Source organism: Gossypium arboreum, chromosome 2, assembly GCF_025698485.1.
Source record: "Gossypium arboreum isolate Shixiya-1 chromosome 2, ASM2569848v2, whole genome shotgun sequence".
NCBI classification, from domain to species: domain Eukaryota; kingdom Viridiplantae; phylum Streptophyta; class Magnoliopsida; order Malvales; family Malvaceae; genus Gossypium; species Gossypium arboreum.
This window is the reverse complement of record NC_069071.1, coordinates 96622389-96694477: the sequence shown is the minus strand read 5'-3', so window position 1 is coordinate 96694477 and position 72089 is coordinate 96622389. Positions and strand designations below refer to the sequence as shown.

The 72089-nt window shown below is 33.5% G+C and overlaps 2 protein-coding genes across 3 annotated transcripts in view; both read right to left on the bottom strand.

Annotated features, from left to right (window-relative positions):
* The window catches only part of LOC108467210 (phosphatidylinositol 3-kinase, root isoform), a 13420-nt gene extending 5529 nt beyond the window's left edge, over positions 1 to 7891 (bottom strand). Inside the window, exons 1-7 of one of the 2 annotated variants that reach the window (XM_017767786.2) lie at positions 7611 to 7891; positions 7244 to 7340; positions 7010 to 7106; positions 6127 to 6285; positions 5827 to 6036; positions 610 to 788; positions 188 to 335 (exon numbers count right to left, since the gene is read on the bottom strand). In XM_017767786.2, coding sequence (XP_017623275.1) covers positions 188 to 335; positions 610 to 788; positions 5827 to 6036; positions 6127 to 6285; positions 7010 to 7106; positions 7244 to 7340; positions 7611 to 7722 — 1002 coding nt within the window. In that variant the 5' untranslated portion in view covers positions 7723 to 7891. The remainder of the gene's footprint in view (positions 1 to 187; positions 336 to 609; positions 789 to 5826; positions 6037 to 6126; positions 6286 to 7009; positions 7107 to 7243; positions 7341 to 7610) is intronic. The other variant, XM_053025059.1, reaches the window with a different exon arrangement.
* A 26781-nt stretch (positions 7892 to 34672) lies between these two features.
* Positions 34673 to 40234, bottom strand: LOC108462201 (probable polygalacturonase At1g80170). The gene is made up of 10 exons (XM_017762179.2): positions 38764 to 40234; positions 37730 to 38675; positions 37322 to 37450; positions 36963 to 37133; positions 36838 to 36858; positions 36513 to 36720; positions 36149 to 36230; positions 35893 to 36001; positions 35507 to 35623; positions 34673 to 35381 (listed from the first exon to the last, which is right to left on the bottom strand). The coding sequence occupies exons 2-10, from the start codon at positions 38015 to 38017 to the stop codon at positions 35067 to 35069; spliced, it is 1440 nt and encodes a 479-aa protein (XP_017617668.1). The 5' UTR covers positions 38018 to 38675; positions 38764 to 40234; the 3' UTR covers positions 34673 to 35066.
* Between the last annotated feature and the right edge of the window lie 31855 nt (positions 40235 to 72089).

The following is a 72089-nucleotide window of genomic DNA, read 5'->3' as shown; positions in this document are numbered from 1 at the left end:
AGTATTGGATAAAATAACATGATAGAATCAGAAGATGCAGCCATGATGAATTAGAAGAAATTGATGGGGAACAAAAGAGAGAAGTTTAAGGCAGAAGAGATGGAAGAATAATCAAGGAGCAGTATTCATGCAAGAGACCAGATGCTGGAATCCACAAGAAAAGCAAGAACAAAAAAGAAATGCAAACCTGAACATCACTCCATTCAACACATCGGAGAAATTTTGTGAGGGCCCTCTTCTCAGACATCAATGAGAAGCGAAATTTCCAAAGGAGCTGCCTCTCATCTCCACTCAAGGCCCTTGTAGGAGGATATTTCAAAATTCTTTGTATTGACCTTACAATTAAAGACAAATACACAATATCAAAGAAAGACTCAGAAAAGTACATATTGTAGGAATAACAGAACCATCCATGAGAATCTCCAAGGAGTGTCAATCCACAACCAAATTTCAGCAAACACTTGGTACAGAACTATAAACTTCAATGCAGAGTCAGATGATTTAATGTAGCAATCTAACTCAACCAGAGTATGCATGTTAGAAAGAAAAAACCAGGCTGACTGACAAATTCAGAGGGTAGGAGAAGCTTTAAGTTGTTTTCAAACTTACTTTCGTTCATTAGAGCTAGGCTTGAGGTCCCTGTCAATAATACCACGAGTTAAACTCCTTGCAAGCTTCAATTGCTTGTGCTCAGAAGGGTTTATCTTTCCCACTTCAGGGTCCCACACAGTGACCAGTTCATTTGATGAAGCTATTGGAGATGGTAATAAGAAATTGGCCCCTGATTCCTGCACAACAAAACAAAGGTGGGACTATTCTGAATGCAAACCATAAATTCACCCAAAAAAAAAGGGTTAATGCAGTTTCTTGTATATTATGTTTGAATAGATGAATTACAGATAGTGGATTTGGATTTAGTTTGCAATATGAATAAATTGTGCAAATAAAACGCACATAATATGCACTAATTGGTTAAGGTTCAATATGCCTATACATTTGAAAGGGTATCAGAAGATGAATCTAAGGTATTCCAAACTCACTACTAAATAGAGAACCAACAAATTAATGAATTTGAAAATAATAAAGAAAATCGTATTTACATGTGCCACTTATACTAAATTTGATATCATAACTCCTCCTTTTAAGTTCAAGTTAAACAAATCCTTAAAGTATTCATTGAAATATATTATAGAAATGGACAGAGATACCATGATATGTTAAAACTTCCCTGAATAAGTAAGGAAAAAATTGTTACTGTTAAGAACAGGCTTTTTCTATTCCGTCTTATTCATAAGAAATTACATAAATATTTATACACATAGTAAGCCTAACTTAGGAAACTCTATACTAAGAAACAGACTAACTCTAGGGATGCTGTCTAAAAAAAACAGCCTTAAAGTTAGGGATAGTAATCAGTAAAAATTTACAGAATCCTATCGATACACTTAAATATTCCTTAATTAGTAAACTGTAATCGACACTCCCCTCAAGCTGGGAAGTGGATATCATCCATTCTCACTTGCTTACTAGTTTTGAAACAACTTTCCGACAACCCTTTGGTAAGTATGTTCGCTAGTTGACCATCGATGGACACAAATGGAGTGCAAATTAAGCCCTTGTCCGTTTTTCCTTTATAAAATGTCTCATCAACCTCAACGTGTTTCATGCGATCATGTTGAACTGGATTATGTGCAATATTGATAGCAGACTTATTATCACAATACAACTTCATTGGACCTTCCCACTTGATCTTCAAATCTTCCAAAATAATTTTTAGCCATAATAGCTCACAAATTCCAAGAGCCATCGCCATAAATTCAGCTTCGCACTAGATCTAGCCACAACATTCTGTTTTTACTCCTCCAAGTCACAAGATTGCCTCCTAGGAAAGTGCAATAGCCCGAGGTTAATCTTCTATCAACCATAGACCTGCATAATCTGCATCAAGATAGGCTTCAAGGGTTAAATTCTCCCCTTTTAAATAGGATTCCTTTACGGCATGCCCTTTAAATCTTGTAGAATTTGATACACAGCTCTAAGATGTGATTCTTTGGGGTTGTGCATAAACCGACTTACAACACCGATTGCATAGGGAATATTCGATTCGGTATGAGACAAGTAAATGAGCTTCCCACAAGTCTTTGATATGAACTTTTATCAACTGCTGCATCTTCTAGTGCATCTCCAAGTCTGTGATTCACCTCTATGGGTGTGTCTGCTGGTTTACATCCCGACTTGCCTATCTATGTCAACAAATCAACTATGTATTTTTTTGAGATATGAAGATTCCTTCCGAGAGTGTGCCACTTCAATACCAAGGAAATATTTTAACTTTCGAGTTCTTTGACTTCAAATTCTTTTACTAGGCATTTCTTTAAATTCTCCATTCCTTCCAGATCATCACCAGTCACTATAATGTCATCTACATAGACTAATAAAGCATCACTCCCCCGAAGATGAGTGTTTTACAAAGCAGTGTGATCTCCTTGACTCTGTTTATACCCCAACTTGAGCATTACTTTGGTAAATCTTCCAAACCAAGCCCTCAAGACTGTTTTAGTCCGTACAAAGCCTTTTTAGTCTGCAAACTACATCTCGTATTTGGACCGAATCACGTGGAACATCCATATAGACTTCCTCCTCAAGATCACCATGTAAAAGGCATTTTTATGTCAAATTGCTGTAATTTCCAGCCTCGGTTGGCAGCTAGTGACAACAACACTCTCACAGTGTTCATCTTTGCAACAGGGCAAATGTCTCAAGGTAGTCTACTCCATACATTTGAGTGTACCCTTTAGCAACCAATCTTGCTTTGTACCTCTCCAAAGAACCATCGATTTATACTTCACTTGTGTACACCCAAGAACATCCCATCTGGTTTCTTTCCTCTCTGTAATTTCACCAAGTCCCATGTCTTATTTTTTTCAAGAGCTTCCATTTCAACCTTCATGGCATTTTTCCAATTCTCATCTTCTAATGCCTCGAGATCTTGCTTTTGGGAATGGAGATAGAATTTAGGCTAGTAAGAAAGGCTTTGTGGTTATGGGACAAATTTTTGTAAGACAAAAATAAGTACAAGGGATGTTTTGCATGTGCTCTAATCCCTTTTCTAATAGCAATGGGAAATTCATCTAAATTTTCATAGTTTTAGTAGTAGGTTCAGCAATTACCTCGGGTTGTATAGGAGGAGAAGATGATTGAACTTGCACCGTGCCTTCTTCCTTGAGTAAACCAAGAAAGGACGAGTAGTGTCCTGAATCCTCTTTGTGATTTGGGTGTATTAGGCTCTTTTGAGTTTTTGGGCGGGAGCTGGAATGTGAGTGTTTGGTTCTTGGACGTGAGCTGGAATGTGAGTGTTTGGTTGCTGGACAGAGCTGGAATGTGAGTGTTTGCTTGTCGGACGAAGAGTGGAATGTCAAGAAGAAAGAATTCTCGACCTTATCTTACGTGAATAAGATCTCCCCGAAGATAAGGACGAGTAAAGAAATTCTCTTGTTCGCAAAAGTAACATCCACGATACATAAAATTTTTTGTGGTGGATGATAGCATTTGTACCCTTTTGAGTGGAAGAATAACCGAGAAAGACACACTTGACACTCGTGGATCAAATTTTCCTCTATTTTGAGAATGTATATGTACAAAGGCAACACAACCAAATATTTTGGGAGGAAGGCTACTTGAAGTACTAAAATCAAGAAAGAATTTTGCTAGAACTTGCATAGGACTTTGAGATTCAAGAACTTTTGTAGGCAATCTATTTATCATATGAGTAGCGATTAAAACAGCCTCCCCAGTATTGTTTAGGGACTTTTTTGGAACAAGAGGGCTCTTGTAATAGCTAAACGTGACCATTTTTCTTTCGGCAACACCATTTTGTTGGGGTGTGCTAACACAAGATGACTCATGTATAATGCCTCTTTCTTGGAAATATGGTGAGAAAACTGATTGAAATAGTCCTTAGCATTGTCGACCTAAACCTTTTATTTCATCTCCAAATTGTGTTTTGATCATGTTGTAAAAGGTTGGAAAGACAGACCTTACATCGATTGCTTTTAAAAGAAATATCCAAGACACACGGTACAATCATCAATAAAAGATACAAACCACGAGCCCGAAATATTTGAAATAGTGGATGGTCCCCAAACATCACTATGAATAAGAGTAAAAGGAGCGGATGTTCTTTTATTGCTTCTTCGAAAAGAGGTACGTTTATGTTTTGCAAGTTCACAGACATCACAATGGAATTTTTCAACAGTTAATCCTTTGAACAATGAAGGAAACATAATTTTAAGGACTCTAAACGATGGATGACCATGGCGGAGGTGATGGAGCCAAATTTGGTTTTATTGGTTTTAATAGATTCGGATATGAAAGATAATGGTGAGGAATTGAGCACTAACTTCTCCTTTGGATTCCTCAAGATAGTATAGGCCATTTACTTCCTTAGCATGTCTAATCATCCTCCTCGTATTACATTCTGAAAAAGACATCGATTGTGATAGAAAACCACACTACAGTTAGAGTCTTTGGTAATTCTTTGGATGGATAGAAGATTGGTAAATAGTTTTGGAACATGAAGGACATTTTTAAGAGTAAGGGTTTTGTTTATAACAATATCACCCCGACCACCATTGTGATCACAGAACCATCGGCTCTTGTTATCTTTCTACTACTAGGACAAGGTGTATATGAAACAAATTTTTGTGAGGAGTGGGTCATGTGGTCAGCAGCTCTGAGTCAATGACCCAAGAACTTTTGTGGGTATATCCGAGATTTTAGAATTTTGAGAAGAGGATATACCGAAAAACCAAACCACTAGTACCTATTGAAGGAGATTTTCCAATGATCCCAGCAGATTCTTCAACTTCTCAATTTCTTCTTTCTTGAACTCAACAGATGATTCTTGAGAATTCCCTTCTCCAGTGTTGCTGGTTTTGACAGTTTCAGCCATGTTTCTTTTGAACAAATTCTACTGAGCTTGAGGTTGATCGGGAATGAGAAGAAGTTGCGGACAAAGAAAAAAATCCAGAATTTGAGCTAAAAAAACGGCTCGGATACCATGTTAAGAACAGGCTTTTCTATTCATCTTATTCATAAGAAATTACATAAATATTTATACACATAGTAAGCCTAACTTAGGAAACTCTATACTAGGAAACAGACTAACTCTAGGGATGCTGTCTAAAAAAAACAGCCTTAAAGTTAAGGATAGTAATCAGTAGAATATTTACAGAATCCTATCTGATACACTTAAATATTCCTTAATTAGTAAACTGTAATCTGACAGTTACATGTCAAAGTTTAGCTTTGAACTAATACTAAATCATTTAATGGTTAACTGTAATAACAAGATTAAACAATATATGATTAGTATGAGAAAGAAAAAAGAAAATTAAGAAAAGGAAGAGCCATGTGGTTCAAGCTAAGTGAACGCATCATGTTTACCAACATGTGATTCTTCCATTAAATTTCAAATCAAGTCGTTAAAGCAAAAATGGCATATTATTAGAGAGAGAAGGAATAGAAATTCAAGCAAAAATAAAATTCCATAAAGAAAAAAGACCAAAAAAAGGGAACAAGATAATTGGTTTTAGCTTCAAAATTAATGTTAAAAAACCTGTCACTTCTTAAACCATAAGGGGCATATTGATGTATTCCACCCTGAACTACAGAGTGGGTTTTAGCAATTTAACACCCCCAAAAAAAAAATAATAATAATAAAACAATAATAAATAAATGAAATAAATCATATTGCAGCAAATGTTAAGATTAAACAAAAAGCCACTAGCAAGCAAATTATATGATGATCATGGATCAGGATCATACCTGAAAAACAACTCGATGTTCAAAACTACAGAAGTCAACAACTAAGTATAAATGGGAACTTCCATTTTTCAAGCTTTCCCTATCCTTGATTTTTTCCATAGCCTTGAATGTGAGTCGATCTAGCCAATCAACAGGTTGAATCTGCCCCCTTTCATACTTATTTGCAAGCTTTTCCAGACGCTCCAATTCTCCACGCTCTTGCCTGGGGACCTATAGTGGGATATATTACCGTATACATTAAAAATTGTAGCTATATAACCAAATGCCAAAGCAGAAACATTATGCACCAGCAACCAGAACCTTTCCAGGAGTACTTGTTGGAAACGATCCATCTGCTTGTTTCCCTAACCAGAGTCTAAGCTTCTGTTTCCCTGTTTTCAGTTGCATTTTGTTGTTGAATAGAAGAATCGTAGCGCCACCAATTAGCCCATCATCTTTTCCGCATGACAGATCCCAGACCTTAACATTCCAGGAGAATGGCAATAAGTAAAAGGCCAAACCAGGTAATGTAGTTATATTCTTATTAAAAGATAGAGGAAAAGGAAAGGCACTATAAAGCATAATAACATTGTCTTAAGAAATAAGCATAATAAAGGCTAAAATCTCCATGCAGGCAATAATATAATTAATATAATTTACAAGTTTAAATCTTGAGCACTGCTAAAACAGTTAAAGTTAGGCAATCTCTATCTACCATCTGTATGAAAATTACCAAAGAAAATCTAAATGTAGTGTAGTAAATGTCCATGTAACATCTAAGGGGCATTGCAGTTCAATCTCGAGATCAAATAATTCATCTGTAGAAGCTAGCTTTTTTATGGCTGTCTTTAGACCAAGATATATTGGTGATCAATCATTTAAAGCCTTTGATAAAATACGTGACTAGATACGGTTTTAGAAGTCTCTTAAAGAAAAAGAAAACCATAACATCAATGACATTCATGCTACGAGAGATACCATCACAGATATTTTAAACTAAAAGAGGCACAACTAAGGTTTTGCCAAACATGCCTAGAAAGAACCAAATAAGGAGGAAGTTGATAAAGTACATGCCATGAAGATAACATTCTTTGACTCGTTTCATTCACACTCATTTACAAACTCATTACCAACCCACAAAAACAGAATTCAACTTGAACACAACTATGCAATGAAAATGCAAGAACAATTTTTTTCTACTCACTGTCAAAGCAAGTTGTGAGTGTGCAGTCAAGTCTCGATATTTAGTACTCAATGTTATTAGTTCATTCCAACAATACAACGGTCCTGCAGACTCCAACCTGGTATCAGAACAATATATCAATTCCCTATCACTGGCAAATTATTTGAAAGAGGAAACACATTGAAAACTTCGCACACGAGTAAATAAATCTTTTAGTTAGTTGATTAAAGGAAACTTTTGGTTTTCCATAAAAACCTTGTTTTTGTTGGAAGACCAAACGGAGCACCGTCAATGTACAATGCACACTCCACATAGAGTTCGCCTTTCCTCTCCTCTGTAGTGGAATCGGTCCCTGAAAAGCAATTGAAACCGAGGATAAACAATCATACCGATCTTTAAAAAACTAGTTCCAGTTCTTTCAGATTTTCAAATTGAAGGTGAAAGAAAACTAGAATTTCACTAGGCTGCAGCGTAAAACTTCCAGACTTCTTATACTAACTGTAGAAGTGAAATTATCATCAAAACTGCTAGTATAATTGGGTGGCAAAGATGGCTTACGAAGTGACAAGTTAAGAAAAAAGAAGACTGAAATCCGCAATAGTAACTGAATTTGGACTCAAACCTGAATTGGGAGAATTTGGGGAAGGCAAAGTCCCCTCCAATCTGTCGACGCGAAAGGTAACGGGAAGGTTGATGTCGCAAGACAAGAAGAATCGAAATTCGTTGCCACTCATTATATCTTTTTTAGGGTTTCGATTAGCTCTGAATTTTCAGAATTAAATAGTAGGAAACTAATAACAAACAATGGAATTTTCTAAGAAGAGTTCGCGTAGAAGCCGATCCAACTGAAACTGAAACTGAAACTGAAATTGGATTTTTTATAAATAAAATAACAATTATGGTAAATTACACCCAAGTCACTAAACTATTAATAGGTTTACGTTTTAGTTAATTAATTTTAAAAAGTTATAAAATAGTTATTGAATTATTTGAAAGATTTTATTTAAGTCACTATTATTCTAATTTAAGTAGAACTTTATAGGAAGGTACTTAACTAGATAGTCTTAAGTGTATAACCATCAACTCAACACTAATAAAAAAAATATGAACTCTTTTATGAGTTATCGTGCGCTAATATCAATGAGTAACATACATGACTAATTGTCTTTTTAAAGGAAGTATTCTTACTGAACCAACATAGAAACCAACGATACAGGCGTAAGTCTTGTTTAGGGACCTTTTCCCACTTAATATTTTAAAAAAATATGCAAGGTTTTTTTTTTTATTTCTATCATGAATGATTGAAAATGCAAACAAGTACAAGTTACATTCTTCTCCTAAACTATAGGACATGCTTGTATCATATATGCATGAATATATTTTTCAATTTATCAACATCTAATTATTTATAATATTTAACATATCATAATCATAAATAGATAATAAATCGGTTCTGACCAATCAAAGTTTTCATAGTTTCATCTTAGGGGAAAGCTAAGATAATTAAAAAGTAAAATAATTTTCTCAAAATATTCTTTGGGTCTTTTGGGTGAAAGCCAAACATACATAATTTTTCCCAAAAAGAACTTGTCAGCCAAAACCAAAACTTGAATCAAGAACCAAAGTCACTGTTGCCACTGTCAACCACAATCATCGCCAATCACCACAAACGATTTCCCTAGGAAGCCCGTGTACCAGTTGTTGTTGCTCTTATCTCAACTAGAATGCCTTCACCACCGCCGACACTAGCACATTGGCCTAATGCTGCTCTCGATCACAACATTTCACCTGCATGCGTCATGCACACCTCACCTGGTAAGCTAAGCGGTATCGACTGTCGATCTTATGTAGCCTTCACACGCAAAGAGAGAATCCCCTAAGTGATATGAGCCTTTCAACTGGCTTCGAGTGTAAAGCCCCCAACATGTTTGATGGTAATCAACAATTATCAATTGGTTGGGATGCGAGGCCCCAATCAGTTGTCTGTTATATCGGGGCTTGGTTGGGCACGATGCTTAGAAAATGCCACGCACTTGTCGTGGTGTGAAGCTTCGACCCCTCACTCCTTGCGGCATCTACTATGGCACGATGCCCCAGCTATTGCTCAATAACACATGTAACAAAGGCACGATGCCTTGCAGCCACTCATATGCATCCAACTAGAACGTGACACCCTGACATCTCTTGTCATGTAACACTCCACACAGATTCGATCGTCAAATTTGAGATATGAGATTTCACATTCATTACTAAAGCAACTACAGTTTTATTTCAATGCTTTATGAACAAATCAATGCAAGCCATTAGGTTCTAAAACTTAATTATAAAAATATTATTTATCCAAATCTGAGTTATAAGTGAGCTTACAAAAGCTCTCATACTAATCTGATGATGGATAAAGGACTAAAATGTAATGATTACAAAATTCAAGAGTGATGTTGCAATATTGAAGGATTATGTTGCGACCTTAAAGATAGGAAGGTAACATCGCAACTTCAGTTGGGGAATGGTGCGACCTTGAGGACAGGGGATTTGATGTTGCGACTTTAGTTAGAGAAAATCGTGACTATGGAAATAGAAGTTTGATGTCGCGATACTAATAGGGGAGTGTTGCGACTTTGAATGTAATTTTCCCTAAGTTTTAGTCCATTTATCTCAATCTTACCAAAATACAATACTCAAATTGTTTATGTCACACCCAGTCCTCCTAAGGATTCGAATCTAAAGAAGATTCGGGGAGCTAATTGTATAAAAATAGGAATTGGTGGGCACTACTGAGATATCTAGAAACTTAAGTTGGGAATAATTGAATTTCAGTTCTGGTTTAGTAGCTTGGAACCGGCTGGTTCCATAGTGAGAGATAGAATGATTAGGAATGAGTGGTTGTATTGGTCTGTAAAGATATATATGGTTGGTTCCAATTAAGTTTATATATAGGTGCGTTGAAACATATTTCTTTTCAATTCTATTTACCAATTTGTCTCTCTTTATAGTATCGTCTTCTTCAGTCGCACTGAAGAAGAAGAGGATGTAGCTGAAGAAAGCTTTGCATGTTGTAGCAGTTATGTAAATTAAAAACTGGAAGTAAAGAAATTGGGGAAATGGTAAGCTTCCTTACCCTTTATACTCATGGATTGAAGGAAAAAGTAGAGTAAGAACTCTTAAAACTTTCTATATAATTAAAGATTCTGGGTTTTTAAGGTTTGAACACCTTTAGTTTAACCAATAAATGGTTGTCATGCTTAGCTGCCAAGATGACGAAGGCTCTGGCATTTGGACAAGCTAAGCTGACGAGGATAGATGAATCCTAGTGACTTTCTGAACTCTGCCCCATGGTGGTCATTGATAATTTTTGTTTGGATGGTTTGTGTCTGATTTGCCTAAAACTGTGGTTGTAAATAGGAAAGGTAAATGAGCATGTTGAATAATGAATGATACCATGTAAGTGTGTACACTTGATGCTAAAAGTAGGCGACTTGTCTAAATAATCAGTAACGTACAATATGATATAGTGATAAGTGTAATGTCTTGAGCGATATGTTTATATATAATATATGTGGAGTATGGGGAAAAATTTCCTTGATGGGGTAAATGAAGTTATGTATAATTGGTGAAAAGAAAGAATGGGCGAATAGATGGAGAAATAAAATTTTCGTTGGATTCTACAATTTAGTGTTGTTGTTTGCAAACCATGATATGTGAAACTCTGGGCCTTGCAGAAGAGAAATTGCGGTGTTCGAGTATTAAGGTTAAAAATGAAGCAGAATGTTATCGACTGGCTCGCTAGAGCGACACTGTGAAGTCAATAAGGTCCTTCGGGGTGAGTTGTAATGCCCCAATTTTAGTAGGTTTAAACTTTTGACACATAGCAGTAAAGAGTCTGTTTGGTGTAATGAAATCCGCCTAAATAATTATTTGGTGTATACATGTGGATGTTTAGTAATAGCCACAAGAGTAAGTAAGAATTCGGTTTCCTAATATTTTGCTATATATTAAGGAGAAGAATGTTTTAAGTGGCAAAGAGTATGTAACAACTCGCCTGACAAAGTCCTTGTATCTAATTACTGTTTTATGAGATATCAGCCAGACAGAGAAATGATTTTGAAAGAAGTACTTGCCAAGATGTAGTACGTCATGTTGTTAGAGATACAATGCTAGTTACATTGTAAGTATAGTAGTTATGGTCCCTTTGGTTATGGTAACCAAATATTGTCCATATTGGATTCTTATTTATATTTTTTTTTTATAGTTGTAGACCATTAATGAAAATATTTTGAAAGGGTGTGACACATGTCAAGTTTCTATAAGAACATAGGTTTGTTGCCCTTAAGCCGAAACTAAAAGATCTGACCTAACGTAGAATATTTCTTTGTATTTCGGTGAGTATTTTAGTTTTGTAGGTGGAATCCTAAATAGTAAATTTTTTTTATTTTGGTTTAACAATAAGTTAAAGAAAACCAAATGAGATTTTGTACAGGGTTGTTAATGTTTGAGAAAAAATGGTTAAATGTACATAAATAGGTTCTGGTGGCGTTTCTATGTTCTTTAGATAGTGATTGCAAGTCAGAAGGTTGGATCTATTGTACCAGCTGCTTTAGGTGATGATCGAATGAGTTTCTACACTAACCCTTGTATATATATATTGTTCATACTCAAATATATCTATATGAGATTGATCAAAATGTGAATAAAAAATTTTATACAGTATAGAAACGACACTTATACGACTATTAAGATTAAGTTATGTTAGGATTGATAGTGTACTTGAGTGATTGAACTTGATGGTATATGTGTTGGATATGAGATCTGGTGATTTTAAATTTATGAAGGAATGAGTATTGAGTTAAGTAATAAGTAGTTTGGTTGAATGTGAGTTCTCTTATATGGGTTCCTATGAATCTTCCAGATAAGTATTTATGATCTAATTTCCAGAAATAATGAATGAGTGCATGAATGATTGTTGAGGATAGTAAGAACATTTGATAAGGAATCTAATGAGTCTAAGTATGTGAAGAATCGTGAAAAGTGTTATGTCATTTAATCATGACTATGTATGTGTTTGTTTGGAATGTATACTGTGATATGTGACATTTTTTATGTGGTTGAATTACGTATTGAAGTATAGTTTGGGTAAAGAAATGAGTTAGTCAACCTAGATGTGAATTTCTACTCTGATTCTTGCATGTGAATTATGCGTATAGATGATTAAATAATGATAAAACCTGAGTATCGATTAAATGAGTAAAACATAAAGGAATTGTGCAAGAGTAAAGTTATTATATGCAGAATTACATGAATGAAAAGTAGAATGATGAGTATGCAAGTAAGGTCTAATAAAAAAAGGTATAAATTAGACTTGTAGTTTGGTGAAAGGTTAGATGAGCCTAAGTACATGGATATTTGTGATGATGAATTATAGCAATGTTTGTATGAATGTTTGTTGAGTATAAAATGTATTTCTAACAGTGAATCTAATAAGTTTATGTATTTACCAATTGTTGTTTTAGTATTAAAACATTGAAGTATGGTTGTAATAGTATGTTTGGAATGTATGATGTGAGATGTGTGATTATGCTAGTTTGCTAAGTACATGAAATGAACCTGGTTAGAAACTGAGCTCCAATATTAGTTGCAGACTTGAAGATACATGTGACACAGATTTAGCCTAGACTAGTAATCTGTTGTTGTTTTAAAGGTTTAGCCTAGACTGATAACCTTACATGTATGGTACCCTCTGAAAAGGAATTATGAATGAAGATAACCTAATAGGGTTTTCTACATGTCCCAGGATAATGATAGGTAAACCTCACGGAATGTGAGTTTAGGCAAATCCACATCGTAAACACGTCAAAAAAGGAATGTTTTCATAGCAATATATAAAAAGGAATGCCTTTGTGGCAAAATATTAAAATGAATGCCTTTGTGGGAAAATATGAAAAGGAATGCCTTCATGGAAATATATGAAAAGGAATGCCTTTGTGACAATATATGACTAGAAATGCCTTTGTGGCAAACTCTGAAAGGAATGTCTTTGTGGCAGACTTTGATGGAAATGCCTTTGTGGCAAACTCTAAAAGGAATGCCTTTGTGGCAGACATTAAAAGAAATGCCTTCGTAGCAAATTCTAAAAAGAATGCCTTGATGGCATACTCTATATGATGGCCCATGTGGCAGGTTCTGTGTGACTCTTTTGACGTGTTCTACCAAGACTTTGTGGTAAAATGTGCTTATCCTCCTTTATGGTAAGTTCTGGGTAAATCCTGATAATTTTGTATTAATTATTGATAAGAGAAGGTTATGATATGTCCAAGGTTGCGAGTTGAATAAGATTCAAGATATAATTTGAATAAGCCCAAAAAGAAGATTTCTTAAAAGAAATGTGTATCTGTATGTTGAAGAAGGTACCCACCATGATAATCTTCTAGGGTTGAATATGAACGTGTTCGTCTGTGATATGTAATGGTTGAATTAGATTTATCGGGAATCTACCATATCTAGGTTGTATAAAGGCTTCTACTGAACTTGTATGGAATTTGAATTTTGGTTATCCTGAGTACCTGGGGTCTTGAAATAAAGTGGTGTGAAATTTATCTGAATGATTTATGTAATACATTATCAACGTAGGTTGTGTGGTATTGAACCAAGATATGATTCAATAAATAGTTTGATAGTATCGTTTCTACGTAAGTATTCGCCAACATGTATGAGTATCAACCAGCGATAAATGTCAACGATCACCTGTTTGAAATAGGAATATGAGTTAAGACATGGATAGCTAGAAATGTTTTCTAAGGGTATGTTTCGTTAAGAAAGTATTAAGGGATAAAAGGTTTATGAACTGATAGAAGGGATTCCTCAGTTGATTAAATATGAAAGACTAAGTATGGCAAGGGTATGATGATTGGTATATATATAAGATTAATAAAATGTAATAGTGTCAACTTAAGTGAATGTTGTAGAGTAATAGTAGACTCATAGCAATTCATAATATTTGCAAAGTATCTATCAAATGTATGGTTATAGAGCTCACTAAGTACTCTTGTATTTACAAGGTTTGTTATTTCATTTCAGGTTTGAAGAAAGTCTGTGTAACAACCCGTTTTTTGTGGTGTTAAAAATAGTGGTTTCGGGACCACGATTTTGATGAGTAAGTTAATATTTTAATGTTTATTTAAATGCTATAGGATTATTTAGCTTCGTATTATATTTCATTAAGAAATTTCAATGTGTAGCTAGTTAATTTAGTAAAAAGGGCTAAATTGTAAATGATGAAAAAGTTGAATTCTATCAGCTAAAAGGGTTAAATAGCTATGAAATTTTAATTTAGTGGACTCAGATGGTAATTAAAACATATATTAAGATAGTGGATTGTGATGGAAAGGTTTTTATGTGATTTTAGTAGATTTTAAAGGTTAGTTTAGTAATTAAATAAATTAAGTTAAAATTAATAAAACAAAGATGAAACAAATGTCATCTTCATCATTTTCTTTTCTTTCTTGGCTGAACACCATTGTTAAGAAGGAGGAAGCTTTCAGTTGTGGCTTTGCTCATGCATAGTAAGATTTTGAGTCCCATTTTAAAGATATTTATGTTTTTGAACCCGTTTTAGCTTAATTTTTAATGATTTTTATGTTTTTGAACTCGTTTTAGCTTAACTTACTTAGCCCAGGGGTTAATTCACAAAATTATAAAAGGTTGAGGGACTTGCCATGATAGAGTTTAAGTGTGTTTTGATGTTTATTGATAGTTTATTAATTTTGGTTGTATATGGACAAGTTTTGTTAAGTGAATATTAGTAAATTTAGGGCTTAGGGATTAATTTGATTAAATGGTAAATTGCTTATAAATTGTGCAAATTGAGGAAAAATATGAGTTGATATAGGTAAAAGAAAAAAATCGGTTAGCATATGTTGGATTAAAAAAATGGTGAATTTACAAGTTATGATATTAAGGATTTAATTGTATAAAAGTTGAAATGTTAGGGGTAAATTTATAATTAATAGAAAATTGGGGTTATAAGCTGTAATTGGTTGTTTTAAGCTATTTGAAAGACTTAATTGAATGAATTTCATATTTAGATCAAGGTACTAATTAACCGAACTTAGATTGAGGAAAAGCTAAAGTGGTGGATTAGTTATCAACCTCGTTTTTGCAACTATTTTATCGAGGTAAGTTCTTATATTCTTTTTAAAATGTTTCAATTCAATTGGAAAAATTAGTGGTAGTTTTCTTGTATATTTAATTATGTTTAATATGCGAAAATCCTTAAATTGTTAAAAGAAAAGGATTGGAATTAAAATACATTCAGTATTACTGAATTCTTGAAAAGGTTATATCCCAAACGTATATAAAATGAAAAGGTTATATCTGAAAAATATATTAATTGAAAAGATTATATCTTAAACGGATATCAAATGAAAAGGTTATATTCGAAATGAATATTAATTGAAAAGGTTATATCTGAAATGGATATCAAATGAAAATGTTATATTCGTAACGAATATTAAATGAAAATGTAATATCCAAAGCCGGTATCAAATGAAAAGGTTATATCCGAAACGAATATCAAATAAAAAGATTCAAAAGGTTGTTACCCTAAAAGGGTTAACATATGAAAAGGTTTATTGAAAAGGATTGTGGTGAGAACCAATTAATTAAGGTTTGTATGAAATTTTGATTTGATTATGTATTTAGTTGCTAACTCGAGATGTGGTGTGTATAAGAAGAATTGTACATATAGTGATTGAAATGCTTGAATGGTTAATTATGAAATCATGTTTTTGATAAGTTGAGTTCTTTTAAACAAACTTACTAAGCATCGTTGCTTATGCATTTGTTTTGCATTATTTTGTAGATCATCGGAGACTTGATCGATTGGAATCTTGTTGAATACGTATCACACTATCCAACAATCATTCTGATAGATTTTGAGTTATTTTAGTTGGTATAAAATAGCATGTATAGGGCTCTTATGTATGTTATTTGGTTACCATGATATGATCATATCTTTTGTGTAAATAGGTGATGAGACTTTTAATGTTTAGTAAGTATGGATCATTTTATGTGTAAATTAACTCTATGTTTTAAACTATGTTCATATGAGGCTATTATGGATGAATATTAGATATTTGATGTTGATAGAAGTTATAAAACCATGTTATATAGTTGAATTATTTGAATGTGTATATTATGGTACCAATGAGGTTACATTGGTTGATTGAAGAAGTTGTGTTGAATATATGTGATTTTGGCATGTTTTGGGTCTTATTTAGGTGTATATTGAATAGGTTTTAAGGTTGACAATTGGTATGCTTGTGTCTTAAGAAAACATTTTAGGTAAACTAGTGTTTTAAGGTACATTTTGGTACACACGAGCTGTAACAACGATTTTCAGTGAAATCAGAACAGTGATTTTGGGACCACAAATACGAGTCAGAAAGAAAATTTATTTTAATATTATTGCATGGTCTGCATTATGATAGGAATGACGTATGAAAATTTTGATAAGAAACTTTTACCGATTTCATGTTTAATTGTTAGTGTAATAGCCCAATTTTGGGCCTAGTCAGGACAATGGTTCGGAACCACTATTCCGGGGCTAGGGAAATTATTTCTAATGTTATTTTATGTGTTATAGCATGATTATATGTGTGCATGAAAATTTTGGTAAAATAATTTTAGCGATTCCATGCTTAATTGCAAAAAAAGGGACTAAATCGCATAAAGGGCAAAAGTTTTGTTTTGCTAGATAAATATGTTAAATAGCTAAATAACCAAAATTTGGGGTGTTTAAAGTGCAAATAGACCCTAAAAAAGGTACTTGGCTGGCCATAGAGAGAAAGAAAGTAGAAAAGTCAAAATTTGGTGTGGTTGGTGACTTAATTTTGACTAGAAAAAGAATAAAATAAAACAAAAGATATCATCTTTTTATCTTTCTTCTTCCCCACTGAAAATGACAGAAAACAAGGAGGTTTTAAGAGTTTAAGCTTTCAGCCACTTAGTTCTCTTGCAAGTAAGTGATTTTGATGACTTTTCTTAATGATTTTTACACTTTTGGGACCCTTGTAGCATGAGCTAGCTAATGGGGGGACTATTTAGAAAATGGTTGAAAGTCTAGGGTTTTTCCATGAGAGCATTTATGTTGTTTGATGAATTAATAAAATGAGTCTTGGTTGTGTAATAAACAACTTTTGTGAAAGAAGTTTGCATGAAAACACCTAAAAAGGGCTATTTTGTAAAGTTGTAAAATAAGTTGTAAATGTGTGAAATAATTGAAATTGTGAGTTGTTATAGTTATAAAAAGAATTCAGCTAGGCTTGGTAAAGGAGGAAATTCAATAAAAATTGATTTACGAGCTTAAGGGCAAAATCATAATTTTTGTAAAATCTAAGGGCAAAATGGTCATTTTGCCAAATTGTGAATTATAGAATGTTTTAATTAATGTAATTAAATGAGTGAATTTCATCATGTTAGATCAAGAAAATCGAGATTTGGGCTTAAATTGGAAAGTACGAGGTTATGGACTAAAATGGAGTAATTAGCCGAAATTGCATTCGAGGTAAGTCCGTGTGACTAAATAAGCATGTTATCTATATTATTGCTAATATACTTGAAATCTATTTTGTTATAATTGTATTGAATTATATGTTGATGGAGTTATGTATGAGAAATTGATGCCAAAAGTAAATAACACTCATGTGATGATAGAATACATTATAAATTTGATGGAGTATGATATTCCATTGAAACGAGTAAGTTGTACGTAAATAATGCAAATATAATGGTACCATGTATTGTACGGTTAGTATGGTCTGAATTGTTGACTTGCATTGTGAATGTAAATTATGAGAATTTACGTAACAATAACTCCCAGTTGAACCTTAGGAATAGATTGTGATATTCATGCCATTACATTAGGTGATGTGTGCTAGTGTAAGATATTTCTGGGACATGCATCGGCCTCGAGATATACAAGCCAGTGTAAGACATGTCTGGGACATGCATCGGTATTGAGACGAGAGCTAGTGTAAGACATGTATGGGACATGCATCGGCCTTGAGATATACAAACTAGTGTAAGACACATGCAGGACATGGCGTCGATTTGTTGTGTGTCGATGTAAGACTGTCTAGGACATGGCATCGACATCGATAGATGAGAGCCATGTAAGACCATGCGGAACATGGCATCGACCTCGATATATAAAAGTCGATGTAAGACACATGCAGGACATGGCGTCGACTTTGATGTGCTAGCCAGTATAAGACCATGTCTGGGACATGGCGTCAGCATCTTATCCCATGTTTGGGGCAATTGAATATCCTGTAGTATTCCAAATGGTTCAACGAGAGATTTATGGTATATATCGAAAAGAGAGAACTTATGACCATGTTGTGAGTGGTACAGGTACTCACATGAAATTTATGAGATATGAATCCAATTCATGTTGTATGATTAATAAGGAATGAATATGAGTAAGTATATGAGCATGTTGAGTAACTCAGGTATGTATGCCAAACTCATGAGAAATGATTTCGATTTATGATGTACATTTGGTGAGGATGTAAATAGGTAAGTCATGCCTATGATAATGATTTTGTGATGACCTTGTGATTATAGTTCTATTCTTATGATGTATAAACATGTATTTTTACCAATGTGGTGAAAATGAATTAATAAGGGTGATTAACTTAGTATCATAAATTTACACTAAAACAGTTTTGGACGGCAATAGCAGTCCGACTTTGAAAATCCACCAAAAATTTTGGAAATTGAGTTAAAGGCTGAATAAAATATGAAATTAAAGCTTAATGAGTTTAGTTTCACATAGAAGAATAAGCAAAGGAATTTCATACTATGAAATATTTAAATTGTTGTGAGACACAGTCAGAATGATTTTGAAATCCCCTGTTCTAATTTGAGAAAATCATTGGAAATTTTACAAAAATATTTATGGGTTATAATTTATATGCTTAGAATTCTTAATGAGTCTATTTTCAAGAGAAATAGACGGGAACATCATCTGAGTCCTGTTTTATGAGATAATTAATTTTTAGTGAAAAGACGTTGGAACTGTCAAACAGCGAAAAATGGGTAACTTTAAGGAATAAACTGTACTTATTGACTAGACCAAAAATTCTAAAAATTTTATGGTAAGAAGATATGCGAGTCTAGTTTCAGGGAAAATTAGTAGATCTTAATTTGGAGTTCTGTATCTCCAGATATAAATAATTTAGTGACCATGATTGGAGAAAACAACTTGACTGGAACATAAGTAAAAATGCAAATAGGGTTGTATTACCTTCAGAAGCAAGTTGATAAATTGCTTATTATTTTCATACGGTCTTACTAAGCTATAAAGCTTACCTTATCCTTTCCATTTCTTTAGTGTTGTCAGGTTAGCTCGGGGTTAGAGATCGTCGGAGGCAGCATCACACTATCAAGCCATCATCTTTGGAGTATTAGTTTATGTGTATTAAGCACCTTCAAGTGAGTGGGATGTACAGGGACTTAGTTTTTATGATAGATGTTGTTATGATTAGCCAAATGTATTGGCTTATATTGATTAGTTGTATAAAGCCATGAGATGTGGCTTATAATGATTGTGGCTTGTAAGCCTAGTTATTCATGATAAGTTCTAATGTTTGCGATGCAATGATGTTTTTATGCTTGTGGGACATGCATGATTGGTGTTAAGACATGTGTGTCTGATAAATGCTTCATGACCAATCAAAATGGTTATAGCCATGGAGTAATTGTATGGTATAGAAATAAGACGATGATGATTGAACATGAATGCTTAATGTTTAAATAAGGTCACTTGACAAGGTCAATGAATATGGATTAATGTGTCTACACTTGATATTGTATGAGTATGTGAAACTTGTGAATGATAGCATGCTAAAGTTAAGAATACACCTTAGTGAAGTCTGCTAAATAATTAAAATGATGACATGATGTATAACTTTGATGTGTGTAAAGATGTGAGGGATTAATGGTAACAAAAGGCTTGGAAAATAGCCTAAGTGGTAGCCACAAGTGCAGAGACACGACCGTGTGTCTCAGCCGTGTGGATGACACGGCCTAGCACATGGGTGTGTGGTTTGGCCGTGTGGTTAAATTTTCTTTGCTGACGTCATAGTTAGAGAGTTACACGGCCTAAGGACTCGGGTGTGTCCTGGGCACACAGGCGTGTCCCTGTGCCCACACGGGCTTGTGACCCTATTTCATGGAAAGAAATTTTCTAAGTTTTCTCAAAACTTTCTAAGTTCCTCAGTTTAGTCCCTAACCACTTTCAATGCATGTTTAGGGCATCGTAGGCCCGTGTATGGGACATTATGCATGTGTATGAAAAGTTTTGAATTAAAAAGAAATTTTATGGCTCGATTTTTGCATGTATATGAATGTTTAAGTCTGGTAATGCATCGTACCTTGTCCCGGCGTCAGACATGGGTAAGGGGCGTTACAGTTAGTAATGACCAAATTGCATAAAGTGTAAAAGTTGAATTCTAGTAGCTAGATGGATTAAATAGCTATGGAATTCAAATTTTGAGGTCCTTATAAACCAAATAGACCATTAAGAGAAGTTAGTTTATATTTATGATGATTCACCCATGGAAAATTAGAAAAAGAAAAGGACTAAATTGGAAATTGAAATAATTAAAGATGATAATAAACTAATATCATCTTATTTCATCTTCAACCCCAATATTATTCTATAGAAACCCTAGCTAAGAGAAAAGACATCAAGCAAGTTTAATTGGGTAAGCATTCTTGTCCTGCTTGATGTATATATGCATGAGGTTGAATTATGTTTGGTATAAGAGTGAGTTTGGATTGGTTTATTAGGTACAACCATACTTAATTGAGTACTTGATCAAAAAGGGATAAGTTGGACACTTGAACATATGTGATAATATATGTCATGCATAAATCTTGATTTTGACTTGATTTAAATGTCTTGAATTGGTTGGTTGGTAAAATTTTTGAAACTTTTATATAGGTGGAAGAAAAGTTTGGGTAAGAAATAAGGCTCGGAAATGGCCTTATTTTGTCCACACGGGCAGAGACACCAGCGTGTGTCTCAGCCATGTGTGACACACAGCCATACGCACAAGCGTGTGGTTTGGTCGTGTGTCCCCTACATCTATAAAATTACAAAACAAAATGCTTAGGTATTTTTACACTGATGGAGACATAGACATATGTCTCAGCCGTGTGAGGTACACGTCTTGGCACACGAGCGTGTGACTTGGCTGTGTGTACCCTGCACCTTAATTATGCAAGTCAGTATGCTCACACGGTGTAGCACACGGGCGTGTGGCTCTGCCGTGTAACTAAGTCAATATGTAACCTAATTTGGACACAAGCTTAAACACGACCGTGTGTTTCACATCGAATGCCCACACGGTCTAAGACACGGGGTAGTCTGCTGGGATAGCAAACACGGAGTAGTCTGCCGAGACAATAAACACTGAAGAGTTTGCTAGGACACTAAACATGGGGTTACATGTGTAAGGCCATAGTTAGGCTATGGCAACATGGGGAGTTTGCTAGGGCAATAAACACTGGGTAATCCACTAGGACATAAAACATGGGGTTACACATGTGAAGTCTGCAGATCAGTATACTAGGGAACCCGACAAGATATAAATTAGAAGTCATGGTGTGACATGTACGACAAGTCACAAGAAAAAATAAACTTGGTGTGTCTGGGAACACATACTAATGGGATAATAAGAGAATTTGCCAAAAACGATGATGAGTGGAGCCAAGGACGCGCCTCAACCCAGTTATGTGCGAAAGAAGGGAGAGACGCCTTAGATAAGGAGGTTAGTGTAATGTAAATAAATAAGAGTTTGCCAGGGAAGCTGCAAATCCTAGATTGTTTAAGCAAATACAATTTTAATTTGTAAATTGATAAAGATGTAGCTAAAAGATTGGGTAGATCGACTAAAGTCTTCATGGGAGGAAATGCCAGCTCAAGGCAGAACGATCAATAAGGTCCGCCAGAGAATAGTGAAAATACAAGTCTGTCAAGACCATGAAACATGGTAAGGATGTTATTGATCTACCAAGGGTGGGAACCTTCATGGAATACATGAATGAGAGATAGTACGTCGGGAACTACATGTCTAATGGAGCAACTTAAAGGAATGGACTGAAAGAGTGGGTATTTTGGGGTTACATTGTGAGCCCTAGTTCACCAAGGGAAAGAGGATATAAGGAAGAGATCTTATTCTGGTAAGGACCCGCAGTTATGGAAAATACTTGGGTAAACACAAATCGTCGCCAATCAGAAGAAATGAATACTTGGGTAAACTTATGCAAAATTGGTTGACTCGGAAGCTGTGTTTTGGATATTGTTTCACTCCTCAAAACCTCGAGATCTGATGGTACTTGCACATGGAAATAGACAAACTATACACTATACATTAGAGTTTAATGGTGCTAACATGATTTGAATCAATAATCAAATCAAAGTAAGATAACAAATACAATCATTAAGTGATCAAATCATCAACTAGTGTCAAGTACACATTTCATTCCTCATGTGCATAATATCATACCATATTTCATTTAACAAATCATATATGAACATTAACTTTCATTAATCATCATATCACACTACATGTGTGCCAAAATATATCATCATGTACATTTCTTTTCTCATTTCCATCTTGAATCCACTAATTAATTTTATATCTATATCAGCCCTCAGGGTTCGTTCTAACTGGTTCACATCATCTTTCACATTCCATCTTTTGTCACTTGGGTATTCATACAATATACACCATTTTCTATTAGCTTTTCATATCAAATGTCATTTGGAAAGTGATCGCCTCTCGACGTGCGAACGTCAGGAGTGTAAATTCATGCAAAAATATAAAGATAAAAGTTAAATGCAGTTTCTGCAAGCGAACAGGTCAAATTTTAATATGATTTAAGTGTTACAACGAAACATTGGTAAGTATTCTGAGGATCGTACCCAAAGGGTTATAGATTAGAGAAAATAAATATTAAATCAATTACCCAAAATAATTTCTAATCTAATTAATTCATAAATTAGTAGTGTCAATTCAGTATAAAAGAAAAATAATAATTAAATTAAACTAAAAACTACTCCTAGGTTAAATTATCTAATTTTCTTATTCCTAGTTTCGACAATACGACCTCTCTAGTGTATAATCTATTGAAACCCTAATTATTATCAATTATTACCCTTGATTTAAGTAATTATCACCATTATTTATGAATACCCTCTTGGTATGACCTAGGCATACGAATACCTTCTCGTTCTCACCGCTTGGCACAAGTTTTACTCAACATGATACCCTCTCAGTCTCACCTCTTTATATCTTGTACTAGGGGCATCACTTCCTAGTGTAATAAGTTCTCTTAAATAAATACTTAATCTTAGATGATTATTTACTTAGCCAATTAATCAGTTTAACAATTGAATCATGTGAGATATTGATGAAGCACAAGTTATTTTAATATTTATACAAATATTCGATCAATAATATCAATGAAAGATATATACATAAAAGAATAGAGAAAATAGAATGCTCATTAATAGATCGATAGAAGTGTTGTTCTAGAACAATCTCCGCTCATAATTGTCTCCATGTCGGAATAGAAATCTCCAATTAAGTGAACATAATATAAACTAAGTAAAAGCTGAAAACTAATAAAAATGTAAAGAATAATTTTTGTCTCTCAAAATCTGTGTGTCTAATGTGTTGTACTAAGCTATTATTTATAGATTTCATATATTATGACCTAATTAGGTCAAGTAGAGGCGGCTAAACATATTAATTTAGGTTGTGTAGATGAAAACACCCTTAGATGATATTTGACCTTGTCGCAATAGTGTCGTGACACCCTCATGCCTGTGTCGCTACATCAAAGGTAGTATATTCTTTTTGGCACGTTCAGGCCAGTGTCAAGACATCCTATAGTGTGTGTTGCGGCATAGTAGACAATATGCTCCTTAGGTAGTCTAAAGGTGGTGTTGCGACATCCAGGCTGGGTGTTGCAACATCGGAAGTAGTCCACTAACTCTTTGGCCTGAATTGATGTCCATCACACTTAATCAACATGTTAGTCTTCCTTTAGGCCTAGATTGGCCTAGATGGACATAAAACACATAAAAATGTTCATTTTATTAACTTTAACTAGAAAATTACTAAAAAAAAAACTAACTTAAAGCAATACTAAATTACTTGAAAACAAGGTTACTAAATGTTAGAAAGAACCTAATTTGCCACCACGAGTTGTGGCAGATCAGCAAGGTATATGTTTTCTTATCCTTATTAACCAGACACTGACTCAAGAATGATACATAGATTATCCAACCATCATACTAGTATATTTAACACTTAGTGCCTCTTTAACACCCCTACCTGACCCGATCGTTGCATCCTAGATACGACATGCCACATTTGTTGCTAGAGCAACTACGATCTCATTAGCAAATCAATTAAACAGTTTATACATGCTATTATGCTCAATACATAATTACAGTATGTTATATAATCAAATCTGACATTTAAATAAGCTTACGAAAGCTCCTTCAATAAATTGAGGTTGGTTAAAGACTAAAATGTAACATTTTCAAAGTTATCGAGTTGGCGTCACGACGTATAGACTTTGAGAAAATAGTGGGTCTCATCGCGACATCGGAGGTATATGGTCGTAATGTCACTCTCTATCGATTTTACTGTCTCAAAGTTAAAGGCGTGTCATTTTCAGATTATAACAACACGATTTTTCGTGGTTTATAAAAAAAAAAGGCAATTTCGAAACTCCATTTTCGTAAACCAAGTCTATAAATATTAAGTAAGAATATTTACAAAGTTGGTATAAAATTATATTGATGTTTAGTCCATCAATTTCATCTATTAAATAGTTAATTTAGGTGTAGGGACTAAATTGTAGAAGTCCAATCACTATAGGTTTTTAATTGGCCAAAAAATTAGGGACTGAAATTGCAATTAGCCAAAGGTTCAAAATGATAAATAAACCATTTGGTTACATAAGATAATGGATGATGATGTTAATCTCCACTATTATGGCTAATGGTAATTAGGATTTAATTAATTTAGGTTAATTAAAGATTAATTAAATTATAAAAGACACATAATATTGGGATATTCCATCTTCTTCATTTTCTCCTAATCAACCAAACATAGAAAACCTAAGGAAAATCCATTATTTTTGAAGCCCAAACATTCGACCATATAATAGGTAAGCAAATTCAAGTCCTTTTCTTGTATATATTATGTTTTTGAGGTCATGGGAGCTTGATTTAGCAAGTCCATGTACCAATTTCAAAAATAATTGAAGTTTTTGAAAGTTTCCATTGTTGATTTCTTGAAATTTAGGCTTGAAATTGATAGATTTTAAGCTTAGATTATAAAAAAAAAAGACTATATTGTTAAGTTTAATTGTTAGTTTTGTACATAGGGACTAAAGTGAATAAAATGTAAAAACATTGTGAAATTTTGATGAAAATGGAAACTAGAGGGTCCCTAATGAATGTATGTGAAGTCAGATTTTAAATCGAGGTTTAAATTTGAAAGTTATGACTATTTCGAATTTAGGGACTAAATTGAATAAAAATTAAAATTTTAGAAGTATCAAAAAATGAGATTATATAGGTTCATTCATGTCATGGCATAATATGAAAATGTTTGGTATTGATGGATTGTATAAAATAATTGTTTAGATCAAGAATCGGATCAAAGCGGAGTTAATCGAAGAAAAGCTAAAATTGTTGAATAGTCCCTAAAAAATAAACTTGTTTGGTGTTTTGATCAGGTAAGCTCATATGGTACTTATTTATTTAGGTTTTTATGTATCTGATCTATGTTTGATTGAAGAGTTTTTAGTTATAAATTGGTATGAAAGGCTAGAATTAAACTGAATTGAAATGTAACATTTATATGTGTAAAAGATGCCTAGATGGACTTAGTAAAGGTTAGGATCTGATTGGCATGCCAATAGGGTCTTGTGAGCGCTTGTACGAGATTTATTACAGATGTTATTAGGGTCCATCATTTGTTAAATATTCTCAAGTATTATGTGACGCAGGTTTAGCTCGGACGAGTAACCTGTATGTCATTATAAAGGTTTAACTCGAACGAGTAACCTATATGTCATTATAAAGGCTTAGCTCGGACGAGTAACCTGATATGTATATATATTTAGCTCAGATGAGCAACTAGTGTATGTAGGTAGCTGTGTATCCGAGTCTGTTTACTAGGGTTAATTGGACGAAATAGTTTATATGAAATTGAGAAATTGAAATAGGATGAAATGAACTTGATTTTCAAATAGTAAGTTGTTGAATGAATTAAGTAAGAAAAATTGATTGGATTAATGCCTTTGACATATATGTGATTGTAGTATCCCTTGATTGAATTTGTTTTTTAGATTAGTTACCTAAAGTGACATGAATTGGCATGTTAAGTACTTGTGGTATTATATGGATTTGATTATAAGTCAATACTTACAATGTTTGTGTTTTACCATGTCTAGCCAAATATTGTGCCAAGCTAAAGTAACTTAAAAATGTTAGGTATGAATAAGGTAAGTTCTATATAATACATATGAACTAACTAAGCATCCTATATGCTTACCTTATTTGTTTTTTCCTTTCCTTATATATCGTCACCTTGAGAAACTCGTCAAGTTAGATCGTCTCAAAGCTCACACTATCATCGAATTGATAGTTATGAAATCATTTTGAGTCTAGTTTTGTGGCATGTATATAAGGTTCATGGTGTATACCTTAGTACTTGGAAGATTTTACTACTTGGCAAGTATGATATAACCCATTTTGTATAATATGTTCCCTTTGTGGTTTGGTAAGTGCATGGCATTGGTTATGTTTTATGCTAGGGTATATGATAATAGATTTTTTTCATGTTTAGCATGTGGAATAATGTATAATGAGGTAGATAAGATAACTAAGCTAAGTAATGGTTGAAATTGGCATATTTGAAAGTATGCTAAGAATATGTAATTAAGACTTAATTGTTATTGTTCATATTAAAGGCTTATAAGACAATGATACATTTAAGGTAAAGAAAAGTATGTATTAAGGTTGAATGGAATGCCTTATCGTGTTTTAACATAGTTTTTTTTTCTTTTTTTAACATTTGATTGAATGTATTGAAATGAATAGATTTGTATTAGGTTGAGCTCATGTTGAATTGGTTTTGATTAGAAATGGTTAAATGATTTGTTTGGTATAAAGTGATATGAGTTTGGGATGTTTTTCTGTGTACCAAGTTGTATAAACCATATAGGTTGTTTGGCATATCTTGAATTGAGATTCAAAGTAGCATTTTTACTGAAAACAGGGTTCATGTCACTACCACAATTATGCAACGTTGCAACCTGGTACTGACTGTAACACCCCGAACCCGAGACCGTCGCCGGAGTCGAACACGAGGTGTTAACAGACTTCAAACCACTTATTGAGAATTTCCCAGACAAGCTGCCAATCTGTGTACTAGTCGCTTCAAAAATCATAACTTGAGTTTTACAACTCTAAAATCAGTTTCGTAATTTTTCCCTGAAACTAGACTCATGTGTCCATCTACATATTTTTTTCTAGGATTTTTGGTTGAGCCAATTAGTACAGTTTATTAGTTAAAGTCTCCCATGTTACAGAGGTCGACTACACTGACCTTCATGCTTTACAACTCGAATAACTCCCTGTGCAGGGCTTAAATACTGATGACGTTTGTTTCTATAGAAACTAGACTCAAAGAGGAATTTATAAATATATGTTATGACTCCTAATTATCTCTGGTTAATTTATAATGAATTTTCAAAGTCGGAACAGGGAATCCAGAAACCGTTCTGGCCCTGTTTCACGAAAACCCAAATATCTTTTAACATACAACTCATATGACCGTTTTGTTTCTTCCATATGAAAATGGATTCATCAAGGTTCATTTACATAATTTATTCACTATTTAATTCCATTCCTACTATTTTTAGTGATTTTTCACATCCACGTCACTGTTGCTGCCAGCATCTATTTCTAGGGTAGACTTTCTCTAACACATAGTTTCTATGATTCAACCACCCCTTTTACACATATAGTCCAAAATATAATCATGATGACCCATTCTAATGGCTGGTCATTGCCAAACATTTCTGTGCTTCTTAATGAACATATACATACCAAATGATTATAACATTATGCTCAAAACATTTATAAGCCATTTTCGCATGGCTATTCAAAATTTTACATACCAAGTTCAAACAAAACATAATAGCCTATACATGCCGAAATGTACTCCAAGACCAACTACGAAGAAAATACCAAAAGTTGTTAGCCGGTGTGATGACTTCGATGACGGTCCCGAATACGCAAAAAGTCGAGTCCAAGAAACCTAAAATAGGTGACGAGCAAACACCGAATGAGTATATAACTTAGTAAGTCATAAGCAATGCACTAACAACCATTAATAACATTATCGCAAGAGGAAACAAAATGGAACGAGGCTAATTACTCCATTCAAACCGAACTATACCATAGTTCCTTAGACCTTTCGATTCAATCATACATCTACATGACCTTTCACTCATTCCGCGATAATTCTTATGTACGTGACTTCAATTTACATTGTCACATAGGTTCAAACTTACCAAGCTCGACCCCAAATATAAACATAGCGCCTATTAGCCATGAACTCAAGGTACTTACCCGATCCGCTGTCCGTGATCAACTCAATAGTGTCGCACACTCAGTGTCAATAGTAATTCAAAAGCATATAGTGAGTCCGCACACTTAGTGCTATATAATCAACTCGCACACTTAGTGCTGTACAAGTTTTTAAACCCGCACACTTAGTGCCATTCTCATGATCACAAATGTTTATACCCGCACACTTAGTGCCGAAATCAACAACTCAATACATCTCACCTCTTTTCCTTCCATTCAATACTTCCATCACCACATACACACATGTATATAAATTCATCATTCCTTTCGGCATAATTACATAGACATTATGTCTATTCAAATCAATACAAAATATATGCTTAGTGACTTACCTTGTGTTGGGTAAAACAGTCCAAGTCAGCTACTCGATGACCTTCGTCTTTCCCTTGCTTGATTCTCCTTCTTTAACTCCTTGTGCTTAATCAATAAATCAACTAGTTTAACCATCTTGCTAAACATTCATAATTCAATTACACATGCATATGTATGTTTGTATATTTGGCAACCATCCTCACTTATTACCCATTTAGTCAATTATCTAAGCCAAGATAAGGCTTCAATATGGTTGCCTCTAACCGAATACATGCACACCAATCTACTTCATTTGGCCGAATATGCATGTCTATGTTGAGGCCAATTTTACACTTAATACCACAAAAAAAAAAAAACAGCATACATTTTACTAACTAACGCATTACATATTGTAGCTCAATACACATCTCTCATTTACTACATAACCGAAACATCATCACAAGCAAATATACACCTTGAAATAGTATATATGTCATACCAATTCATCATGTGCAAACACATATTCATGTAGGTGCAAGGGCCAAATCTCAAGTTGTTTATATCCAAATATAAACACATATCCAAAGCTCAAATCTTACCTACCATGCAACATGCATGAATCATACTTATGGATATACCATGACCGAATACATCACAACACCATAATTTTGGTCATGATTAAGCAAAGAACTTAATGTCTTACTCAAAATACTAAAAAGAAAGTCCAAGAGCCATCAATCCCCATCACATATACCATTAACAAGCTTCATATTTAACATGCAATGGCATTAACACAAAATCCACCTTGGCCAAATACCATCCCCATGATATAACAAAGATTTAAACCATGGGCTAATAAGAACATCAAGCTAGTAACTAAAAACACGCATGAATCTCATGGCACAACCTCAAACATACCTTAATCTTGATGCAAGTATAGCCAAACCCTTCCTAATCCTCTTCCAAACCAAACATGAAGCAAAAATTCCTCTTCTTCCTTAGGATTTTCGGTCAAGAGAGAATGAAAGGATGATCAATTTTTTTTCTTTTCTTTTCGCAATACACGGCAATAAGGGGTTCACTCACACATATTTTTTTCATTCTTTATTACCCATGCTTATTTGTTTATTTCTTTTCTCCCTAATGCACCAATAAAACATGTCTATGACATGTTTTGCCCATCCCTCATTGTCATGGCCGCCACCTCTTATAAAAGAGGGATATTTGACATGCAAGGCCATTGTTTTGCATGCATGCTTTAATTAGTCATTACACATTCCCCCATCATACTTCCAAAGTTTTCTACTAGGTCCTTTCTAGTGAAATTCACATTTATAACTCTAAATCAAAACATCAAAAATGTCACACATGAGTTAACACATATTATAGGCAATAAAATAAATATTAAATTATTTTTATGCCTCGATTTTGTGGTCCCGAAACCACATTCCGACTAGGGTCGTTTTAAGGCTGTCACAACTCTCCCCCACTTAAGAAATTTTCGTCCCGAAAATCTTACCGTAAATAGATTTGGGTATCACTCTTTCATAGAGTTCTCGGGTTCCCAAGTAGCTTCTTCTATCCGTGTTTGAGCCATAACACCTTCACCAATGAACCCTTTTGTTTCGCAACTCCTTCACTTCACGAGCTAGGATACGAATCGGTTCTTCTTCATAACTCATATCGGCTTGAATTTCAACCTCGATGGACTAATTACGTGCGACGGATCAGATCTATAGCGTCAAGCATCGAAACATGAAAGACGTCGTGAATCTTTTCAAGCTCGGGGCAAAATCGGACGATACATAAATGGACCGACTCGTTCGGATATCTCATATGGCCCGATGAACCTCGGACTCAATTTGCCCTTGCGCCCAAATCTGAGTATCTTTTTCCAAGGCGAAACTTTAAGAAACACTTTATCTCCCACCTGATACTCAATGTCTTTTCGTTTCAGATCCGCGTACGACTTCTGACGATAGGAGGCTATCTTGATTTTCACGGATTACTCTTACTTCTCATTCAGCATCTTTAATCAAATCCACTCCGAAAATTTTGCTCTCACCGAGCTCGGTCCAAAACAATGGTGTACGGCATTTACGCCCGTACAAGGCCTCGTAAGGCGCCATCTTAATACTTGATTGAAAACTATTGTTGTAAGCGAATTCAATCAAAGGTAAATATCGCTCCCATGAACCACTGAACTCGAGGATGCAACATCTCAACATATCCTCAAGTATCTGAATTATTCGCTCGGATTGACCATCGGTTTGGGGGTGAAAGGAGGTGCTGAAATGCAACTTGGTACCCAAAGCTTCTTGCAATTTCTTCCAAAATCGCGAGGTGAACCTCGGATCTCTATCCGACACAACAGAAATCGGTACCCCGTGTAATCTCACAATCTGAGAAACATACAATTCAGCTAGTTTATCCAATGAAAAATCCGACATACGAGGATAAAGTGAGCCGACTTAGTCGATCTATCAACAACAACCCAAATCGCATCCTTCTTACTAGTCGACAATGGCGGCCGGACACAAAGTCCATTGTGACTCGATCCCATTCCACTCGGGTATCATGATCGGTTGAAGTAACCTCGAAGGCACTTGATGTTCCGCTTTCACTTGTTGACATATTAAACATCTCGAAACAAAGTCAGAGATGTCTCGTTTCATACCATGCCACCAAAACCGACATTTCAAATCGTTGTACATCTTCGTACTCCCCGGGTGAATTGACATTCGGCTACAATGAGCTTCGTTCAGAATCATCAAAATGAGTTCTGAATTTCTTGGAACACACAAACGATTTCTGAACCTTAAACAATCGTCATCATCAATTTGAAACTCCGATTCCTTGTTCGGAACACACTCAGCCCGTTTTGCAACCAACTCATCGTCAACTTTCTGAGCTTCGCGAATTTGATGAGTCAATAATGGTTTGGCCTTTAATTCGGCTATTAACACATTGTCGGGTAGGATAGATACAATATAGATTTTTTTTTTATTTTAGTTCCAAATTTCTATATTAATTTTAATAGTATTATGTATCAATTCATTTTAAATTAAATATTGATTTTAATATTTAACTAAAAATTTAATGTTGATAATAAATATGAATTGTAATTGATTTTTTTATCTCATTGTTAAAGAAGCAACTTCTTCAATTTATAAAAGTGTTTTAGTTTTATGATTTTGTTTCTTTCATGATCTAAAAAAACACATAGACAAGTAAATTGGTATAATTTTATTTTTCACTTAGAATTAATTATTTTATAATATATATATTATAATTTCAACTCCTTTTATATTATTATTATTATTATTTTGTTAACGGAAACATACTAATGCAAAATATATCTTTATATAAATTCATTTCATAAACGTCTTTTAATAGAATTAAAAATTTTATTTATAAGCATGGTCATTTTTCTTATTTAAGTATATTTTAAACCAATTAATTTAGTAATATCAAAATATTTATTTATAAATATGATAAATTTATAAAAAATAAAATGATTTAAAATGAAAAATATAATGAATAATAAATTTTATATTGATTCGTTCATATTTTTATATGTATATTATAGATTATAGATAGGTTGTAAATAATAATAAATTGTAAGGCCATAAACTGCAACAACTCACATGTATCCAACCTAATTTACATCAAATCCTTCTCTACTAATTCCTCAACTGTTGAAACCAAAATCAATTAAATTTATATGAAGAAAAGCAATATTTTAAAATTTTGAAATAAAAATAATTTATTTCATTTAACCATTGAGTACATCAATCAAAACTCTGTGCAAAAATGTAGTAATAAAGTAGATAAAAACATGATATGCTTTTAGCTAATTACACAAACAAATCACATGTACGTAACCTAATTTCCATCATTTCAGTTAACGTCCCACAATTTACCTAATTTATTTGAAATCAGCCAAAGCCGTCTCAACTAATATTTGAAAAAAATAACACTCACCAATATGCTATCTATATCAAAACACAAGTTTAATTTTTTTTTTGAATTGAGGAAATACATTTTATTATTTTTATCATATTATTAAATTTAAAACTAATTATAATATTTAATTTAAAATTTAAAAATAAAATAGAAATTATGATCATTATAATTTAATAGAAGTTGTTATAACAAATTTAAAAATAAGAGAAAATATTTGGTATAGTGCCACTAGAGTTTTGGACTCCACCATTAAGGTTGGAGGGTTAATAAGTATCCTATAAGAGTATAATAAAATATTAAAAAATAGATATTTAAAAAAGAGAGAGAGAAACACATGTAAATTTTTAAAGCTTTTGTGGAATAAAAAGTATCATATACAATATTCACCCTAAAATAATTAGAATTTAAGTTACAATTATATTAATTTAAAAAATTATTACTTAATAAACTTTAAGCAAGAAAAATATTGTGATAATTATAATTATAATAACAAAAATAATATTAATTTAAAAATAGTTAGATAAAGTCATAGTAATAATAAAATAAACTTATACCTTAAATTATAATTACAATTACAATTACAATTATATACATATTGAAATTAAGATTTACTTTTATAAATAAATACATTCATATTAAATTATATTTATTATTTAAAATTAAATTACTATTACAATATATAGATTAAAATTAGGATTTAATTTCAAGTAGTTCTGTCAATCATCAAACATGTTCTTCCATTGGTGTTGGAATTGTTTATATTGGTGTTGCTTGGGCTAGTCGCTAATGGTAGTACGAGGAACATAATTACTGCATTTTAATATTTATTCACTATAAATACCACTATTTTATTAAAATTGTTCGTATTATTTCATAAAATTTTCTCTCATCATAAAATTAAATTTAATTTTACACTAATTATAATAAATAAGAATATAATTTTAAAAAAATTAAATTCACATGTGACATTAAAAGTTAATATATATATATAATTCACCTTAAATAGCGTAAATTAATGAACCCTCCCAAAAACCTGAATCTTACTTTGCTCCATAAAAGGTTCACAAATTGAAAACAAGATCAACTAATATATATGTCAAACTTCACCCCACACAAAATTTTAAAATGAAAATCATCTATATAATTTATAAGACGAACTATTTGATACACTGTCAGTAGGATTAGAAAATTAATAGATATTTTATAAGAGTGTAATAAATTATTTAAAAAAATAGAGATACATGTTAACTTTTTAAGATTACTTGAACAATAAAAAAAACTACACTTCCAATATACTAAATACACTCACACTAACCCTATATGTAGAATCGAATAAAAAAAGAATCAAATGCTTAGATGAGAGACAATAAACAAGTAGGGAGTAGTGAGTAGCTAGTTTGATAAAGAAAAATAATAATAATAATGGCGACAGCTTCAGAAACAAATTCATATGATTATCATCTGTTTTCTCTTGCCTTTTAAGCATAACAGTATTGAAACAATCAAAATCAATTTTGTTTTTAACCTAAGGGACAAGAATCTGGTTCGAATTTTTATCTTAAAGGCTTTGTTTTCATAAAAAATAAGGAGTATTTTGGAAGTCCCCCTTCTGTAGGGACTGTTTACTTGTGTTGCAAGTAACAAACTGGACAAAGTGGCATAGCCCTTCTCACCTCAAGATGTTTAGTAAGTAATCTAATTAAATTGATCTTTCTTCTTCACTGTAACTAGATACATACATTGACTGCATTTTACATATCCTTGCTATATTGTCTGGATGCAGGATAAGCAGTTGACATTTTTAGTTCCACAAACAGAGTTAAGAAACACCATGTGTTCTTAATATTTAAAAAGAAATAGAAATAAATAAGTGAAACACATTGAGGCATTTTTATTTCGTTCATGGAGTTAAAAATCTCCACGCCACTTTTCCAAATAATAGTTCCTAAGAATAATGACATCTGCTATTTCCAATAAAAATTTGACTCGTGACTCAAACCTCACCGGCCTCAACTGTGCTAGTTAGCTCTTGTGCAGTAATACTATGCCATCATTTTTCATATGCCACAGGGAGCTTTAGAGTTCAGTGTGAATAATATGATCTTCAGTGGGTTCGGTAAGCTCAGCATTGTCTTTCCAGTCAATAAGAATAGAGCCTTTGTCGTGGGAACTGAGGCAGTCGGCTGAAGGATGAACAAGCCCGTAGCCGAAGCCTTGTGCAGAGTTGCAGTAGGTCTCAACTGTGCCATCTTTCTTCTCCAAGTTTACATTGCTTAGGACTAAATTGCTACAGGGAACAGTATTACTGCAGGCAAACTTGATTGCTTGCTTGCTTTTCGTTGTCCCACTAATGTTTCGGTATACAATCTGGCTTATTTGCACTGCTGATGTCTAACAAATAAAAAAAGAACAATGAATTCACGTGAGCAGTATTCTAATTGGATGAGAGACTCTTTCAAGAATCGGGACTCTTAAGGCAATCATCATACAGATACTGAGTAACTTGGATTACGCACCTGGTTTTGGCAGGTTGTTGGTGAATCACAGTAGAATTGATCAATAATGATGGGGTTAGCAACATCTTCCATCCTCACATTTTCGAAACGCACACCACGAACATAACCAGAACCACCCTATATCAAAGAATCACAAAGAGACAGATGTCATTCTCAAACCCGAAGTGTCTCCAACTACAAATCGTGTTCAAGCAAATATCAGATCTCATATCTTACTCAGAAACAGCATCTAAATGTTAAAAGTATGCTACCATCTTGTCATTTTTTCAGATATGTTCACAACTGAAGCCCCATATAGTCCTCTACTTTCTACTTTGCTAATACTGGCTAAATGCTTATTCTTATTGATAAACGACGCTAGATTTACAAGATATGTCTCAAAATACCTGCCAAGTTTTAATCCTGACACCATTCGTAGTCTCCCTGAGTAATGCTGTATCCAAGACCACGTTTGTGACAATGCCCACCGAGTTATCCTCCCCAAGGCTTCCAATGCTAATTGGCCAAAATTTTCATAAAATAGGAATAAGGAAAGAAATGAAACAAATAACTAGTTTACACTGTACCATGTGTCTCTCAAGTAGATCTAGAAACAGTCGGTAGAATTAGTTAATAGAATCTAACTGGAAGTTCGGAACACACCTGACTCCATGTCCTGGTCCACAATATATTCTCTTCATCTTGATAGTCGATGAACCATTGACAATTGAGATGCAATCATCACCTGAATTTCATATACAGTCAGCATGATTGTTTAACCAGTCAGTATGCACACATGTAATAAGTTGAATTATAATTTTTTTAACACATCCTTTCAGCTTCATTGTTAGGCTTTGTTTGTTTGGTGTTTTTTCTTTTCCAATAGAAAGTGTAAAACAAAACTTAAAAATGAACTAAAAACAAGAGACAAATATCAGAAAGTAAAAGCACCAATCAAATTGAGCTTTAGGGGTATTCTTATCTTTCCACAAACAAAGATGCTAGGAAAGACAAAAGATCTAACAACCTGTTCCTATTTTGCAGTCTTGAAGAACAACATTAGTTGATTTAGTGATGTGGATTCCATCAGTGTTTGGACTGTCTCCAGGACATGTGACTTTAACACCAAATACTCGAACAGCTTCAGACTTTGAAATGACGAAATTCATCTGTTGGCTGTTCTGAATAGTAAGGCCTTTCACCTTAATAGATGAGCTTGAATCTATAGTCAGTGCCTGCAACAAACTCATACATTAAATCTAATTCGAGATTTGTTGCTAGTTCAAATGCACAATCATGGCATGCTACTTATTGGAAGCGTGAGCTTTATAATTGTGGAAACAGAGCCTTACTGTCGGTGCCCCTCTGCAAGGCTGCCAAAGAAAAAGCAAACAGAAAAGGAAATACATGTTACATTCTATTTGTTTGACTCGTAACTTGAGCATGAAAGAATTTTAAAGAGAATCATAAGAATTACATTTGACTTGTTCTTTTTGCAAGATGCTGCCCACCATTTGCTGCCTGATCCATCGATAACTCCTTTTCCTTGGAATGCTACTCCCTGCAGCTTAGAAAAATCAAGCCACAGTCTAGGAAGATCTGGGTCCCAATTCTTGGGTTCATCTGGGGCCACTATTGTTCCATCAATCTGTATAATAACAATAATAATTATGATTTAAGAACAAATGTATAATATATATATATATATGACTGATATTAAAGTTAAAAAGTAATATGAAGTTATGAAAATGGAATTACTATTCAAGATCATTTAACATGGATAAAGATAATCGAGATGTTATTTCATGTGTTTAGCTTGATGTACACTGAAATTACCTGAACAATCAACCTCTCTGCACATGGCCCCTTAAACTTTGTAGCATTAACTAAATAACGATGTCCAGGAGGAACCAATAAAACTGATTTTCGAGTAGAGCATGCTGTGTCCCATGCTTTTCTAAAAGCCTGATGAAGAAAACATTGCCGATTTATCAAATGAGAAATTATCTTACATCTATGACAATGAAATTCTATTTGGCTAATAGTAATAACGCCAAGCATGAATTTCCCGACAGCATTCATATATATCTATTTTCTTAATCCTTGAAATTGTTATGCTTCAGACCCCCATGGAAACAGCGACAACAAACTACTGCCCAAACCATAAAGCTTTCAATGTGTCCTAAAAAAACAATAAAGGTAATTTCAGGAGTCAGAAAAAGTACATAATATATATATATATACCTGGGTGTCATCAGAAACTCCATCTCCAACTGCTCCAAAGCTATCCACATTCACAAGAACCTTGCCACCATGTTCACTTGTCCAAGATGGGGACTCAAGAAAGTCTGTATCTTCTTCTACAATGTCCATGTCTTCAAGTATGTTAAACTTGTCATATACCACGTTTCCTGCAACTCCATATGCTGCTATCAATAAACCAAGAAAGGAAACAAGGAATAATTTAGCCATAATTTGTTCTGTTTTGTTTGTTTGGGAGATTGGTTTAGTTGTATAAATGCAATAAGACATTGATTTAATTTATATATGCAGATTAGTTTAGGAAATGAATGGTTTTGAGACCTATCTGTCTTGGCTTAAAAGTAGACTAAGGTGCTACATTTTCTACATGCCCACACTTAAAGTACAAGGGAGATTTTATTTTAAAGTTCTTTGCTTTACTCTTCAACCAGTTGCCAAAATTCACCAGTCAAATGTTATGTATTTAGTACAATCTATCTCTCATTCATATAAGTGGATAAAATAATTAGTAGAGGAAAGTAGATATATATATATTAACTCAACTTTATAAAATGAAAAATGAAATATCACCAAGCATGCATGCAGGGATATATTTAACATGAAATATGGCAATACATACCTAAATAGAAATTTTTTTGCAACTACCTAAAAAGAAAATTGAATTAGTGAATCAGGGGAGAAAAAAGATTCTTTCCTGTTACAAGCCAAGAGCTTCAAGCTAAAGTGACTGCATTTTGGAAGATTTAAGCAGAAGATGCAGACTTCACAAACAGGTTTCAGTTTCATGTAAATAAAAGGGGAACAAGCTCAAGTGTTGTCCCCAAGTTCTCAGTTGGATGAAACAGCAAGTCTACAATGACCCTAAATCTTAGATGCCTTACAGAATTGACCCCTCCTGGTGTCTGTTCTTCAGTTTCGCAGAGCAGACCTGCGAGGCCAACAATAACATATATCATACATGCAAAATACGAACGTTCTGGGCAAATTCCATAAAAGGATTTCATTAAGTTAAATACCAACTTTCCCGCTTTGGCCAACCCTGCATGATTACACCCACTTAAAACACGTAAAGATGTCACTTCATCTGGTATCAGACCCTGATGCACCATTGCTTCCAACAGACTGACACCTTCTCTCCCCATCTCGTTTTGGGCATATCCATTGATTATAGATGTGAAACAGAAGACATTAGGTATAGGAAGTGTCTCAAAAACCAGGCGAGAGAGTTCAGAATGGGCACATCTTGAACACCCCATCAATAAGAGACCATGAAACTTCAATACCAAATTCAATAGCCTGATTTTATTGCAAAACAGTGCACGAGCACGCAGATTCGACTGTGAGTGGAGGGGGTATCCTCAATTTTTTTCAAGATTTCTATATTTGGAGAGCATTGAGAGGATTCCATTATTTTATATCCATGGCAAAATATATGCAGAATATGTCAAACACAAACCTAGAATTAAGGGTGCAAGCATCTCATTAATCCTTCACCAAACATTACACCATATCTCAAACAAATATTCAATGGTACCACAGTGCCACAAAGAGGTTATTAAGGAGATACAAACACCAAAGTTATCTTTGGCGTACATATCAATTAGCGCTGACTGAATATCCCCCTATTTTCGTCACAAAACACTGACTTTGCCTGCCAAAGAGAGTATCCCCCTCTTCTACTGGATAAATTCAAGAACCTCAAGAAAGAATGAATTAAAGGGGTTTTTTTTTACCGCAGAAATGCATCCTCTTAACTAATTCAAGAGTATCGGACAGCACATCAGTCTCGGAATATGCAGGAATGATTGAATCCCATGATATCAAATTAAAATGCCGGTCAGGCAATTGATCAAACAACTTCAAGGCCACATTACCCAGTCCCATATGCAGATGAAGATTCATAAGTGAGCTTCTAATAAACAAAGTCAATCCGAACCCAAGTGAAATCACCCTGCAATGAACTTGAATTCCTTCCATATAAAAATCTCCACTCCCACAAGCAGTTATCACATAAGAAAATGTAGGGCCAAAAGATCAGTTTCTTTGACTCACCATTTCGATATATTGTTGGAAATTTGATGAAGGGAAGGATGCAAAAACAGATAAAAATTGAGTGAAAACAGGATGAACTAGTGGTTCATTAACACGAAAGACTTATGAAGCAACTCATGAACGTGATGAGCTCAATATCCTAGATACGCGCATAGCTGAAGAAGAGAATCAAGATTTACTTTCTTGTTTTTAAGAAATCGAATCTTGATATAATTTTTGTTATTTCAAATAATTTCAAAAAATCAAAAAACCGTATCTTGATTCAATTTTGTTGTTTCGGATAATTTTAAGGATGAAAAAAGTTAAAAAGATTTCAAATCTTGGAAATCTTGGTCCAAAGAACCAAATCTTGCAGCCAAGGCGCATTCAATTTCATATATGAGCTTTCTACAAGCCTATTCTAAAATTTGAAAAGTAATTTAATTAAATATTAAGGCAATATATGAAAATGACTCAAATTGTAAAATATTTAAAGTATATGTGTAATTTTATTTTAATAGGCGGATCATATAAGAATTTAGACTAAAGAGCCCATTTAGTTCATTTAGTTAAATTCTCATTAAAAGTTTACATTTATAATTATTTTGTTTTTTATTTGATGAATTGTTATATTAGTTATACTATTAGAGTTAGGAAAACTTATTTTGGGGCCTTACAAGTAGCATAGATGTTTACTCTTATATACATACAATTGATTTATATTTTGTTGAGTTAATAATAATTCTCTTTGAGATTTTCTTCAATAATTACTCTTAAGTTTATTTTAGAAGCTATTTTAACAATTTTTTAGGTTGTGGGAGTTTTTTTTGCCAAGATCTTTTTCTTGGAAAGGGAATTATAGTCATTAAAAAGAATTGTGGATTCTTAATGTTTCTAAGGCTTCTTAGGATGTCATCTTCTCTTTTCTATCCTTAAAATTTATCGTTTCTTGCTGTTTTGGCTTGCTGATTTTATTGATTTTTGTTCTAAGTTAAAGTTGCTTCAAGAAAGATGTTCTTCTATCTTGTTTCATCAAGAAACACATCAAAATTAAGAGTTTTAATATTTTCTTTTTGTTTCAAATTTTTTTGCACAAAACAATTTGCTTTTGTCTTTAAAATCACTTCTAACAAATCCGTTTGTGTTTTGTTTTTTCAAATCTAGTTAGGGCGTTTTCTTGAGGTCCAAGGACGATTTTTTTCCATCCAAGAAACCCTAAATCGTTTTCTTTTGGACTCTTTACTAGCCAGTTCATCTTTTTTTTTTAAAAAAAGTTCGGTTGACTCTTCTTTGTGACAACTAATCTATTTTTGTTGTTTCTCATTTCAATTTACGTTCGTCTAGAGATCTAGGATAAATCTGCAACTTTGATAAACTTTACAATCCGCTTCCGCATTCATCTGTCTCATTTTTTATCAGATTACATGAATTATTCAGCTTAAATAAGCTGAAAATAATAATAAAATAATTACAACTTGCCTTAATCTAGTGATTAGATTCGTATAAATTTATTTTTCATTGGCTGGTTTCTGTCTAATGATCTGCCAAAATGTCTAATCAAAATTTATCACAATTTCAATGCAAGTTGGCAACTTGCAGAGTTAAGAGTGCACATGTGAGCTCTCAAGTTTGGTGAGCTCGTAGTCTTGGCGAGCTCATATGTTTGGTGAGCTTGCAGGATTGGTGAGCTCGCAGTTTGGGTGACCTCATACTTTTTACTGAACTCATAGTTTTGTAGAGCTCGCATATTTGGAGCTTGCAGTTTGTATGGATGGTCATTTCGCAACACTCCTCCTTGACCTCCATGCTTCCAACTCCAATATCATAACGCAACTTTTCAAACCTCATCTTCCCAAGAGGTTTTGTTAAAATGTTAGCCAAATAATCTTGTAAACTACAGTGAACTTGTAATGCCCTAAAATCTTTGACTTTTGTTTTGGCTCAATTTTGTTGTTAGTTGGCACTTGCTTCGGTGGTTCAGTATCTTCAATGTGAGTTGAAGGTCACTAGTTTGAGTCTCTGCGTGGAAAGGGGGTGTTTTTGTTTTGCTAAATATTTGGGGGCTGCTTAGTTGGAGAGTTAGTGTTTAAGTTGAACTCCATTTAATTTGTTGGGTTTTAATTATTATTGGATTTTAATTAGTAAATCAAGGGGTTAGTTTTTATTTTAGCAAAACCATTTTCCCATATTCCTGCTTTTGTTGTTTTTTATTTTCACAATTTGCTCTTGTTTCTTTTATTTTGTTTTTCTTCCAAGTCCTTACATCGCCATTCTTCACTAGATCTGTTCTTGGATTTTCTTTTTTTTTCTTTCATTCTTTCTTTTCGCAACATCGCTCTTAGTTCTTCTGTTGTGTATTTCATTCTCGGCGTCGGTGGTTTGTGTAGTTGCTCTTGAATCTTTTTTTTTGTATTGTAAGTGGGGCTTTTCTTTCTTTTCTCATTTAATTTTTGGGTTGGAGAGGCGATTGATCCCACATTAATTTAGAACTGTTGGTCAATTATTGCTTTCCAGAAAGTGAAAAGTGCATTTGAAGTTTAATGTCGAATATTGATGTTAGTACGTTGAAGTTAGTTTTGTCGTTTATGGTGGATCAAGTTCAATAAATTGTTTTAATTGATGTTTTTATGTCGCATTTAGGTTATGGATTCTGAGGAGTAAATTCGCATCAAAATCGGACCAGGTGTGTATCGAAAAACACAAAAAATAGCGATCAGCAAAAGTAAAAAAAGTTCACTGTTGATGCCACACGGGCGTTTGCCAGGCTGTGTGGTAGGTCGTGTGTGACACACAGCTGTGTGGTAGACCGTGTGCTGGACCGTGTGGGCCACACGGAAATGTAGGCCCAAAATTCTAAATTTTCCCTTAGGGCTGTATATGACATTACGATCGATCGTAAGCCTTCATAGGGTCTATTTGTGATCTAATAAGCTATGAAACATGAAATTCTATCATTTGTTAGTACTAAGTCTGTTATCTATTGAGTATTCGAAACGGTATATAATAGTAAACTTTGGCTATGTGAAATCTAAGAAACTATTATTTATGCTCAATATCTATTATCTTATGCATGTATTCTGGAAACATGTCTGACATCTGTTATAATCTGTATCTGTATTTGGGATAGGTTATGATATATGGAGGAAGTGCTTCTGTAAAAGGCGATAACTCATCTATTTATTTGGCAGCCTATGTAACACCCCTAACCCGTATCCGACGTCGGAATAGGGTTACGAGGCATTACCGGATAACACACCCCATTCATATACATTTAAGCAATCATAATCAAAATCCATTCATATCAATCACATCGTCCCTTATAAGGTCCTACGAGACCTTAAAACATGCTTAGAAGTGGTTCAAGACTAAACTGATAACATTTGCAAACTTTGGGAAACTTAGAAAATTTTCCAACATTTAAGGGTCACACGCTCGTGTGAAGAGGTCATGTGCCTCACATAACTACCAGACACACCCGTGTCACAGGCCGTGTGAAAATAGGGCATACATACTAACTTGTACCACACGGCCGAGGACACGCTCGTGTGTCATGGCAATGATAAAACTGGGGAGGTTATTGACTTGGGTCACACGGCCGACCACATGCCCGTTTGCTAACCCGTGTGCCACACACGGCTAGCAAAAAACTCATGTTTCTAGGTTGTGTCAAAACTATAGGGTATACTGACTTAATTCGAAAGGGTACCCCAGGGGACACACGGCCATATAGCATGACCGTGTGTCATACACGGCTGAGACACACGCTCGTGTCTCTACCGTTGTGGACAAAAATAGGCCATTTGAAAAGCCAATTTGCCACCCTTATCTAATGCACACATAGAAACCAATTTGGTACCATTTCCATACACTTATAGGTAGCCAAAACACGCCAATTTATACCTATATCATGCCATCTATCTACAACTATTTCAATTACTCAATTCCATATTCAAAAACATACCAATTCAATATGCCAAAATCATCAAAACTTACATAACTTCTAATTGCATTTACTCATCAAATTATCATCTATAAATCATACCGTAATATATCATTCCTCAAGCATTAAAACACCAACTTACTACTATCCAAAATAGCCAACACATAAACATACTAAGCAATCCAACACATAAGGCATTATATACATCACATATATATCACTTACCAAACACATAATTCAAGCCAACTTAAATGGCCATACATACCAACATTTACAAGCCAAATCTCATGGCTAATACCATAACTCAAAACATACGAAGATGACAGTAGCCTATACATGCCATATACCATATATACACAGCTTCAAAAGTACCAACAAAATAATCAATAGTGTGATGACGCTTCCAGACGATCCCCGAGTCCAAGTTAGCTTTAATTCTCTATAAAACATAGACAAATAACACACAGTAAGGTTCATAGCTTAGTAAGTTCGTACTAAATATACTCAATAGTTCATAATATACAAATCATTAATTCGAACTAATTAATATTTAAATCATGATGACCAACAAACTTTTCTCATACTTACTCAAGTGTTTATGAACAAGTTCATAACTTCTTCTATTTAGATTTCATGCTTTATATGTACTTACCTGTACAATGTCATATCGAACTCATATCTTTACATGATACTGTCGAATACTCGATATCTCGCACACTAATTGCCAAAGCATAGCTGAAGTTATCATAACACTAAGTTCCCTTCATAGCCGAAGCTATCTTAGTCTCACACACTAAGTGTCATATATAGCTGAAGCTATTTCGATTCGCACACTAAGTGTTTTATATGGCCGAAGCTTTCTCGATATGCACACTAAGTGCCAAACATAATCGATTCATCGTCGTACACAACCATCATCTCATATATATAATTTATCCAATATTAAAACATTAAAAGCATAATTGTAACAATGTTTATCACGTACAAACTTACCTCGGATGTAAAAACGACGAAACTAGTCGATTCAAGTACTTTGTTCTTGCCTTGATCTAAGTCCGAGTTCCTCTTTTCTTGATCTATATTATAACAAATTAAATTCTTTTAATCACATAATATTTCAATTTAGTCCACAACACATATTTGGACATTTTTCACTTTAGCCCCTAAAGCTCCACATTTATTCAATTTAGTCCCTATTTTATAAATACACAAATTTACCCAATTTTTGTCAAATACATGCTAACCTAATTTTCCTAGTGCATATTTCAGCCTATATTTATCATTTATTTCACAATTTAACCCCTTAATTTACACTTTTCTCAATTTAATCCTTAATATGCAATTTTTACTAAAAATAACTTTACAAAACATGTATATCAAACACCAAGCTTTCATAATTCATCATCAGCATCATAAAACTCATGGATTCATCAATGACATTTTTCAAAATCACTAACAAACTCAAAATTTAGGGCATGGGCTAGCTAGAACATGAAGCAACGATCACAAAAACATAGAAATTATCAAAAATCGAGCAAAGAACATACCTTAATCAAGGAACAAGCTAGCCGAATATCAAATCTCTAAAATGGATTCTTTTTCTTTCTCAAATTCGGTTGAAAGGGATGAGTAAATGGCTACCATTTTGTTTCTTTTAATTAATATTAACTTAATTACCAATTTACTATATTACCCTTGGTTATAAACATAAAAAATCAATTAATGGATGTCCATTAATGTCCATTAACACTATCCATGGTTTAATTTCATCATAAAGACCTCCCATTTAATAATTCATGGCAATTAAGCACATTTAACATATAGAATGCAACTTTTGCATTTTACGCGATTAAGTCCTTTCGTCAAATTAAACACTCAAACGCTAAAATTATTTCACGAAATTTTCACACATACATATTCACATGCTATAAACATTGAAAATGATATTAAAAATAATTTTCTAACCTCGAATTTGTGGTTCTAAAAAACCACTGTTTCTATTTAGCTAAAACCGGGCTATTACAGCCTAGCTGCAACTATTCTGTAAAGTGTCCTATCGACACTAAGTGATATGTAGGGTTGGATGGGTGTTTTTATACCCATATGGTGTGTTGGAATGGTCTTAGTTGGAATGTAGCAGTTGGGGGTAAGATTATATATTTGTATCTATTCTGCTCTATTATGTATCTGTTTCTGATAAATCTACCTGATATGCATTAATTGTTTTAAGTTATTCGTTATGCACTGATTTTCGAAAACTCACTTTATATTTGACTGATATTTTCAAGTAATCCTCAGACTTAAGAGGACGGTGCAATCGGGAGCTCGGTTAATGTCATAATCTATTTAAATTTTATTTTATTTAAATTTTGGGATTTGGGTTTTGTAAATTTTAGACTCTCTGGACTTTTTGAATAGTTTTAGATTTTTAAACTTTATTTCTATATTTTGCTTAATACTGTTTAAATGTTTTTGATGATGAAACTCGTTTTTTCTACAAAATTTAAAGTCTTTCAAACAACAAACCATGTTTCTCAATTATTCCTTTTTAAGGAGTTTCTGTTGTGAAAATTATAAGTTTTTGGAAATTAAAAAAACCAAAATTTTTAATAAAATGGTACGCTAAGATATTATTTTGAATATTCTGGGATTTTGAAAGTTAATGATGATTTTCAAGTTACACAAAAACCAAATTTTCAATCGTGATACGTAGTTACTCCAAATTTTGCCATAACGTTTGGGTCAAATTTGGGGTGTTATAGAACTAATGTGACTTCCTTGGCTAGCTTCACTTCTCCCACAAAATGATACTTAATTTTGAAGTGTTTTGTTCTTCCATGGAACTCTGGATTTTTTGCAATTGCCATAGTAGATTTATTATCACACTTAATCTTTGTTGCTTCTTCTTACGTTAAATTTAAATCGTTCAGTAGTTTCCTTAACCAAATGGCTTGATTTATAGCTACTGGAGTTGCGACATACTCAGCTTTTGTGTAATACCCCTAACTTATATCTGTCGCCAGAATAGGGTTACAAGGCATTACCGGATATTACACCTCAATCACATACATTTATGCAATCATTGTCGTAAACTATTCACAAACATTCACATTGTCGCTTACATGGTAATACGAAACCTTAAAACATGTATAAAAGTGGTTCGAGACTAAACCAATCACATATAAAAGCTTTCGGACACTTAAAAAAATTATGCAATCACAGGTCACACGCCCATATGAACAGGCTATGTGACTCACACAGTTATCAAAAACTCCCGTGTCATAGGCCGTGTGAAAACAGGGCATACATACTGACTTGTACCATACGGCCGGAGACATGCCCGTGTGCTTTGGCTGTAGTCGAAACTGACTTAGGACACACGGCTAACCACATGCCCGTGTGTCTAGCTCATGTACCCTTGTGCCAAGGCTATGTGCCTCACACGGCACTAGACACGCCCGTGTGTCTAGGCCGTACTCTAGACTGACTTTAAATTGTAGGACTACCCCAGGGGACACAAGGCCGTGTAATATGACCGTGTGTTACACACGGCTGAGTCACATGCCCGTATCTCTGCTCGTGTGGACAAAAATATGTAACACCCCTTAACCCTATCCCGTAGTCGAAATAGGATTACAGAGTATTACCAGTCACTACAGTTTGATTACGATTAATAAAGAAAGAAAATAAAATTCAGTTCATAAAGTATATCTTAATGTTTCTTTAATGGGCCCTCGAGACTTAAAATGTATGTTAGAACTAAACTGAGACTCAATCGGAAGCTTATAAATTTTTTCGTAAAATTATTAAATTCTCCCTTTTATGAACAGTACTACACGCCCGTATGGCTTATGTGACACGCTCGTGTCTTCTACCCGTGGAGCTCTCTGACTTTGCCTATGAACAAATTAATTTCACACGGCCAAGACACACGCCCGTGTGGCAATTTGTTTTGTAGCATTTTAGGTGCAGGGGACACACGGCCTAACAACATGCCCGTGTGCAAGCCGTGTGTCTCACACGGTCTGGTCACACGCCCGTGTGCCAGGCCGTGTGGACTCAATAATGAACCTTTCACACTTTACTAGCCAACCTTGCAAATTTCAAACCACAACCGATACAAAATACCAATACTAAAACAATCCAATACTTGACTTAAAACACTTATCATGTATCATTATCAAATATCAATTTACTTATTTCATTATTACAATCACAATGCAAATAACACACTTAAGGCATCCTAGGTACATGCCATTATCAACAATTGACATGCTTTACCTTATTAAGTTCAGGATTGGCCTGGGATGCTGATTCAACGGTCTAAATTTATTTAACCTACGCATAGAAACAAACTGTATGCTGAGTATGGACTCAGTGGTATTTCTATAAACCGAACTTTAAGTCAATAATAAATCATATATCAGTGAACCTTGAGAATTCAATCTATTACTCTTAATAGTTCAATCATTTGTTTTTGATTTATAATACTAAGATCTTGTTAATCACTTTCGATGAAATGTATAAATGTTCATTCATTATCCGTCGATTTTTCATATTTATTCAGTGACAACCAGTATTCAATATCATTCAGACATTCAGTAGCAGTCCAATATTCAGTAATAATTAGTTTTTCAATACTTTTATTTACAATTCATTTGAATAATAATATTATTCACCTTTCATTCAATATTCTGTACTATTTCATTTCAATAACAGACAATATTCTTTGGTAACAACTAATTGATCTTTACTGTTCAGTACTAGTCAGTCAACAGTAATAATTGGTTAATCAGTAACAATCATTTATTCAGTATCAGTCGTTTATTTAGTAATAGTCAATTATTCAGTAGCAGTCAGTCTTTAATACTTTTCATTACCCCTATTAACATGTCTCGGACCTGGACGGATACACGGATCCAACCCACACACCGAGGGTACACAGTGTTTCATCGACCGGAGCTGAATTACACTATGTCGTAACGGTAATAGTAACAGTAATAGCAACAGTAGTGGTACATAAAGTACCTCATCGAAACAAATCTGAAACAGTAACAGTCAGGTATGGAGTACCTCTTCGGAACGAATCTGGAACAGTAATAGTAGTCAACACAAATAGTGTCTCATCGACACAAAGTCGGAATATCCCTGAACACTTCCAATCCTATGGCATGCCAACTAGATCCGACTAGCCCGATACTGTTAACAGGGTTTTCAGTCTTCTTTTAAATAACAATCATTTTCCGGATGTTTAAAATCAGTAAATATTTCAATTCATTTCTCAATAATCACATACTTATCACACATTCAATCCAATATCAATAATCACATATAATTCATGAATTTTTATTCATCTTTTGCCTAAATTCCAATTTAGTCTCTAAACCGATACTAACTTTTATTCTTCACATTTAACTTAACATTTTCATTCAATTTTCACTTTAAACTAATTTCAGCCCTTTAATTTCACCATAGAACCATAATTTCAAAATTCTTTCAATTTAGTCCCTACCATTCAAAACTTATGAATTACTTTACAATTCAATCCTTTAATCAATTCTAACTTGAATTTCTATCAATTTAGCCCTTAATTCATCTTTTTGTTCAACATGAACAATGTCTAATAATTAACTATCTTTCAAAATATCAACTTAACTTCATCAAAACCTTGTTCCAAGGCTTCTAAAACATCAAAATTAAGTAAAAAGGGCTAAATTGACTTACCTATTAAACTTCCAAGCTTCAAACCTTTAGTTTTCCGTTTTCTTCTTTCTTTTCTCTTTTTCTTTCTTTCCTTCCCCTGCTCTCTGTTTTGTTTGCTTTATTCTTCATTTCTATTCTTTTCTTTCTTTATTTCCTTTATATATATATATATATACACATGTATTTATACTTAAATAATAAGTATTATTTATTTATTCATGTGTATCTTATTAGTACATTTGTATCCATTTATAACCATACATTTTTCATAATTTAATATAGTTATCACATAAAATCTTATAATATAATTATTTAATTAATAAATATCTTTTGTAAATAATAAATATCTATTAATACTTAAATTCAAGTATTACAAGTGTATGTATTTTTATTTATACCCTTGTATCAAATCATTACCATACACTTGTCCTTTAATTATTTACTTTATTTAATTATCGTATAAAAATCTTATACTATTATTATTATCACCTTACACTTGTCATATTCTAATTTATTTTCCTAATATAATATCATAGTTTTAATAACCTTATTAATTATAAAATACATAAAAATCTAAAATTCTCTCGATTTTTCTTAAGTTTGCTTCCTCATGTTATGCAAAATGGCTTAATTGCCATTTTGGTCCTTTTCACTTTCTTTTAATCTATAATTAAACTTTTACACTTCATTCAATTTAATCCTTTTATCGATTATCCTTAATTTAAGCTAATTCACTTTATTAAACTTTAATTAACCACTCACTTAACTTCGTAAATATTTTTAATAAATATTTATGAATCTATTTTTCAGAAACAAAGACCTAAAAATGCACTTTTCCGATAATTGTAAAATTCGAGTTATTACAAAATAGGCCATTTGCAAAGCCAATTTGCCACTCTAATCTCAAGCACACATAACAACTAAAATATGATCATTTCAATATGTCTGTAAGCCACCAAAACATGCCAATTCATCAAACGAAAAACTATTACAATTTATCTAATTCTAAATGCATTAACAACTAACCAAGATAACCAACACATAATCACACCAAATAATCCAACATATAAGGCATCATATGCATCACATATATATAACACTTACCAAACACAATTTACACTAACTTTCATGGCAACACATGCCAACATTCATAAGCCAAATCTTATGGCTAATATCATAGTTCAAAATACATCAAAATGACACTAGCCTACACATGCCATATACCATATATATACAAAGGCCCCAAAAGTACCAACAAGTAGTTGATAGTGTGATGATGGTTCCTGATGATCCCCGATGACTGAGCTAGCTTTGATGATCTATAAAACATGGAAAGAACACACAAAGTAAGCTTTAAAAGCTTAGTAAGCCATATAAAAATAAACTTATCACATATCACAATTATAAACCAATTCATTCATATGAATCATGGCATAACACAATAGCAAGTTCATAGTTCTCATTTAGCTCAATAGTTCATAATCACTTACTTATAAGTACATCACATTTCCATGTAGCTCACATATAAAAAGATCATATTCATACTCACCTTTTATTGCCAAATTCCATATACAGTTCATACGTACCTGAATCGGATATACATTCACATAGTTGTTCATTTCTTGGGATGCTCGTTGAACCGTTCGAAATCAATAAGGATACTCGGATAGCTCGAAAAGCTAGTACAATGCCAATGTCCCAGACGTGGTCTTACATGTAATCAAATATCGATGCCACTGTCCCAAACAGGGTCTTACACGAGATCATATACGATGCCAATGTCTCAGATATGGTTTTACACATAAATCTCAAATCGATGCCAACGTCCCAGACATGGTCTTACACGAAATCTCATATCGGAATCCTATGTCATGATATATGTATCCTGTAACAGCCCGATTTAGGGCCAAAATGGAATAGTGGTTTCGAAACCACGGATTCGAGGTTGAAAAAAAAATTATTTTGATTAAGTTTTAGTGTTTATATTATGATTGCATAATTTGACGTTTAGGACTAAATTGAAATAGGTGAAAAATGTGTGTGTTCTAGTTCATAAAGTACTTGATTGAAATGGTGGTTTTAAGTAGAGGTCCTTAAATGGAAATTAGACCATTATACTTTATATGGACAAAAATTTGGACATGGATGGAATTTTTAGAAAGTTTAGTAGTAAGAGCATTTTGGTCATTTGTATAATAAATGAAATAAAATGGGAAAAATAACACAAAAATGTGCTCATCTTCATTTAAGCTTGGTCGAAACTTACATGTTCTCCATAGCTAGGGTTTTTCCAAGCTTTCAAGTTCAATAGTAAGTGCATTCAAGCCCCGTTTTTAATATTCTTTACATTTTTGAAATCCTCGTAGCTCGGTCCACCTATTTCTACCATTATTTCGAGTTAGGGTTTATATTTAAAAATTTACCCATGAATGATATGCATGTATTTTGATGTTTGATGGTAGAATATGAATGTTTGAAGTTAGGAGAACGATCTTTTCTAACGATTTTTAGCAAAAACGAGCAAAACGACATAATCGGTAAAAATACCTATTGTTCATAACTATGTGTTAGAGTGAGAATTTGATCTTGCCTTAGAAGGGAAAAATGACCAGCATGTCATAAAACATAAGAATAAGGGCTAAAATTAAATTTCTGAGCCTAGGGGCAAAATCATAATTATGTAGTTTTTCCATAATGTGATTTTTGGATTGAAATAAATAGTATGAGTGTTAAATGAGCTAAATGTGTTGTTATAGATCAAGAAAGGCGTGGAATCGACCTCGAACGGGGGAAGGAAAAGATTTTGGACTAAATTGCAAAATTCTCATATTTTGCACGAAGGTAAGTTTGTTTGTAAATAATACATTAACTTCATTTACATTCTTATATTTCAGCCTATTATATATATTTTAGCTGATTTTGAAGCATAAATTGACTATTGGAAGAATGAAAATAAGTAATAGAGAGAGAAATCTTGGTTAAACATTCGGAAAGATTGAATAATATAGATGGAACGTAGCTAGGTCACATGTATGGTGCTGAGTGCACATCATGTGTACAAGAGAGCTACGAGATACTATGTAGTAGCTAGGTCACATGTGTGATACGGGGTGTATCCCATGTAGACAAGAGAGCTACGAGAGAGACAAATGTAGCTAGGTCACATGTGTGATTCCAAGTGAAGGACACCATATAGACAAGAGAGCTACGAGATAAATTGGCTAGGTCACATGGGTGGTACTAAGTGTTCACCATGTGTACAACAGAGCCGAATTATATGAAATATGACGGGTGGAGCTGTGTGCTGAAACCACCAAGTATCGAGAATTGATCCGAAGTGTTCAACGGGATGATTTTACGGTGACATTGTAATCATGGACCTATACTTGTGATGTATGAAATATGGTGAAAATGAATTGTGATATGTATGCTAAATGAGGTTAATACAAAGAAAGTGTGAAAGAGTGAATTTACAATAATACTGTTTTGGACAGTCGCAGTGACAAGAATTTGAAAAATCACCAAAAATATTAGGAATTTAATTAGAGGCTGAATGAGATATTAAATTTAAAGCTTAATGAGTCTATTCTCATGTAAGAGAAACAGAGCAAGTAAAGGAACTCTATATTTTGAGATATTTATATCTGTGTGTGACTTGTTTAGAATGACTATGTGATCCTCTGTTCTGACTTTGATAAATCATTAAAATTGTAAAAAAATAATTAATAAATATAGTTTATATGCCTAGATTCCTTATTGAGTATAGTTTTAAATGAAACAAATTTCATGGCTATTTGACTTTTGTACTGGGAGAAAATCAATTCGTAGTGAACAGAGGTCAGATCAGTTGAGCTGTATAACAGGGGAAAACTTTAACTAATAAACTGTACTAATTGGCTGGACAAAAAATTCTAGAAAAATTTTAGTAAGAATTAATATGAGTATAGTTTCAAGAAAATTTTACGGATTTAAATTTCGATCTTTGTAACTCGAGTTATGATTTATTTACTGAACATGACGCAGGAGAGACAACTTGGTCAAAGTGGAGTAAATAGTGAAATTAAAAATAGATACACTTGAGTTATTGTGTAAACATATTAGATTCTTTAATTATTATTTATATACTTACTTACTAAGCTATAAGCTTACTTTTTTTTCTCTCTTTTGTCTTATACTGTCGTCCAGCTTGCACAGGAGTTAAGGATCGTTGAAGATCTGCCCGTACTATCAATACTTTGGGTATTTGAACTAAACATTTTGAATTATGGCATGTATAGTAGGCTTAGTTATTTTGTTACGTGTCATAATTTCTTTTCCTAGGTTTAAAATATTGGTTACAGTATTTGACCAATTATTTTGTACAAATCCATTGAAGTTGGCTAATATTGTTCAAGACATATGTTATAATGATACATTATCTAATTGGATGACATATTTCTATCTCGGTTTTGTTTAATGGTATGTGTTATGTTCTGGTAATACCTCGTACCCTATTTCGGTGTTGAACACGGGTAAGGGGCGTTACATATCCTAACTATTTCTATGGTTTGTATGGGGCTTTTTGAACTTTGTCACATTATCGAAACTTTCTCGCTCAGCTCCAATAGCCATTCATCATAATTCATTAACATATACATAATAATAATTCAATTCAACACATTTATTTGTATATAGACTTACCTCGTATGGATTCGAATGGACGGAATCGACTACTCGATCATTTTCGACTTCCCTCGATCTAATTCCGTTTTCTTTTGTTATTGATCTCAATCAAGCTCAACCATAGCGGAACCCTAAATGAACTTTTATCTTTTCTTTTATTTTTATTTTCGGTGATAGTGATGATAATTTAAGCTTATAATGACTTTGTTTTATTTAATATAACATTAATAATCAAATACCAATTTTACCGTTTATTAAACCATATAAAAATCACTTAATACAAGCCCATTTATGTCCATCCATAATTCAAATGGTCTAATATCATCATAAGGAACTTTGATGATAAAAGCCATAACATTTAAGCACTTTTAACATATGGAATGCCACTTTTAAAATTTACGCGATTAAGTCCTTTTTATCAAATCGAACACACAAACGCTAAAATTAGCACACAAAACTTTCACATATATAAAATCACATAATGTAAACACATAAAATAATATTAAAATATTCACACATATAAAATCACATAATTTAAACACATAAAATAATTTTAAAATAATTTTCTGACCTCGGATTTGTGGTTCTAAAACCACTGTTTCGACTAGGGTCTAAACCGGGCTGTTACATTCTACGGTTGATTGCTCCACTATTTCTTGCTTCTTTGAGCTTTAACAAAACACACTTGATCCTAGAGTAAAGAAATAAACTGAGGTACTCTTTAGTCTTTAGTGAATCCAACCTAATCACTGTCAGAATACCCAAGTAGCTTGATCTTTTCAGTCCTCATAAACTTCACTCCATGATCTAGAGTTCCTTTTATGTATCAAAGAACTATTTTTTCTACTTTGTAGTGGTTCACATTGCAGCAATGCATGTACCTTGACAACAGACTTACAACAAACATTATGTCAGGTCTGGATGCTGCCAAGTAAAGCAGACATCCCACCAAGCTTCTGTAGCTTGTTTCATCAACCTTTTCAACATTTTCATTGTTGGTGAGCTTCTCACCTTAACCGATGGGAGTGCTCGCACATTTACAATTCTCCATACTATATCTTCGCAGGATTTTCATTGTGAACCCGTTCTGGTTTATGAAGATTTCATTGTGAGCTTGGTTCACCTCCAAACTGAGGAAGTATGTCATTTCTCCAAGGTCTGACAATTCAAACTTGTCTTGCACCTAATCTTTGAATACAATCATCAACATATAATGAAATAATGAGAAATATTTCACTACTAGTTTTCTTCACATATAAAGTGGGTTCATCGATGCTTCTTTCAAAACCCATCCCTATTAGGTGATCGTCAATTCTTTCATACCATGCTCTTTGTGCTTACTTCAAACCATTCAAAGATTTATGCAATCTATACACCTTGGCCTCAAATCTAGGTACTGTGAACCCATGTGGTTGTTCGACATAAATATCTTCCTTCAAATAACCATTCAAGAAGGTTGACTTCACATCCATCTGATGTATTCTCCAAAATTTTTGATTAGCAAGAGTTAGTAGCAGCCGTATGGTGTCAAACCTCGCAATAGGGGCAAAGGTTTTTGTAAGGCCCCAAAAATAGGCCTAGTAGTTTCGGGTAAGTTTATCGGGTTCTTAGTGAAAATTAGGAATTAATTAGATTAATTAGAGATTTATATTCTTAATTAGTTAACTTAATTTCATCTAAAAATCAGTAAATAATATTCCGAAAAATAAAAATATTTTAGAAAAATTAATTTAACGGTTTTAAATAAATTTTGGGTAAAAATAAATATTTTGGGTTAAATTGGAATTTAAAAATAATTTAAAATGGGGGTTTAATTGGGTGATTTAAAATATTAATTAAGTGAGACTAATTTGAAAAACAAGGGAAATGTGTAAGAGGTTTTATAGCAAATAAATCATATTTTCGGAATTTTGGAGGGAAAGGAGCAAATTGTAAAACAAGGGAAAAGGGGGAGTGGCCTAATGGTAAATTCCCCAAAATTTGAAAATTAGGTAGGGGTTTTCAGTTTTAACAACTTTGCAACTACATCACTTTTCACTCATTTTTCACCTGAATTGAGAGCTTTTTCTCTCTTTTTTTTCTTGTTTTTATAAACCAAATATCAGAGAATAGATCTAAACATCTTCTCTCCCTAAAATCCCTCAAAATAATTTTCAAAGTTGGGCAAAAAGTCATCCGAATTTCTTCAAGCATTTTGATTCAAACTTCCAAATCAATGATTTAATTTTAATTAAAGGTAATCCTCATATCTAAACTTGTTTTTAAGTTGGTTTCAATGATTATTTGTTAATTAAAGTGATTATAATGGATTTTCAACTTTAATTTCTTCTTTCTTAATCTTGAGGATCAATAATGGTGGGTCTTTAATTTTGATTTGGAATCCAAATATTAATGGATGTCTGTAATGGCGTAAATTCAATGTTATCCGAACAGTGGTTTTGTAACCACAAATTCGATTTAAAGAGAAGTTTATTTCAATATTTTTGCTTGAAAATTTATATGATAGGAAAATCGTATGAAAATATTGATAGGAAAATTTTATCAATTTAGTGATTAGTTAGAAAAAGAAATTATTGAAGAAATTGGGTAAAATAAGGTATCGGGACCTCTATCTCGTAAAACCAAGTCGAAAATAATTTTATAAATATTTATGAAATGTTATTAATGTGGTATTAAAATTTCGTTAGGAAATTTTAATGTTTGGGTAGTTAATTAAATGTAAAGGACTAAATTGTAATAGGTGTAAAAGTTGCTAGAGTGATTAAATAGCTTAAGAGTCTAATGAGAAAGGATTTAAAAGGCAATTAGACTCAAAAGTTATTTGGGCTGGACGGCAAGGGTATGAAATCAGCAGAAAAATTAATAAATTAAGGGTAAAATTGGAATATTGCAAAATTAACTAAATAAAACTAGGACTAAATAGGAAATATCTAGATTTCTCTTCATTTCTCTTCAATTCCAGCAGCTAAAAACGCCATAGGAGGGTTCTATAAGCTGGTATTTCATAAATTTTGCACCAAGTGAGTTAATCCTTGCCTTTTTCTTGTAATTTTTGTGTTTCTAAGACTTTTACAACAAGATCCTACTATTAAATTCATTAGTTTTTGATTTCATGGATGAAATTTAAAGTCACCATGGTTGAGTGCTGTAAGTTTATGATGAAATAGAATGAAATTAAAGCTTTAATTTGTTTATGAGATGATTTTATTAGGCAATTTCAATGGAAATTGATTTTGGGACCTAATTGTGAAAATGTTTGGAATTAAAGTCTATTGCTGAAATTCTGATTCCTAAAGGTTGTAAACTAGTTTAAGGTGATAGAATAAAATGTTAATTGAGAAAAATTATCTCAATTGAGAGGCTAATTAAGTAGGGACGAAATTATCATTTATTAAAAGCTTAGGGGAAAAATGGTAATAAACAGCTTGCACTAAAACAGTTTGGACAGCAGCAGTAGACTAACTTTGAAAAATCACCAAAAATTGTAGGAATCGAATTAGAAGATGAACAAAATATGGAATTAAATCTTATTAAGTCTAGTTTCTCATAGAAGAAATATTGTAAGAAATGGATTTCTAAATTTGAGATATAATGAATTTTGTGAGACAAGGTCAGAATAAATTCGGGTTCCCCTGTTCTGACTTTGAAAAATTATAAAAAATTGAATAAAAATAATTAGGGACTTAAATTTATATGTATAGAATTCTGAATGAGTCTATTTTAATAGAAAAAACAAGAACATCATTTGAATTCTGTATAAAGAGATAATTTATTTTAGTGAAGAAGGGTCAGAACTGTTAGACAACAGAACAGGGTGACTTTGAAGAATAAACTGTACTGATTGGCTAAACCAAAAATTCTGAAAATTTTATGGTAAAAATATATATGAGTCTAGTTTCAGGGAAAATTAACGGAACTTAATTTGTAGTTCTGTAGCTCAAGTTATAAATAATTTAGTGACTATGACTCAAGTAGACAGCTTTGAATGAACTATAAATAATAGTTGAATTATAGAGAATGTTGCATATGAACATGAAATGTATTAAATTGATAATTAAATTTATTTATTTAGATCCAGAATATTCAAATACGAAGCTAGATCGAGGAAAGGAAAAAGTTCGGGATTAATAGATTTTTACTGTTTACAAACAAGTATCAAGGTAAGTTCGTAACTTGAATTATATTCAAATGCTTGAGATTGTATGTTATTGATGTGAATATGATTTGAGTGTTCATTGTATGAAATTTAATGAAACATTGATATATTTGATAAAATGGGAAGAAATCCCGGTTGAATGAAAGGAATATTCGATGGATCTCTGAAAAGGAATTGACGGTAAAAGGATCTAGCAGGACGGGTGATCCTATCTGATATAGCCCTCCCAAGAATATGTGTAAAATGAATTTAGCTTGGACAGTAATCAATTAGGGTCTCAATTTAGCTCGGACTGTAATTTGATCCAAGCTCATTAGAGTAATTGTCGTTGTGATTTAGCTTGACCGGTAATCCCGACAATACTCTATGAGTTTATATTGCAGGGGATTTAGCCTGGACTGGTAATCCCGCTGCAAGGTTGAGGTTTGCGGGAGTGTGCTCTCTGAAATGGATATATGCGCACATGAATATGAATTGACGGACCCGGAATTTAAAATGTGTTTTTCTTATAGTAATGTCATCCGACCGAGCTCAATCTGAGGAAGCTGGGAGTCATGCTCCGGCTTCAGTACAAAGAGAAGAAACTAGCAGTAGAAGGCCCGAGACAGAGGGTCGAGGGGAGGAGGTAAAAATAGCCTTCTTTCAAATGATGAATGAATGGTTTAATTAATACTTAAGAACTAACCTCAGAGTGCAGCAAGTTCAAGCTCCCCTCCCGCTCCTTCACGGGTCCCGAGATCCCACAAGGTATGTGTACTAAATCACGAAAAGGAAAGCTCCAGAGATAAAATTTGAAAATATAAATAAGAATTTGAGCAAAGATTGATGATGATTCTAAACGGGCTGAATTTCGTTAGAAAATACTACTCGGGTTCTGGAAGAATTATCTTGTACACCAGAAGAATGTCTGAAATGTGCCGTCTCACTGCTAAAAGATACAGCTTACCATTAGTGGAATACTAAAGCTTCAGTTCTTCTGAAAAAAGAAATTACATGGGAATTCTTTCAGACCGAGTTCAGAAAAAAATATATCAGCCAGAGTTTCCTTGACCAGAAAAGAAAAGAATTTCTTGAGCTAAAATAGGGCAATAGATCAGTATCTGAATATGAAAGAGAATTTGTTCGATTGAGTAAATATGCTCGAGAATGGGTACAGTCAGAAGTTGAAATGTGCAAACGATTCGAAGAAGGGTTGAATGAAGACATTAAGTTACTGATCGGAATTCTTGAAATTCGAGAGTTTGCTACATTGGTAGAGAGAGCTTATAAAGCAGAAAAATTGAGCAAAGAAAAGAAACAGGCTGAGAGGGAAGCCCGAATTTTTAGTAAAAGACCGATGGGAAAATCCCAGTTTTCTGCTTCAAAGAAATTGAAGTAATATCAGGATCGTTCTACTTCAGCCATTGGGTATTCGAGCAAAGAACGAGGTTCTCAACGCACTAATCCAAGGCCTTCTACTCCATCAGTGACCAGTGTTGGCAGTGTTGGCACTCCTAAACCGAGATGCCAGTACTGTAATAAAGCTCATTTTGGTGAATGCCGATTTAAGAGTGGGGCTTGTTACCGATGTGGTTCTTTTGACCATTTCTCGAGATTGTCCGAAAGGGTTGAAAAGAAGTTGAACATATATCGGCCGAGTAATCTAGTTTCGAGGCGGACCACCTCGACCATCCGGTAATGTCAGTGGTAGTCGAGGAGCTACAAAAGATACTATAGGTAGGCCTGAGGTACGAGCACCTGCTAGGACATATGCCATTCGTGCCAGAGAAGATGCTTCAACACCCGATGTTATTACTGGTACATTTTCTTTACTTGATATCGATATTATCGCATTGATTGATCCTGGTTCTACGATTCATATATATGTGTTAAACTTGCAATTGTTAAAATTTATCGTTGAACGTCTTGAATTTGTGGTTAAAATCTCGAACCCCCGGGCGGTCTGTGTTAGTGGATAAAATTTGTAAAAATTGTCCACTGATGGTAAGAGGTTATTGTTTCTCGGCTGATTTGATGTTACTGCCATTTGATGAATTTGACATGATATTGGGTATGGATTGGTTAACCCAAAGATGATGCAAGAGTAAATTGTAAACAAAAATATATTGTGTTAAAATGTCGAATGGTGAGTTGCTCCGGGTTAAATCTGATCAGACAGAAGGGTTATCTAATATGATTTCAGTAATGGCAGTACAGAGGTATGTCAAAAAGGGGTATGATGCTTACTTGGCTTATGTACTCGACACCAAGGTATCTAAGTCAAAGATACTGAGCGATTCGATGGTATGTGAATTTTCCGATGTGTTTCGGAAGAATTACCAGATTGCCACCGAAAGAGAAGTGGAATTTTCTATAGATTTGATTCCGAACTACTCCGATCTCCATAGCTCTGTCTGGATGGCTCTATAGAATTAAAAGAGTTAAAGACACAATTGCAAGAGCTTGTTGATGGGGTTTTGTTCGACCGAGTCATTCAACTTGGGGTGCTCCGGTCTGCATTTGTGAAAAGAAAGATGGGTCTTTGAGATTGTGTATCGACTACCGATGACTTAATAAAGTAACCATAAAGAATAAGTACCGTTACCCGGATTGATGATTTATTTGATCAATGAAAGGTTCTACTATGTTTTCAAAGATTGATCTTCGATCAAAGTTATTATCGATTCTGGTAAAGGAGTCGATGTGCCAAAAAATGCCTTTAGAACCGTGTACGGGCATTATGAGTTTCTAGTTATGCCGTTTGGGCTAACTAATGTACCTGCAGATTCATGGATTTGATGAACCGGATATTTAGACCGTACTTAGACAGATTTGTAGTAGTATTCATTGATGATATTTTGGTTTATTCTCGGGATGAAGAAGAACATGCAGAACATTTGAGAATTGTGTTGCAAATTCTACGAGAGAAGCAGTTGTATGCTAAATTCAAGAATGTGAATTTTGGCTTCGAGAAGTGAGTTTTCTTGGACACATTGTATCTGCCAAGGCATCGTGGTAGATCCAAGTAAAATCTCACTATTGTCAATTGGAGTCCACCAAGAATGTATCCGAAGTTAGAAGTTTCTTGGGTTTAGCTGGTTATTATCGAAGATTTGTACAGGATTCTCTATGATAGCTTCTCCAATGACTCGATTATTGCAGAAAGATGTAAAGTTCGAGTGGACTGATGAATGTCAACAAAGTTTCAACCGATTGAAAGACCTATTAACGAAAGCACTGTATTAGTGCAAACTGAACCGGTAAGGAATTTGTTATTTACAGTGATGCCTCATTAAATGGTTTAGGTTGTGTTTTGATGCAAGAAGGTAAAGTAATAGCCTATGCTTCAAGACAACTTAAACCACATGAAAGAAATTACCCAAGACATGATCTTGAATTAGTCGCTATTGTATTTTATACCAAGATATGGCGGCATTACTTGTACGGTGAGAAATGTCATATTTATACTGATCATAAAAGCTTGAAATATTTGATGACACAGAAAAATTTGAATTTGAGACAGTAGCAGTGGCTTGAACCGATAAAGGACTATGATTTGATTATTGATTACCATCCGGTAAGGCTAATGTTGTAGCTGATGCTTTGAGCCGGAAATCTCTGTTTGCTTTACGAGCTATGAATACCTAGTTATTATTGACTGATGATGGTTCAATCTTAGCTGAATTGAGAGCTAAACTGACATTTTTACAGCAAATATGTGAAGCTCAGAAGAATGATGAGAAGTTACAGGTTAAACGGGCACAGTGTGAGTCAGGTAATGATTCTGAATTTTAGATTGGTTCTGATGATTGTTTATTATTCAGAGGTAGGGTATGTGTACCTTAGAATTCAGAGCTCATACAGAAGATTCTACGCGAGGCCCACAGTAGTACTATGTCTGTACATCCGGGGAGTAATAAAATGTATAATGATCTGAAAAAGATGTCTTGGTGGTCGGAATGAAACGTGATATCTCTGAGTTTGTATCAAGGTGTTTAATATGTCAACAAGTTAAAGCTGAACATCAGGTACCTTCGGGGTTACTTCAGCCAATTACTATACCGGAATGGAAATGGGAAAGAATCACTATGGATTTTGTATCGGGGCTACCTTTGTCTCCGAGGAAAAAGAGATGCTATTTGGGTGATTGTAGACCGATTGACAAAGTCAGCTCACTTTATTTCGGTACGTATGGATTATTCTTTAGATAAACAAGCTGAACTGTACATATCTGAGATTGTCAGGTTACATGGAGTGCCTGCCTCCATTATATCAGATAGAGATCCCCGATTTACGTCTCGTTTCTGGGACAAATTGCAAGAAGCCTTGGGTACTCAGTTGTATTTCAGCACTGCATTTCATCCTCAGGCAGATGGTCAATCTGAGTGTGTAATTCAAGTATTGGAAGATATGCTCCGATGTTGTATACTAGAGTTTGAAGGTAATTGGGAGAGGTATCTACCTTTGATTGAATTTGCTTACAATAATAGTTATCAGTCTAGTATTAAAATGGCTCCGTATGAAGCTTTGTATGGTAGAAAATGTAGAACACCGTTATATTGGACAGAGCTCAGTGAAAGGAAGAGACATGGGGTTGATTTGATCCAGGAAACAGAAGAAAAAGTAAAGGTTATTCGAGATAGTTTAAAAGCAGCTTCCGATCGTCAAAAATCATATGCCGACCTTAAGCGAAAAGAGATTAAATTTCAAGTCGGTGACAAGGTATTTCTGAAAGTGTCTCCTTGGAAGAAAGTTTTTCGATTCGGTCGAAAGGGTAAATTGAGTCCAAGATTTATGTGGCCCTATGAAATCATAGAAAGAATTGGACCGGTCGCTTATCGATTGGCATTACCACCGGAACTTGATAGAATCCATAATGTTTTTCATGTATCTATGTTACGACAATATCAATCAGATCCTTCACATGTTATTTCTCCGACAGAAGTAGAGATTCAACCGGATATGACTTACAGTGAAGAACCGGTCAAGATATTGGCACGGGAGACAAAAAAGCTTAGAAATAAAAAGATAAATTTGGTGAAAGTATTGTGGCAAAAGCACGGGATTGAGGAAGCAACATGGGAACCGGAGGAGGCAATGAGGAAACAATACCCAAACCTCTTTACTGGTAAGATTTTCGAGGACGAAAATCCTTAAAAGGGGGGGAGAGTTGTAATGGCGTAAATTCAATGTTATCCGAACAGTGGTTTCGTAACCACAAATCCGATTTAAAGAGAAGTTTATTTCAATATTTTTGCTTGAAAATTTATATGATAGGAAAATCGTATGAAAATATTGATAGGAAAATTTTATCAATTTAGTGATTAGTTAGAAAAAGAAATTATTGAAGAAATTGGGTAAAATAAGGTATCGGGACCTCTATCTCGTAAAACCAAGTCGAAAATAATTTTATAAATATTTATGAAATGTTATTAATGTGGTATTAAAATTTCGTTAGGAAATTTTAATGTTTGGGTAGTTAATTAAATGTAAAGGACTAAATTGTAATAGGTGTAAAAGTTGCTAGAGTGATTAAATAGCTTAAGAGTCTAATGAGAAAGGATTTAAAAGGCAATTAGACCCAAAAGTTATTTGGGCTGGACGGCAATTGTATGAAATCAGCAGAAAAATTGATAAATTAAGGGTAAAATTGGAATATTGCAAAATTAACTAAATAAAACTAGGACTAAATAGGAAATATCTAGATTTCTCTTCATTTCTCTTCAATTCCAGCAGCTAAAAACGCCATAGGAGGGTTCTATAAGCTGGTATTTCATAAATTTTGCACCAAGTGAGTTAATCCTTGCCTTTTTCTTGTAATTTTTGTGTTTCTAAGACTTTTACAACTAGATCCTACTATTAAATTCATTAGTTTTTGATTTCATGGATGAAATTTAAAGTCACCATGGTTGAGTGCTGTAAGTTTATGATGAAATAGAATGAAATTAAAGCTTTAATTTGTTTATGAGATGATTTTATTAGGCAATTTCAATGGAAATTGATTTTTGGGACCTAATTGTGAAAATGTTTGGAATTAAAGTCTATTGCTGAAATTCTGATTCCTAAAGGTTGTAAACTAGTTTAAGGTGATAGAATAAAATGTTAATTGAGAAAAATCATCTCAATTGAGAGGCTAATTGAGTAGGGACGAAATTATCATTTATTAAAAGCTTAGGGGAAAAATGGTAATAAACAGCTTGCACTAAAACAGTTTGGACAGCAGCAGTAGACTAACTTTGAAAAATCACCAAAAATTGTAGGAATCGAATTAGAAGATGAACAAAATATGGAATTAAATCTTATTGAGTCTAGTTTCTCATAGAAGAAATATTGTAAGAAATGGATTTTTAAATTTTGAGATATAATAAATTTTGTGAGAAAAGGTCAGAATAAATTCGGGTTCCCCTGTTCTAACTTTGAAAAATTATAAAAATTGAATAAAAATAATTAGGGACTTAAATTTATATGTCTAGAATTCTGAATTAGTCTATTTTAATAGAAAAAACAAGAACATCATTTGAATTCTGTATAAAGAGATAATTTATTTTAGTGAAGAAGGGTCAGAACTGTTAGACAACAGAACAGGGTGACTTTGAAGAATAAACTGTACTGATTGGCTAAACCAAAAATTCTGAAAATTTTATGGTAAAAATATATATGAGTCTAGCTTCAGGGAAAATTAACGGAACTTAATTTGTAGTTCCGTAGCTCAAGTTATAAATAATTTAGTGACTATGACTCAAGTAGACAGCTTTGAATGAACTATAAATAATAGTTGAATTATAGAGAATGTTGCATATGAACATGAAATGTATTAAATTGATAATTAAATTTATTTATTTAGATCCAGAATATTCAAATACGAAGCTAGATCGAGGAAAGGAAAAGTTCGGGATTAATAGATTTTACTGTTTACAAACAAGTATCAAGGTAAGTTCGTAACTTGAATTATATTCAAATGCTTGAGATTGTATGTTATTGATGTGAATATGATTTGAGTGTTCATTGTATGAAAATTAATGAAACATTGATATATTTGATAAAATGGGAAGAAATCCGGTTGAATGAAAGGAATATTCGATGGATCTCTGAAAAGGAATTGACGGTAAAAGGATCTAGCCGGACGGGTGATCCTATCTGATATAGCCCTCCGAAGAATATGTGTAAAGTGGATTTAGCCGGACGGGTAATCCAATTAGGGTCTGAATTTAGCTTTGACTGGTAATTCAGATCCAAGCTCATTAGAGTAATTGTCGTTGCAGGATTTAGCTCGACTGGTAATCCCGACAATACTCTATGAGTTTATATTGCGAGGATTTAGCTCGACCGTAATCCCATTGCAAGGTTGAGGTTTCTGGAGTGTGCTCTCGAAATGGATATATCGCACATGAATATGAATTGACGGACCGGAATTGTACACTAAAAGTGTACCTCTGAAAATCCATCAAAATTCGATAAATTCAACGGGATAAATATGAAAATAATAAGGAATGAAAATCAAGGTATTGATGAGTACATCAATCATGGTATATATATATATATTATTGATACATGGAAATTATTGTACTAACTTGAATGTTGAGTTTGTGCATGTTAGGGTAATAATGCATTGAATGGATATATGAATGTTTATTATATTGTATTGAAAACATTAGGTAAGTATAATTCTTGTTACATGAGCTTACTAAGCACAAAGTGCTTACCCGCTTCCTTTTCCCTGTTTTGTAGTGTTAAGAGCTCGGAGGTCGGATTTGGTGGAGACACATCACATCATCAACCTCGTGGATTTCGGTATATAAAGAAACTTTATTTTGGAAATCAATGGCATGTATAAGCTAACAAAGTAAATGTTAACGTGAAATGAATGTAAAGTTAGCCATTAGTATGGTAACAAACCTGGTTATAGATATGTGATGACGTTATCTTATATAAATGCATGAATCTATCATGAAAATATGTTGAATTGAAAAAAAAAATTAATTCGTAAACTCCGGTAATGCCTCGTACCCTATTCCGGCAATGAATACGGGTAGGGGTATTACAATGTCTAACTCAAAATAGGTATAATAAGAGGTTTTTAATCTTAAACCAAAAGATCAAACACGTTTTATGGATCAATTTTGAGAAATTCGAATTTGATCAAGAACATGGTTGATTTTTCCGGAAAATTATGAAACGGATTAAATGATGAAATTAACACTTACAATACATGTTATTGGACTAGGAATGAATATTATAAGTTATTTTGAGGTGTTGAAAATGGAGTTTAGTTGAGGAATTTTATATTTCGGCTTAGTTGTGCAATATCGGTAATGTAGTTTAGAGCAATGGTTTAGATTCGTATACTTTATCAAATTTTGTGTTTCTTGTTACTATTATTAGTTTGTAATGCATACTTTGTCTTTGTTAAAGCTCCACATCAAGAGGAGGAATGTGCAAACCAGAATTGAAGCTCAAACTTGCTTGTTTGAACACATTTTTTCTTAAAGACCTAATTATGGAAGGGAGTGATATTAAGGGAAATTTGGTAAATTGGTCTGATTATGTGTTAAATTAAAGGTATGATTGGTGTTATTAATGACTTAATTTCATATTGGATGGTTGGATTTGCAAAAATAGGTTTTATTTTATAAAAGAGAAAAATGGCAATTGGTTTCGTAAGTTGTATATTATGCTTTTAGCATGATTAAATTGTATGGAATAAATTGATATTTGGGGCATGAATTTCTGATTTATTGAACATTTGATAAAGTTTTTCTAATTGTTATATTAATATTGGGAAAATGATATTTTCTATGCTTAATTTTATTGATGTTAAAATTGCTTACCAACATGCTTTTACTTGCATTTTAACATCCTAAAATAAGTGATTAAACAGAAGATTTTATGCCTTGTATGTTTGATTATATTGACAACATTGCATGGTGGGCCCATTGGATATAGTTGGCATGCCATAGGAATTGTGAGTACTTACCATTATTTGTGATATTGTAAGCATATGGCTTTTGGTGGATTGATTTGTTTGGAGTAGATAAAGGAGTGTTGAGCTTGAGTCTCCGCTCATTGGGTTATTTGAAGTGCTATAAGGGAGTGTGTGGCTTCGACCCGCTCAATTCAGAGAACTGTATTTGATTTGTAAGAGTTTTGAGATTCGTTTATCCAATGTATGATCACACGCTTACTTATTGCCATGGATGTATTATGCCAATATAATTAAATGTTTATGTGTTAAAAGATTATTTTACATGCCATGGAAAAGTTGATTCTTAGTTCGTAAAATAACATGTGACGTTATGGTGAAATGTTAACATGTTGTGACTGAAAATTTAATGCTTAATTGCTTTGATTTATGTATGTTAGGTGCAAATTACTTGATGTTTTTACTATCATTCACTGAGCTTTTTAAGCTCACACCCTCATATTTTGTGCAGTGAATTTCTAAGCGTAAGAAGTCGAGAAGTGAGTGTAAGGGCGATCCAAGAATAAGGCTTGATAATGGCTTAAGAAATTTACTTTAGAGACTATATAGGGGCCTGGTGATGCTTTTGGGACTATTGTTATTTTACTTGTAATGGACATTGGACATTAAATTTTGGACTTTAATTTTGGTGATTTTATAATTGCTTTAATACATGATTTTATGTCTAATTGATATTTGATTTATGGTACGTTGATAAGTGTTTGTATGATGGTTGATAACATGATGTATGAAGCATGTATTTTATACTAACAATGCTTAATTGAAGCTTACCATGGAGTGGATTGCTTGAGACTAAGGTATGTAGCTTGTGTGAATTAATTGGTGTTTTCTAAGCGTGTAATTGGGTGTTAAATTTTGATTAATTGTTGTATATTTGTTGTAAATAAATTAAATTGGAGATGTGTGGAAGTTTATGATAATTAATTGTAGCTATTTCAAGTTTAATGGGTAAGTAAAATTTGTAAAATTGGGTAATTAAAACGAATTTTTGACAAAATTGGAGGCTCGTTGTGATCACATACGGGTGTGTATGATCGGCTGAAAGTTTTTCGTGATTTGAACACGGGTTTTTAAATGACACAGTGGCTAGGGACACTGCCATGTGAGTTTTTGGGGGTTTAGCTTTTGGTTTTTGTAATCTAGTATTCTAATTTTCTTAATTTATAATTTAGTCCTAAAACTTGATTAGATTAATTGAAGCCTTTAATGATGGGGAAACTTGGTAATATTTTAAGATTAGACTTGTAACTATTAGTATTTGGTAGAAACACTCTTAATTTGTAATTTGTAAAATGTTCTAAAAGTTTGTAAAAGTTACGATTTAGTCCCTAATAATAAAACTTGAATTATACATAGTAAATGAACTCGAATTAAGTTGAAATTTTTAGAGCTTACATAATTTGACTAAAATAAGGTTAGAAAATATTTATAAATAAAATCAGAATAGTTTAACCTTAGGTGGTAAAATGACCAAAATACCCTTAGGTTTAAATACTTAGAAAAAGTTTAAAAATGGTTCAAAAATTGCTTCTGCATTAATAAATAATAGTTAATTTGTCATAAATGAGGTGTTATAAGGTTAGGGTGTGCATCGGGTGGTCGTTAGCTGGAGAGCTGCTTCGGTGGCTAATGTAACGCTTCGAATTCGGGTCGGTCCATCCCGGTTGGGTTTAGGGTGTTACAGTTTCAGTGAAGTCCACTCCATATTGCTTACTAAACCCCTTCACAACCAACCTCACTTTATATCTGTTGACTAATCCGTCAAGATTCATCTTGGTTCTGAACACCTATTTAACACCAATTACTTTCTTGTGAATTGGTCTATTTTTCAACTCCCATGTCTCATTTTTTTTTATCATGGTAATTTCATCTTTCATAGTTGATCGCCATTAAACTACTTGAGCAGCTTCTTCAAAAGTGACTGGTTTTAGCTTCGCCAAATTACATTGTTGATAGATTTCTGTGATGGACTTGGTTCCTCGTACTGGTTGTTCATCAACTTTATCATTTTTAGTTTGGATCCCAGTGGTTCGCAGATCAGGTCTTGGACTCCCTTGTTCACACATCTCCTCCTCTATTGCAGTCCAATTCTAGATTTTTGTTTCATCAAACTTCATATCTCTGCTTATGATTACTTTCTTGGTGAAATGATTATAAATTTTGTATCCTTTCTTAACACTGGAATATCCAACAAATATTCCTGGCTGTGATCTACTATCCAGCTTGCTTCTTTTTTCTTCTGAAACATGAACAAAATAGGTGTAACCAAATACTTTTAAATATGAAACAGAAGGTTTAAAACCATACCAGACTTCAAATGGAGTCTTTCCTTCAACAGCTTTAATAGGTAGTCTGTTTAGCAGATAAACAGTAGTGTTTACTACCTCTGCCCAGAAATCATTTAGCAATTTTCTTTCTAACAACAAACAGTGAGCCATGTTTATCACAGTTTTATTTTTTCTTTCATTTACACCATTATGTTGTAGAGTGTATACATTGCTTAGTTAATGATGGACATCAGCTTCTTCGCAAAATTTTTCAATTTTTTCTGAGGTGTATTCTGGCCCATTATTTGATCTTAACATTTTGAGCTTGCAATCGATATGGTTCTCAACCATGGCTTTAAACTTGAAGAAGATTTTAGTTACCTTAGACTTGTTCTTCATGAAGTACACCCACCAAAACCTTGTATTGTCATCTATGAACAACACAAAGTATCTACTTTCATTTAGCAAACTTGTTTTCATGGGTCCGTAAATGTCAATATGTACTAAGAGTAATTTTTCAGTGGCTCGCCATGCTGTGTTCACAGGAAATAGAGACCTTGCCTATTTTCCAAGATGGCATACATCATCATGATCAGCCATATTTGATAAATTTTCAACCAAGTTATTCTTGGACATTTGACTTAAGGATTTGTAGTCAACATGTCCAATTCTTATGTGCCACAATTTTGTTTCATCCAGCGAGCTGGTATATGCTGCAAACTTGCTATGTTCCAGTTGACACCAGAACTTCTGTCTACCATCTTTATTGATATGAGCTCATATCCACTTGGATCAAGAATTTAACATTTGTTGTCTTTGAATACCACAGAGTAATTTTTCTCGAGTAGCTGTATTACACTTAGCCAGTTTTGGTCTATGTTAGGAACTAAAAGAACATCTGTAACAAGTTTAGTAGCTAATGGAGTTTTGATAAAAAAAATCTGCCTTTCCAACTACTTCAATATACCGGTCATTTCCAACTTTTACCTTGGAATGGAACCTTTTGTTAACATTCTTGAAGATGCTCACATCTGTTGTCATATGACTCGTACAACCACTATCTACGAGCCAATTGTTTCTTACTCCGCTAGAGAGTTCGCATAATATGGCAAGCTGGGCTTCATAGGAAATTATGAACATCAGTTCTTCTGCTTCTGCTATCTGTGCCACAGCATTTTGTTGTTGAGTATGCCCTTTTTTTTTGCATACTTTCTCTACATGGCCAAACCATTTGGAATGTTTGCATTGAGCTTTAGGTCTGAACCAGTAGAACTTCTCAAGATGCCCCAACTTTTTGCAGTGTGAGCATGGTGGATATTTTTTTTTACCTTCTTTCTTTGACTTTTCCTTCTTATCTGACCAGTTCTTTTTTTCTTTTTAACTTGAGGAGCTTGCAGCATCTCTATTTCTAGCTTCAAAAGCTCCTTTAGCATGTCTTTCTTCTTTGCTTGCCCTTCTTTGTTTTAGAGCATACAGAGCATTGATTAACTCTGAGAGTGAGATCCCTTGAATCTTCCTGTGAGGATATCTTTGATTCGAATCTCTAAGGAAGTGTTGTAACACCCCGAACCCGAGACCGTCGCCGGAGTCGAACACGAGGTGTTAACAGACTTCAAACCACTTATTGAGAATTTCCCAGACAAGCTGCCAATCTGTGTACTAGTCGCTTCAAAAATCATAACTTGAGTTTTACAACTCGAAAATCAGTTTCGTAATTTTTCGCTGAAACTAGACTCATATGTACATCTAAATATTTTTTTCTAGGATTTTTGGTCGAGCCAATTAGTACAGTTTATTAGTTAAAGTATCCCATGTTACAGAGGTCGACTACACTGACCTTCGTGTGTTACAACTCGAATAACTCCCTGTGCAGGGCTTCAATACTGATACCGTTTGTTTCTATAGAAACTAGACTCAAATAGGAATTTATACATATATGGTATGACTCATAATTATCTCTGGTTAATTTATAATGAATTTTCAAAGTTGGAACAGGGAATCCAGAAACCGTTCTGGCCCTGTTTCACAAAAACCCAAATATCTTTTAACATACAACTCATATGACAGTTTCGTTTCTTCCATATGAAAATGGATTCATCAAGGTTCATTTACATAATTTATTCACTATTTAATTCTATTCCTACTATTTTTAGTGATTTTTCACATTCACATCACTGTTGCTGCCAGCATCTATTTCTAGGGTAGACTTTCTCTAACACATAGTTTCTATGATTCAACCACCCCTTTTTCATATATAGTCCAAGATGTAATCATGATGACCCATTCTAATGGCTGGTCGTTGCCAATCATTTCCGTGCTTCTTAATGAGCATATACATACCAAATGATTATAACATTATGCTCAAACATTTATAAGCCATTTTCGCATGGCTATTCAAAATTTTACATACCAAGTTCAAACAAAACATAATAGCCTATACATGCCGAAATGTACTCCAAGACCAACTACGAAGAAAATACCAAAAGTTGTTAGCCGGTGTGATGACTTCGATGACGGTCCCGAATATGCAAAAAGTCGAGTCCAAGAAACCTAAAATAGGTGACGAGCAAACACCGAATGAGTATATAACTCAGTAAGTCATAAGCAATGCACTAACAACCATT

Coding starts and splice junctions, on each gene's coding strand:
- LOC108462201 (XM_017762179.2), bottom strand. CDS start 38,017: ATGTCTTATTGCATTTATACAACTAAACCAATCTCCCAAACAAACAAA. Junction 36,231..36,512: donor AGACTGCAAAATAGGAACAG/GTTGTTAGATCT, acceptor TATGAAATTCAG/GTGATGATTGCATCTCAATT. Junction 35,382..35,506: donor CAACAACCTGCCAAAACCAG/GTGCGTAATCCA, acceptor TTTATTTGTTAG/ACATCAGCAGTGCAAATAAG.